The 69,730-nt window shown below is 53.2% G+C and overlaps 1 protein-coding gene and 1 non-coding gene across 4 annotated transcripts; both read left to right on the top strand.

Moving 5' to 3' along the window:
* The first annotated feature begins 15,323 nt into the window (after positions 1–15,323).
* On the top strand, positions 15,324–26,551 carry LOC122563321 (serine/arginine-rich splicing factor 3). 3 transcript variants are annotated; one of them, XM_087973756.1, is made up of 6 exons: positions 15,324–15,420; positions 16,964–17,171; positions 18,812–18,946; positions 23,611–23,652; positions 24,753–24,839; positions 25,356–26,551. In XM_087973756.1, exons 2-6 carry the CDS (start codon positions 16,966–16,968, stop codon positions 25,381–25,383), a joined length of 498 nt encoding a protein of 165 aa, XP_087829882.1. In that variant the 5' UTR covers positions 15,324–15,420; positions 16,964–16,965; the 3' UTR covers positions 25,384–26,551. The 3 variants fall into 3 exon arrangements, 2 of the variants coding, with proteins under 2 accessions (XP_087829882.1, XP_043572984.1); XR_015750971.1 differs by lacking the exons at positions 15,324–15,420; positions 25,356–26,551 and adding exons at positions 16,172–16,437; positions 21,035–21,501; XM_043717049.2 differs by lacking the exon at positions 15,324–15,420 and adding an exon at positions 16,175–16,437.
* Positions 16,583–16,716, top strand: LOC122563366 (small nucleolar RNA SNORA41). Its single transcript, XR_006315573.1, has one exon. It is a non-coding gene; the product is annotated as a small nucleolar RNA SNORA41 (small nucleolar RNA).
* Positions 26,552–69,730: the final 43,179 nt, after the last annotated feature.

Here is a 69,730-nt window from a genome sequence, read left to right on the forward strand (position 1 = left end):
TGGCAAACTGGATACACAATTGGCTTGAAGGTAGGAAGCAGAGGGTAATAGTGGAAGGATGCTTGTCGGCCTGGAGGCCTGTGAGTAGTGGAGTGCCTCAGGGGTCAGTGCTGGGCCCATTACTGTCTGTTATCTATATCAATGATTTGGATGAGAATGTACAAGGCATGATTAGTAAGTTTGCAGATGACACTAAAATAGGCGGCATCATTTATGACTGTATGAGTTCCCATCAATAACAAGTTAGATTTATGGTGCTTCACAGGAACATTATAATATAAAGCCATAGAAGGAGATATTAGGGAGGTCAGAGGCTTGATCAAAGAGTTATGTTGTAAGGAGTGTCTTAAAGAAGGAGATTGTGGTAGAGAATGCAGAGCTTGAGGCCTTGGCAAATTAACGTTAGAGCAACTGAAACAGGAGACGCACAAGACACCAGAGTTAGATAATATCTTGGAAGGGTTATGGGGATAGACATTACAGAGGTATGTAGGAGGTGCATCCATGGAGACATTTGATAAGAAGGATGAAAGTTTTAAAACCAAGATATTGTTACATTGCAATCAAATGTCCAATGTCAGTCAGAGAGCAGAGGGACGATGGGACTTGTTGCAAACTAAGGCACAGGCCACACAGTTTTGGGGGACCTCAAGTTTACAGAGAGTAGACTGGCGGAGACCAGTCAGGAATGTGTGGGAGTAGTCAAGAAGACGCGAAGTAACAAAAACGTGAATAAGGATCAATAAATACTGCTGCGTATATCAGAAACTAACTTAAAAAGTAACTTCTTTCATGTGCTGTACTGTTTCAGTGTCTCAAGGTCAGACTCCTACTGTCAGTGTGTTCAAGGTCTGGAGAATGAAGCCAGGCTGACATTGCTCAGTGTCTGTTGTTAGGTGTTGGCCGGAGAGGGGGGAGCAGAATGCAGTGATAGTTGCCTGGGAGATGTTGATTGTAAAATGTGTGACATTTGAATTCTTTCTAGTTACGATTTCAAAGACTAATGATGTCAGATGGTGAATGAGTTTGGTCAGAAACATTTGGATTAAATTGGATCCTACCTCCCTTGTCTTTCAGGCAGGATGTTATCATTAGGGATAATTAGCAGAAAGTGAGAAATTCAATTTATCATAGTCCACAACTCACTTCCTATCAACAAGCCTTGGTAACGATTCTTTATCTACTGTTCTTAAAGTGGTGATTAACATTTAAATCATCATTGCTGTCTCTACATTGTTGCTTCTTAGATGTTAAATTTTATACTTAGAGGAAGTGTTTCTAAATTCCAGAATCAAACAATTTAAAACAGTTATTCAATACACAGAGGGAAAATTGTTGCTTAGGAAATACATTGTGCTTTTTTCTTGCTCTGATTCACTGCTGTCTTTCATTTCAGCTCATTAGATTGTAAAGTCATTTAGAGCGTAATTTGCAGGGCAGTCAATATAGAGTGTGGTTTGACCATGGTACAGACACACGATGGTACATATAGAGGGCTGGAGGTGAGAACATCAAGGTGAGGTGATGGCTGAGTAGCATCATCGGTGGAACACAGAATATAGAACAGTACAGCACGGTACAGGCCCTTCAACCCTCGATGTTGTGCCGGCCTTTTATCCTACTCTAAGATCGAACTAACCTTCATACCCTTCATTGTACTGTCATCCATGTGCCTATCCAAGAATCACTTAAATGTCTCTAATATATCTGAGTCTACTACCACCGCTGGCAGTGCATTCCATACACGACAACTCTCTGTGTAGATGAGATTAGATTAGATTACTTACAGTGTGGAAACAGGCCCTTCGGCCCAACAAGTCCACACTGCCCCGCCGAAGCGCAACCCACCCATACCCCTACATTTACCCCTTACCTAACACTACGGGCAATTTAGCATGGCCAATTCACCTGACCTGCACATCTTTGGATTGTGGGAGGAAACCGGAGCACCCGGAGGAAACCCACGCAGACACGGGGAGAACGTGCAAACTCCACACAGTCAGTCGCCTGAGGCGGGAATTGAACCCGTAAAGAACCTATCTCTGACATCTCCTCTAAACCTTCCTCCAATCACCTTAAAATGCCCCCTTGTGTTAGCCACTTCTGCCATGGGAAGAAGTCCCTGGCTATCCACCCTATCCACGCCTCTCATCATCTTTCGGAGATGCCGGTGTTGGACTGGGGTGTACAAACTTAAAAATCACACAACACCAGGTTATAGTCCAACAGGTTTAATTGGAAGCACACTAGCTTTCGGAGCGACGCTCCTTCATCAGGTGATTGTGGAGGGCTCGATCGTAACAGAATTTATAGCAAAAATTTACAGTGTGATGTAACTGAAATTATACATTGAAAAATTGATTGTCTGTTAAGCCTTTCATCTGTTAGAATACAATGATAGTTTCACTTCTTTCATGTGTAAATCACAAAACCTTTTTTTAAAAAGTTGTATTCTCGGGTTAGCTGTAAACAATGGTGATAGCTAGACAATGTGTTGAAGGTGTTAGCCCCCTGTGTTCTCTGTCTATGACCTGATGTTTAGAGTGATTCCAATCTAAAAAGTGAGATAACAGAGTTTTACATAAATTCATGCAGTTTTTGAGCTCAGAGTTCGACATGAATCTATGTGGTTTTTGAGTAAAGTGCAATGTAACTTTGTACCAAAAAAATTCACCACACACAATATATATGTGTGCATGTGGGTCTTTGTCTGTCTGTGTGTGTGTCTGTCTGGGGTGGGGTTGAGAAAGTGTGTGTGTGTGGTGAGAGCAGAGTGTCTTAAGTCTGTGAGGGGGTGTATGTGTGTGAGTCTGTGTGTCTATAAGGGTGTGTGTGTGTGTGTCTGTGGGCGCGTCTGTGTGTATCTGTGTCCGTGTGTATGTGAGAGTGTGTGTGTGTAGGAATATCTGTGTGTGTGTGTGTGTAGTGCAATGGTGATCACCTGTAATGTGACATGAACCCAAGGTCCGGGTTGAGGCCCTCCCTATGGGTACCGAACATAGCTATCAGCCTCTGCTCGGCCACTTTCCTCTGCTGCCTGTCCCGAAGTCCACCTTGGAGGATGGTCACCCGAAGGTCCGAGGCTGAATGTCCTGGATCGCTGAAGTGTTGCCCCAGACAGATACACACACAGACAGACTAAGACCCACGTGCACACATATATATTGTGTGTGGTGAATTTTTTTGGTACAAAGTTACATTGCACTTTACGCAAAAACCACATAGATTCATGTCGAACTCTGAGCTCAAAAACTGCATGAATTTATGTAAAACTCTGTTATCTCACTTTTTAGATTGGAATCAATCTAAACATCAGGTCATGGACAGAGAACACAGGGGGCCAACACCTTCAACATATTGTCTAGCTATCAGCTGAAACTTTATTGCTGGAACAGCACAGCAGGTCAGGCAGCATCCAGGGAACAGGAGATTCGACGTTTCGGGCACAGGCCCTTCTTCAGGCCCTTCCTCTCCTGTTCCCTGGATGCTGCCTGACCTGCTGTGCTGTTCCAGCAATAAAGTTTCAGCTTTGATCTCCAGCATCTGCAGACCTCACTTTCTCCTTGTCTAGCTATCACCATTGTTAACAGCTAACCTGAGAATGCAACTTTAAAAAAAATGGTTTTGTGATTTACACATGAAAGAAGTGAAACTATCACTGTATTCTAACAGATGAAAGGCTTAACAGACAATCAATTCTTCAATGTATAATTTCAGTTACATCACACTGCAAATTTTTGCTATAAATTCTGTGTTACGATCGAGCCCTCCACAATCACCTGATGAAGGAGCGTCGCTCCGAAAGCTAGTGTGCTTCCAATTAAACCTGTTGGACTATAACCTGGTGTTGTGTGATTTTTAACTCTCATCATCTTGTACACCTCTATCAAGTCACCTCTCATCCTTCTTATGTACAATGAGAAAAGTCCTAGCTCCCTCAACTTTTCTTCATAAGACATACCCTCCAGTCCAGGCAGCATCCTGGTAAATCTCCACTGCACCCTCTCTAAAGCTTCCATATCCTTCCTATACTGAGGTGACCAGAATTGGACACAATATTCCAAGTGTGCTCTAACCAGGGCTTTACAGAGCTGCAGCATAACCTCGTGGCTCTTAAACTCAATACCCTGCTAATGAAAGCCAACACACCATATACCTTCTTAACAACCCTATCAACTTGGGTGGAAATTTTGAGGGATCGCATAGGTTTAGGGTGAGAGGGGAAAGATATAAAACAGACCTTGGGGCAACTTTTTCACACAGAGGGTGGTACGTGTATGGAATGAGCTGCCAGAGGATGTGGTGGATGCTGGTACAATTGCAACATTTAAGAGGCATTTGGATGGGTATATGAATAGGAAGGGTTTGGAGGGATATGGGCCGGGTGCTGGCAGGTGGGATATCTGGTCGGCATGGACGGGTTGGGTTGGGTTGGGATATCTGGTCGGCATGGACGGGTTGGACCGAAGGGTCTGTTTCCATGCTGTACATCTCTATGACTCTATGTGGGCCTCAAGGTCCCTCGGTTCCTCTATACTGTCAAGAATCCTGCCTTTAACCTTGTAATCTGCATTCAAATTCGATCTTCCAAAATGAATCACTTCACACTTTTCCAGGTTGAACTTCCATCTACCATTTCTCAGCTCAGTTCTACATCCTGTCAATGTCTCGTTGCAACCTACAACAGCCCTCCACACTATCCACAACTCCATTAATCTTCATGTCACCAACAAACCTACTAACCCATCCGTCTACATCCTCGTCCAAGTCATTTATAAAAATCAAAAGGAGCAGAGATCCCAGAATAGATCCCTGTGGAACACCACTGGTCACTGAGCTCCAGGCTGAATACTTTCCATCTACTACCATCCTGTGTCTTCTATGGGCCAGCCAATTTTGCATCCAGACAGACAGATTTTCCTGTATCCCATGCCTCCTTACTTTTTGAATGAGCCTACTACCATGGGGAACCTTATCAAACAGCTTGCGAAAATCACACCCACTGCTCTACCGTCATCAGTGTGTCTCGTCACATCCTCAAAGAATTTAATAAGGCCTGTGAGGCATTGCCTGCCCCTCACAAAGCCATGCTGACTATCTCTAATCAAAGTATAGTTTACTAAGTAATCATAAATCTTGTCTCCCCAAATCCTCTCCAATAATTTGTCCACACAGATGTAAGACTGACTGGTCTGTAATCATCCCTATTCCCTTTCTTGAACAAGGGAATAACATTTGCCACCCTCCAATCATCTGGTACTACTCCAGTGGACAGTGAGGACACAAAGATTATCACCAAAAGCGCAGCAATCTCTTCCCTCGCTGACTATTTCCCAGGGCAGAAATGGCTAACACGAGGGGTCATAGTTTTAAGCTGGTTGGAGGAAAGTATTGAGGGGATGTCAGAGGCGGGTTCTTTACACAGAGAGTTGTGAGACCATGGAATGCGTTGCCAGCAGCAGTTGTGAAAGCAAGGTCATTGGGGACACTTAAGAGACTCCTGGACGTGCATATGGTCACAGAAATTTGAGGGTGCATACATGAGGATCAATGGTCGGCACAACATCGTGGGCTGAAGGGCCTGTTCTGTGCTGTACTGTTCTATGTTCTCGTAGTAACCTTGGATGTATCCCGTCTGGCCCAAGGGACTTATCTATGCTCATGTGTTTCACAATTTCCAGCATATCCTTCTTCTTAACGTCAACCTGTTCAAGCGTATCAGACTGTTTTACGCTGTCCTCACAAATGATAACGTCCCTCTCACGAGTGAATACTGAAGCAAAGTATTCATTAAGGACCTCCCCTAACTCCTCAGACTCCAGGCACAAGTTTTTTTTTAGATTAGATTAGATTACTTACAGTGTGGAAACAGGCCCTTCGGCCCAACAAGTCCACACCGACCCGCCGAAGCGCAACCCACCCATACCCCTACATACATTTACCCCTTCACCTAACACTACAGGCAATTTAGTATGGCCAATTCACCTAACCTGCACATCTTTGGACTGTGGCAGGAAACCGGAGCACCCGGAGGAAACCCACGCAGACACGGAGAGAACGTGCAAACTCCACACAGTCAGTTGCCTGAGGCGGGAATTGAACCCGGGTCTCCGGCGCCGTGAGGCAGCAGTGCTAACCACTGTGCCACCGTGCCGCCCACAAGTTCCCTCCACTATCCTTGATTAGCCTTAACCTCACTCTGGCCATTCAGTTGTTCCTCACATAAGGGTAGAACGCCTTGGGATTTTCCTTATTCCTACCCGCCCAGGCTTTTTCATGCTCCTTTCTAGCTCTTCAAAGTCCATTCTTCAGTTCTAAGTAATCCAGAGTCCTAGGTTATGTTCTGGTTTCAATCCAGCCATGGCAGATGGTGGGAAATGAATGCAATAAAAATCTGGAATTAAGAGTCTAATGATGACCAACAAACCATTGTTGATTATTGGAAAAATTCATTAGTGAAGGAAATCTGCTGTCCTTACCTGGTGTGGCCTATATGTGACTCAAGACCCACAGCAATGCCATTTACTCTAAACTCCCCTCTAGGGTAAATGGAGATGGGCAATAAATCCTGACCTCGCCAGCAATGCCTGCATCCATTGAATAACAAACATTAATGTCAGGAGCAGCATCAAGCCCACCTAAAGAGGAGGTGCCAACATAGTGACATTGAAAAACAGCACCACATGCAGGGGTAGAAGGTTCTATAAGGAGAAAATGAGGTCTGCAGATGCTGGAGATCAGAGATGGAAATGTGTTGCTGGAAAAGCACAGCAGGTCAGGCAGCATCTAGGGAACAGGAGAATCGACGTTTCGGGCATTAGCCCTTCTTCAGGAATCCAGCAACACATTTCCATCTAGAAGGTTCTATAGCCAAATTTACAGACGACACAGAAATAGGCAAGACAATAAATTGCAATGAGGAAATAAGAAACTAACAAATGAATATACATAGGTTAGGAGAGAGGGCCAAACTGTGCCAGATGGAGTTTAACATGGATAAGTGCAAGGACATGCATTTGGAACAAGCAAATGGGAAGGCAACCTATTATCTTAATGGAGAGAGACTTTGGGGTGCTCTCGTGCAGAGGGATCTAGGTGTACTCATGAGTCACAGAAAACTAGCATTCAGGTACAGCAGATAATAGAGAAAGTGAATGGAATGTAGGCTTTTATAGCTAAAGGAATAGAATATAAATGTAAGCAAATATTGTTGCAACTAGACAAGGTATTGATGAGTCAAAAAATGTGACACAGGAAAAGCGTAGCAGTTCAGGCAGCATCCCAGGAGCAGGAGAGTTGACATTTTGGGCATAAGCCCTTAGTCAGGAATGTATTAATGTGACCACACCTGGAGTATGGTGGACAGTTTTGGTCCCCTTATTTGTGGAAAGATGTAGTGGCATTGGAGACAGGTCAGAGCAGGTTCACTGATCCCAGAGCGGAGAGATTTGTCGGACGAAGAGACATTGAACAGTTTAGGCCTATAGTGTCTGGAATTTAGAAGAATGAGGGGAGATGAAATTGAGGTATTCAGGATAATAAAAGGAGTGGATAAAATAGATGTGGAGCAGATGCTTCATCTTGTGGGGCATTCTGGGCTGAGAGGCCATTGTCTTAGGATAAGGGACAGCAAATTTAACACAGAGATGAGGAGAAACTATTTCTCCCAAAGGATTGTGAGTCTGTGGAATTCCCTCCCCCAAAGTGCAGTGGATGCTGGGACAGTGAGTAAATTTAAGGAGGAGTAAGACAGATTTTTAATTGGTAATGGGTTGAAGGGACATGGGGAGAAGGCAGGAAAATGGGTGTGAGTACCATATCGGCCTTGATCGAATGGCAGAGCAGACCCGAGGGGCCGAATGGCCTAATTCTACTCCTATATCTTATGAACCTAAACAGCAGAAGCAGCATGCTACTGAAAGAGCTTGGTGATTCCAAAATCAAACCAATCCTGCTGCATGAAGTACCCCGGATGGTTAAACAACTACTACAATGAGAGGGCTTCTCAATAACCGGGGAGCCTAGTCAGGGTAAAAGACAACGGTGAAGTACTTTCATCCACCTTCAGCCAGAAATGAGTGGATGATCAGTATTGGCTTTCTTCTGAGGTCCCGTGCATCACAGATATCCCTCTGCAATCGATTGACTGCATGTGAAATAATAAATCATTGAAGGTAGTGAATTCAGTGAGGGCTATGTGCCCTGACAACATTTCAGCAACAGTTGTGAAGTTGGGTGCTCTGGTACTGGCATGCCCCTCACCAGTACTTTCCAGGACAGCTTTAACACTGGTGTCATAATCCCTGCAAGTCCCTTGGGGAATCACTGATTAATCTCCCTGGTAAAAGGTGTCAGCTTGCCCAACCGGAACTCATCACTAGAGCCTTGTCTAAAGCAGAACTATGGATGAAAAAAAGCAAACCCATCCCCCTTTCTGGTTATTTTAAAAATCTTTTCTGGTGTTTTTGTTTGCACTTGGCTCCTGAGCTTTGGGCATCCGGTAGAGAGGGTGTGGGCAGATCGGAAGAGATTGTCACGGGTCTGCTCCTGGGCCTGGTCAGGCTGGCAATAAACAGGTCCAAGAAGGTGGAGAGGTCCATCTCTGCTGACTGTCTGCACCTCCTCCGCGTTTGTGTCCAGGTGACCTTTGAGAGGGAGCACAATGCTGTTGAAGCATTTAGAGAGAGGTAGGCCCCGTGGGGGATACGGTGTTTTATTTCTCCTTCCAACTCCATTTTGACCTAGCCCCTTCCCTCTTTCCCTGTCACCCCCTCGCTTCTGACAGTTTGCATAGCCCATAATTGACTTTGCTTGTAAATATTCAATTGGCTGCATGAGTGATTACTGGTGGTGGTTACTAGTTTTAAAAAAAATGGACATGGTGATTTTGGTGGTGGGCAAGTCACTCAGTTGTGTGTGATAACACTTCTGGGTATAAAGAATAAAGCACCCGGAACTCTTGTAGTGGTGGTGCCCCTACCTCCGAGCCCAGGTTCGGAGTCCCACCTGCTCCAGATGTATAACACTTCTGAAGGTGTTCATTAAAAATATCGACTTTGAACGTATGGTAAACTGGTACCTGCCCTGTATAAAAAGGTTATAGACAAAACAAACTGCAGATGCTGGAATCCAAACCAGACAGGCAGGAGGCTGGAAGAACACAGCAGGCCAGGCAGCATCAGGAGGTGGAGAGATCAACATTTCGAGTATAACCTTTCTTCAGGACTGGGGGTGGGGATGGGGGGGAACAGCAAATAAAAGGGGAGGTGGGGCAGGATGGTGAAGTGGGGTTGGGTGAAGACAGGTAGAGGGTACGACCTGGTTGGTCAATGGGAGGAATGAATCCGATTGGTGGCAGGGAGGGGGAGAGGCTGGGAACGGAGGCTATTTGAAATTGGAGAACTCAATGTTGAGTTCTCCGGGCAGGTGGAAGATGAGGTGTTGTTCCTCTAATTTGCGCTGTGATTTGTTTTGGCAGTGGAGGAGGCCAAGGATGGTCATGTCAGAAAGGGAGTGGTTGTGGGAATTGAAATGGGCAGTGACTGGGACGGCCGACTGGACCTCCCAGACATCCCCATCTTCCATGTGGGCAACCTACAGCCGGGAGGACTCAACATTGAGTTCTCCAATTTCAGATAACCTCCGTTCCTATCCCCCGACTCCCTTCCCAGCCCCTCCCCCCTCCCGGCAACCAACCGGATTCATTCCTACCATTGACCAACCAGGTCGTACCCTCTACCTGCCTTCACCTATCCCCGCTTCACTACCCTGCCCCCGCTACCCCCCGTTTTCTGCAGCTCCTTGTACACCCCAGTCCTGAAGAGGGGTCACACCCAAAACATTGTCCTCTCCACCTCCTGATGCTGCTTGGCCTGCTGTGTTCTCCCAGCCTCCTGCCTGTCTATTCTGTGTATAAAAAAAAGCAGACCCAGTCCACAATGGTTTGCATTGCCTGTAAGGGGCTTTGCATGTCACCTCCTTATTGGCTGCACAGGTGGCAGTTAACAGTTAAAAACGAAAAAAAAAACGTCACAGTGATTTGGTGATGGGAAAGTTCTTCAGTTGTGTGTGATAAAGAAAAAAAGCAGGTTTTCAGGGATGGATCTGCTGAACCATCTGTCCCAGGCTGGGACTAGCCTATGTACGCCACGAGGAGTGGCTCTGTTTTGGTGTTCAACAATAAATGACGTTCCTTTCCAATCAGGCTTCCTGATTTATAACAACTGGTATCGGTCAGACCAGGTGGAAAATTGCGCAGGTGTGCCCCGCCCAATAAACAAGAACAGCACCCTGTCAGTCAGCGAAATGATGGAGGTGCTGTTGACAATACTACCAAGTTGCACTTGCTTTTCAATAACCTGCTGTTTGATGTTCATTCTGGCTTCTGCCAGGGCCACGAAGCTTGTGAGCGCATTACAGCTTTGGCCCAAAGATGAACGAGAGAGCTCCAGATGTGAGGTGAGAGTGACTGCCCTTGATGTCGAGGCAGCATTTGGCCAACTGCGACATCAAGGCGTTCTCCCAAAACCGAAGCCAGTGGGAATGTGGGGAGAACTCTCTGTGGGTTGGAGTCACATCAAGCGGAAAGTTTGTTGGAGGTCAAACTTCTCAATTCCGGGATGTCAATGCAGATGCTGCACAGAACAGTGTCAGGAGCCTAGCCATTTTAAACAAGTTTACCAATGACTTTCCCTCCATTATAAGATCTGAAGTGGGGATGTTTGCTGATCATTGTACAATGTTCAATATCATTTGTAATTTTGCAAGTGCTCAGGAAACTCATGTACTCATACAGTAATAACTCGACGACATCAAGTCTTGGATTGATAAGCAACAGGTGACACTTACACACACAAACGTCAGGTGATGACCATCTATAAGACCATAAAGCATAGACCAGAGGTAGGCCAGTTGGCCTGTTAAGTTTGCACCACCATTCAAGATATCCCATCAGATCCCATAATCTTCAATTCCACTTCCCTGCTTTATCCCTTGATTCCCTTGCTGATCCAAAATCTGTGTGTCTCTTGAATGTACTTATGGAGTACTGTGTGCAGTTCTGGTCGCCCTGTAATAGGAAAGAGATTATTAAACTGTTGAGGTTCAGAAAAGATTTACCAGGATGTTGTCAAGAATTAAGTTATATGTAGAGGCTGGATAGATTTACAAGGATGTTGCCAGGGTTGGAGGATTTGAGCTATAGGGAGAGGCTGAACAGGCTGGGGCTGTTTTCCCTGGAGCGTTGGAGGCTGAGGGGTGACCTTATAGAGGTTTACAAAATTATGAGGGGCATAGATAGGATAAATAGACAAAGTCTTTCCCCTGGGGTCGGGGAGTCCATAACCAGAGGGCATAGGTTTAGGGTGAGAGGGGAAAGATATAAAAGAGACCTAAAGGGCAACCTTTTCACGCAGAGGGTGGTACGTGTATGGAATGAGCTGCCAGAGGAAGTGGTGGAGGCTGGTACAATTGCAACATTCAAGAGGCATCTGGATGTGTGTATGAATAGGAAGGGTTTGGAGGGATATGGGCCGGGTGTTGGCAGGTGGGACGAGATTGGGTTGGGATATCTGGTCGGCACGGACGGGTTTGACCGAAGGGTTTGTTTCCGTGCTGTACATCTCTATGACTCTGTGACTGGACTTGTTTCACTGGAGTATAGGAGGTTGAGGGGTGACCTTATAGAGATTTATAAAATCATAACAGGTATGGATAAGATGAATAGCAAAAGTCTTTTCCTTAAGGTGCTGCAGTAGCACATTGGAAATCAAGCCCCACTATTCCCAGAGTTGTTTGTGAAGTTGAAGATTTTAAAATTTCAGAGAATTCCCCAATTTACCCACTTTTCAGACCCAGATTTAAAAAGGCCATGAGGAGGTAACGTTTTTATACAGAGTGTGTATGGAACGAACTGCCAGAGGAACTGGCGGATACAGGTACTTACAACATTTAAAAGACATTTGGATAGGTACATGAATAGGAAAGGTTCAGAGGTATATGGAAACATGGTTGGTGTGGACTGGTAGGACTGAGGGTCTGTTTCTGTGCTGTATGACTATGACCTATGCTTGACCACTCTCAACGTTGTATGCATCTTCCCTCACTCCCTCCCACCTATCCTTGCACCCCAGATGACTCACCCCGCATGGCCTCTGCATGAGCCACTCACTCAGGATATCTAACCTTTGAGTTCACTCCAGGTGCCACTTGCTCTCACGGAAACTAACTGGAGGATGAACCACACAGAGACCTTCAGAACTCTTCTCTCAGGGGCCTCCCAATGTGGCAGTGCCTTCCAGCCCCACCTTGCCTGCTACCTTCAGTCCAGTGGGTGTCCAGGTCAAAGAGGGTGCAGTCGCCTCTTGAAAGGACACACTGATCATGTCTGGGCTCAGACTATGTCTGACCTTCTGGGGCCATCAAGGCAAAATAACAAGACCAACAGGCTCCACTATACAGTAGAGTCAAGATCAGAGTGGTGCTGGAAAAGCACAGCAGGTCAGGCAGCATCCGAGGAGCAGGAAAATCGACGTTTCGAGCAAAACCCTTCAACATACAGCAGGCTTCCTCCATCCTTGCTGCAGAGGGACTGCATGGAGAGGTAGTGGGAGGGAAAGAAATAAGACCCATTGAGGGTTTATAGATGACATGTCATTGTAAATAAGTTCTCAAATTACATAGTCACTTCTCACTATCATATTTTTCTGTATCTCTGTGTATCCACAAATGCACCCTTGATGGGACTGAAGGCATCCACCCTTTCAATAGACAATGTGCCACTGATCAGGGTGTGAAATGATCAGCTGCTGGCAATGGGTGAATTGCAGATGCCCGTGACTTTGGCAACTAGACTTCAACTTCCCAGTTGCACAGACATTGCTACTGCAAGTCAGGCATTTGTGTGGTACAGTCATCATGTTGTGTCAAGGTCATCATCCTGCAGGAACAGCCAGTAACAGACAGAGCTAAGCCATCCACAATACATCCAGATCTAAGCTCTCTGGTCCTGCCACATCCAGTCGTGAATGGTAGCGGGAAATTAAACAATTCACTGGAGGAGGACGTTCCACAAATATCCCAACCTCAATGACGGAAGAGCTAAGCACATCAATGTGAAAAATAAGGCTGAGGAATTTGCTGCAATCCTCAGCTAGATATGGTCCATCTCAGCCTCCTCTAATGGTTCCCATCATCACAGATACCAGTCTCCATTGAGGGGAGATGGTGGGCGAGGGGATGTTAAGGGGAGATGGTCAGAGTGATAAGGAGGGGAGATGGGGTGGGGGATAGTGAGGGGAGATGGGGAGGAGGGATGGGGTGATAGTGAGAGGATATGGGACCGATGGGAGAAAATGGTGAGGGTGAGGGTGATGATGAAGAGAGATGGGGTGGGGCTGTGAGGGTGATGGAGATGGTAATGGGGAGGGAATGGGGTGTGGGCAGGATGGGGTGGCGTGGTGAGGGGGATGGGGTGAGGGGAGGGTGTGAGGGGTACAAAGTCACAGGGCATGAGTTTGGGGAGATGACGGGATGGGGTGATGGTGACGGAGTGGTCAGGGTGATGAGGTGAGGAGGGTGAGTGGTGATGGGGTGGGTGAGCTGGTGTGTGGGTGAGGAGGCGGTGAGGATGATGGGGTGCACGTGGTGTGGGGTGAATATGGAGGGGTGGGGGGGAATGGTGTGTGGGTGAAGGTGTATGTGTGAGTGTGTGTGGGAGGGTGAGGGGTGATTGCGGGTGCGGTGAGTGTGTGTGTAGGAGGTTAAGGGGGTGGTAAGTATGGTGGTGATGAGTGTGAGGGGTTAAGGGGGGGTGAGTGTGAGTGCAGATGAGTGTGGGGGAAGGTGAGTGTAGGAGGATGAGTGTGGGGGGATTAGTGTGGCGGTTAAGGGGGGTGAGCATGGGGGAAGGTAGTGTGGGGGGATAAGTGTGGGGGGCAAGAGCTGGAAGGTGAGTGTGGGGGTGTGAGCATGGGGGATGGAGTGAGGAGGTTGGGGTGAGAGGTGTGAGGGTGGGGTGTGAGTGTGGGGGGGTGATTGTGGGAGTGGTGAGTGTGGAGGGTAAGTATGGAAGTAGTGAGGAGGTGAGTGTGGAGGGGGTTGATTGGTGGATGGTGAGCATTGGGGAGTGAGGGTGGGTGGTGAGCGTGGGCGAATGAGGGTGGGGGGTGAAGGATATGAGGGGGTGAGTGGGAGGATGAGGGGGTAATTGCGGTGGGGTTGAGTGTCAGTGTGTGAGGATGGGGGGTTGAGGGTGAGGGGGAGTGAGGGTGGGGGAAGGTGAGTGTGGAGGGTGGGTATAGGGTTCTGTGAGGAATGGGGGGAGTATGGGGGTGTGGGAGAGGTCTGAGTGTAGGGAGTGATGGTGGTGAGTGTGGAGGGTGAGTATGAGGGGATGTGTACGGGGGGCGAGTGTGGGCAGGTGAGTGCAGGCGGGTGATGTGGGAGTAGGTGAGGGCGATGGGGTGAGTGTTGGGGGGTGTGGGCGTGTGTGAGGTGAGGGGATAGGGTGAGGATGCTGTGATAAGGCTGGGGGTGTGAGAGTTTGGGGGTTGAGTGTGGAGGGGTGAGGAGAATGGGGTGAGCTGGATGAGGGCAGGGTGAGAGGAGCGGTGAGTGTGGGTGGGTTGCGTGTGGGGGTGTCAGTGTGGGGGGCCAAATGGTGAGCATGGAGGGGTGTGAAGGGGATAGAGTGAGTGTGGCGGGGTGAGTGTGGGGAGAATGAGGGGGATGGGGTGGGGGTGATAGGGTGAGGGTGATGGGGTGGGGGAATGGGGTGAAGGTGATAGAGTGAGGAGCTGGGGTATGAGAGTGGGGGAGGGTGAGGGGATTGGGGTGAGGGGGATGGGTTGAGGTGGTGTTGGGGTGGTTGAGGGGGATGGGATGGGTGGGGGGTCGGGGAAGTTTGATGGGGATGGATGAGGGAGGAGGGGGAGGGTGAGTGTGGGGGAGATGGTGGGAGGAGTGGTAGGGGAATGGAGTGGGAGGGTGAGGGGTTGGGGAGGGGGGTGAGGGGGTTGGGGTGAGGGGGATAGGTTGAGGTGGTGGTGGGGTGGTTGAGGGGGGTGGGGTGGTTGAGGGGGATGGGATGGGTGGGGGGTCGGGGATGTTTGATGGGGATGGATGAGCGAGGAGGAGGAGGGGGATGAGAGAGAGGGAGAATGTGGGGGGAGGGTGATGGTGAGGACGATGGGGGAGGGGGAGGGGGTGATGGGAATGGGGGAGGGGTTGGGGGAGGGGGTGGGGTGAGGGGGGCGGGGATTGGAAGCGGATTGAATGCGCGCTCTCCGCCAATCAGACGTCGGCGCCTCGCGATGGGGGGCGGGCCCGGCGGCGCTCACGTGACTGCAGCTATTTCCGTTAGTTGTGGCGCGAGGCGGCGGCCATTTTGTTTGAGCGCGAGGAGCCGGAGAGAGCGAGCAGGTACCGGGGGGCGGGAGAGACCCGGGGGGGGTGAGGGACACACACACACACACGGGGAGGGGGTGGGGGAGAGACCCCGGGAGATGGGCGAGGACCCGGGGGGTGGGGGCGGTCGGTCAGGCCGAGCCGAGAGCACGGCCCGGGTGGGCGGTGAGGGCCGACCCCCCCCTCCCCCTCCCCCCTCAGGCCTGTGTCCCCGGGCCCGCCGTGTGAGAGCTGCCCGCGCCGCGGCTCCCCCCCCCCCCCCCGCCGCTGTCTCCGGGTGTGTGTGTGTGCCCGGGGAGTGTGTGGGCGGGCTCGGGCTCCCCCCCCCCCAGGGCCCTCTCGGGCGGGGCCCGGCCGCTCCGCCGCCATTTTCTCGGCGGTGAGTGAGAACAAAGAGCGGCGGAGCGTGCGGCCCCGGGCCCCGCCCCAGAGCGCACCGGCCCCGAGAGACTCCTGATCCCGGGCTCCAGCGGCCTACACTCGGCCTCGGCGGGAATCGGGGGCCTCCGTCTCGGCGGCTTCACCTCCCCCCCCCCCCCCCCCAACTCTTCCCCCCCCCCCCCCTCCCCCCTTCATCCCCCCCTCCCCCCTTCCCCCCCCCCCTTCTCTCCCCTCCCCCCCCTTCTCTCCCCTCCCCCCCTCTCCTCCCCCCCCCCCCTCCGCCCACTGTTCATTGATGTGCCCTTGCCCCCCCCCCCCCCCCTCATCTGGGTTTCCCCTCTCTTACCCCCCCCCCTCCATCTGTGTGCGCTCCCCTGTTTAACTGGAAGTGGTTTTGTTATTTTAGCTTTGGATAAGTTGGTAGTTGATACTTTGCTCCGAATTTGAATCAGGGGCCCAGCCTCAGTGCCACCCCCGCAGCTGAGTCCCTGTCCTGGGAATAAATCCCTCCGTCTCGTCTTCAATGGACAAATCTGCTGGCTTTTGTCAGCATGAATTCAATTTTCCTGGTTCAAACCTGGAGGCAGTTATTGATCCCCCACACAGTTTGATTTTGGTGATTTCCGTGTGGCAGACGAATCAGCCTTTCAGGTGAAATATCAGCCTGTTGTATCCAATATCTGATTGGTTTTGACTGCAGCATTTTAAGTTAACTGATCCCAAATCCTTCATTTTTGAGGATATCCCTGCTGCATATTCAACGGCATATGTTTTGCTTTGGAGCGTTTTAAAGGTTTTCCACAGGTACTGGTCTGAAATTACTTGGCTTATAGTGGTTTCAGGTTTCCTTCTGTGGGATAGTAAGTGTTGTACTACTTTCATTAGACCTTTTGTGTGACTTTAAAGGGCTCAGTAGTGCAACAGACATGTGAAATACAAAGCAATTCCAAACTTGCCTGTGACTGGATACTGGATTTTCTGCATGATTTGATGTCTATTTAGAACAGATGTCCTTTAATGACCTCCATATTGCCATTATACAGCATTGATGGATTCCAAATGAATTCTTGAGTTATTTAATGTTCTCATTGTGTTGCCTATTTTGAGTTCTAATGACTAGAAACTATTGTCTGAACTAGAGGGCCCAAAGATTTTGTTAACTTGTCTTGTGTTCCAGCCATGAATCATGGTTCATGTCCTCTAGACTGCAAGGTGTACGTTGGAAACCTTGGAAATAATGGAAATAAAACTGAGCTTGAGAGATCATTTGGATATTATGGCCCGCTCCGCAGTGTGTGGGTTGCCCGCAATCCACCTGGGTTTGCATTTGTTGAGTTTGAAGATCCACGCGATGCTTCGGATGCGGTCAGAGAACTCGATGGAAGGTAATTATTTCTGTCCCTGAAATTATTAATGTCATTTCCCATATAACTGTCATTGCAGCTTTTCTTGAACTTTCCTGAAACGTGCTTCCCAAAACTGATCTGAGAAGCATTAAGATCAGTGTGCTATGTTTGTTGAATAGAGATATTTTGTGCACATTTGGAGCTGCTCCATCTAATGGCCACAATGAGATTGCAGTGCAGGAGCTGATAAGATGATGTTAATTACCAAGCGTCCATTTTGTGTGCCTGTGACTTTAATCTTGTCACTTGACGTACTGTAGCATGGTTAACACATAGATTGTGTTACCAAACATACAACAGTTAATATCAGTGTTGTAAGCACTGTAATTACTGAAATGTTTTAAATTGTACAACTTCTGACCGTTAAAGCATTTTCCAACTGCCTCTTCCGAAGCTGTAACCGTAAGATTCTGGTTTAGATATCAGTATTGAAATATTTGTAATTTTCATCCAACACTGTTTATATTAAAGTGTTCATTTGAGAAGCATACAAGTTAAGCCCATCCAGAACAGAGTTGGGTGATGCATAAAACCTTATGGACGATCTTGTATTTTTCACTTTTCAGTTACACATTGCAATGTGACATGTACACTGAGCCATGTTTCAATCCTTGCGCCTATACGAAGGATGGCAGTCTTATCTGTAAGATCATTCCTGATTGAGAGGCTGGTTACATCAGTGTATTTATGATTAACTGCTTTTGGTGTTTGTTATTAAACAAAGTCAGTATGTCACCTATATTGCTCTGCCATTTCAAACTATACTGTGTTTTTCAATTTTCTACTCAGTCGGTTCATCCTAAATCTGCCTTTGGATCTGAGCTTTTTGCATGACTGCACTCTTTTTTTTCTTGACTTGTGTTGGCTGGCCTGGGGTGAGCTATATGATCCAACAAGATTTTGTTTTGAGCGAGCAATTCTCAAAACTAGCTAATGAACCAATTTGAGGCCTTTGACAGATCTGATGCCTTGTTCTCTTGTCAATAAATGTCTGCTACTTGGGAAATGTTTGGCTTAGATGCTGGGAGCTTATTGACTGCTGTAGATGTGATCAGGTTGTTTGACATTTTTATAGATCAGGAATGTTCAGTAATTGTCTTGCCTTACTTTGCAATCTAAGGTGGTGTCCTTGCTGTATTTTAGTGGGTAGTGATCCTGTGGAATTCTGATTAAAGGCCAGATCACTGGAGATTAAAGATGTTAAGGAATATGGCGTTGAATGGCAGAAAGACTTTACTCTTGTTTTCAGTTTCACTAAATTGGGTAAAGGGGAGGCTGTACTGAACTGAAACATATTGTCTTTCCATATGTCCCATTATTCTTAATGGGTTTGATCACTCTGTCCAAGTTCACTTATTACTTGTGAATGATTATGCTTACGCAAGGTTAGTCTTAGTTTAATTTATTCTTAAAATTTAATTAAGGGATATAAACTCCTTTGATATCTTGTACAGCGGATGAGTTTCACTGTGACTGGTAACTGACATTGAGGTTGCCAATGGCTTTCATGACTCATCCATTTATGGGGAGTGCAATGGGCAATATTTCAAATCTACACCTGTAGCTTTCTCTTTGCAGGGTGGTGTTTGAGTATGAAGCATTTAATTATTGGTTTTCAGGAATCTCTGTGGCTGCCGTGTCCGTGTAGAACTGTCCAATGGTGAGAGACGCATCCGTAATCGTGGCCCACCTCCAGCGTGGGCCAGGCGTTCTCGTGAGGATTATCGCCGAAGAAGCCCCCCAGTCCGGCGCAGGTAACAGCGTGTGATATTGCTTTTTGATGTAGCTGTGCATGCAAAATTTATTTTTAAAAATTGCTGTAAATGTTTTCCATCTGTGTAATTCATATTTTTGAGCTGTTTGCTTGATGTAACAGCTACTAGTGATGGGCGACATAGTTTTGAACAACAGCCTGAAATTTCCTGATGTGTTGAGTTGCTTTTAATATGTATGTACATAGGGAAGGACTCCACATGATCTTTGAGTTCTGTGGTTTGTCAGCAGGGATGTCATGATGAAGATACTTGTTTCAAAGGCATATTATCAGTAAGTGTGACTACTTCCACGGCGTGCCTGTTGAACATCCAGTTTTCAGTATATGACCATATTAGAGTGGTCCAAGCGGCGAGTAATCTAGGCATGGACTTCTCAAGGCTGTTCAATGCTGTGCTGTTGATTTTAACACTGGTAACTGGCAAATGTGGCTTTTGATGGCTTTGGTTTCCAGTCATGCACAGTGATAATGGTGAACAGTCCATTGTTGGTTATGCACCCAACCACATTGACCTTGCTGTTTAATTACTGCTGGTTGTGAGCAGTTTCAGCTGTCTAAGTGAAAGGCCTCCTGTTGAGCTGCCTTTTGCAATTGGTTTCGGTTGTGCTCTTATATAAGGAGGACACCATGACATCCCTAGCTGCCATGCTCAGTAGATTTTGATTCGTCCTTAAAGCTGGAAGTGCACCACATGTAAACGAAGTGGCCTCCCGCTCGTATGTTGTGGTAAGGCTGTTGCCATTTCTGCTTGACGTTGCTGGTCAAAGAATTTTCACTTTTTTGCTTATTTTACAGTATCATAAATTGAGCTTTGGTACGAAAGCATTGCTGTCGGGAGATCAGAATTGATGAATTAGGGTATTAGGTTCAAGCCATGCTTGGAAAAAGCATGTGATTTCCAAACAACTTTTCAAAGATCCCAAACTAATATTTTGATGAGCTCCTGTGCTCTGATGTAAAGTGAGTGTATAGTTAAACTTTAAGTGAATTATTTTGATAATCATGTTCCACCCCCTGGTCTTGGTGACTTAGTGGTTGTCTGGACAATGAAGTGACCTGTCCTTAGCATGTCAAATGAAGGCGATACATGCCAGTTCTGGATCTCCAAGGATCAGTGTTTTCGCACTACAAGAAAACTGGACTCGTTGCACCAGCATTCCCTTTTAAGTGGCTCAGTAAAGGTGGAAAGTCTGAGAAAGCTAATCCAAGTCCTCAGTCAAGGAAAAATAGTGATTGCCTTTTGAGGGAATGCTGGGGAGGGGGTCTTTGGGTTACTAGAGGTTAAGATAAAGACTTGAGAAATAATTTAAACCATTGATTTCTTGTGATCTGCTATAAAAAGTTAAAACTTAGATTTTCTCTAGTTTGAATAACAGTCTTTATCTGAACCACTGGTTTGCTAAGCTTATTAGTGCAGCCTGAGAGCTTCGCAGGGGGCATTGAGTTGAAATTACTTTGGGGTGCAATGTTGCCTTGTGAACTCCTAATAAGGCATATTACACTCAGACCTGGGGTTCCTTCTGTGGTAGCTTTCTTGTTTGTAATTAAAAGGTAAATGTTTCGTCTTCCCTGGTGTGGGAGAGTTTGCAGACAATTAAATAAGAATGCGTACCTGTCATGGACAGCCCATGGCTGAACGTTGCCTGTTAAGGACAGTGCTACAGCACTGGCAAATACATTCACATTTATGGTGCAACTGGATTCTTGACATCAACCTTGGCAGTGTTGACACGTTTTGTCCCTGATGGGGTAGGAGTTCTGCTTGCTACAGAGAAGAGCATCTTGCAGGTTAGTGACATTTTTGTTTATGTTCAGAAGGAACCCTGATTAATGGATTTATGAATTGCCTAGCATGTTGCTGCATTCTGGCCAATTGCAATAAGATTGATGCAAAGTGTTAATATGCTTACATATTGCTGTTTTGCATTGTCACTCATCACTAATGGCTAAATTATTTAATAATCAAGATTGGTTTTTACTGATGGCTTGTGTGTTGCACTATTTATTTTTAAAGATGCATTTTTATCCATTTATTTATATATTAATAAAAATGAACCCCCCCTTGCAGAGTCACCATCATGCCTCTTCTCACCACCCTTCGAATCTACATTAGCCAGTCAACTAGCCCTTTCAGCGTCATGTGACCAGCGCGCCCCAATCAGCTTGGCTGGTGTCGGTATCACATGACCAAGGCATGTCCAGTCGTCAGGTTGCACCACCGCCCTTTGGTTCCCAAGCATGCTGTTTCTCAGCCTCTTCTCCAACCATGACCAATCGGCAGCGGCTGCCTCAACTGCCCACACATTTCTGGTCAATCAGCTGTTTACTTTACTCGTTGTCTCCACAACAGCAGCCGAACACTCAGCATTTGTCTCAGCAGCCTTCGACTAAATAAAAAGCAGGAAAAAAACCACTACACCCCCCTCTGCCAACCAAATACCACGCATCTGGCAAACCTTTTCAGCAAATTCTACCTGGCCGTCAGTCCGGCAGCCTCACCTCTCCATTTCTAGCTTGTTGAAAACCAAAAGACTAGTAAGTTTTTCCTGCTTTATACAATAGTCTACTGCTGGTATAATGGAGTAAGCTTTTTGACAAGGTAAAGAGACTACAGTGTTCTGTTAGGTGCTGGCTGTGTAAAGACTGAATTTAACTTTGTTTTTAAGAAGTGTTCGTGTTTAGTAACAGCTAGACTTTTGTACTTGGGTTCTGAAACCCTATTTAAAATTTGTGTAGTGTAACACCCTTGGTTAGGTTGTACAATTATAAGTTCATGTGGCTCTTGTCACGTGTTTTCAGACCCAAGTGCAAAATATGTCTTAAATTGGGCCAGAGTAACTCTGAAGGGATGTGACATTTGCCGACTGGCAGGTCATAGTCATAGTCTTCTCCATGGGTCTTCTGCTAAATGGTGCAAAATGCAACCTTGGTTCACTAGGAGGCCCAAATTAAGCTTTTACAGCAGCCAAAAGCAGGCATTTGCTTCCCTTGAGAGCTGGCCTGGTCCTGGTGATGGAAGTGTAAATGGGGTTGGTGAATTGAAAGTTCTAGGCTAATTGGAATGGATAGTCCTTGGTGCAGAAAAATGCAGCATGGTGGAAAAAATCAGTTGGGAATCAGGTTGTCTTAACTGGCAAATCTTATGCCTGTGAATTGATAATGGCCATGTTGTGCCAGCTGCCCTGTAGTTATCTTGGTGATATTGATATCCTAATTGCCTTTTCTCTCTTTTTAAAACTCTACCCTTGATTTTTTCCACTATGAGGGTAGTGTACAGTAGTGGCTTGGTCAGCATTGGCTCAGTGCTAATTCTGCACAGTGCTGTTAATTGTCTTAATATGGGGAGCACATCTAGCAGTGTAAAAGTACATGAAACCTTAAGAATTCCAGTATTGCAATTGATAATGATAAGGATTGGTCTTTTGCTGGGTGAGGTGTGTACAGCATTGCCTTCTCACCTAAGCAGCCCCATTGTGGCGTCAAAATGACCAAGTGGCCTATTGCCTTCAAATTAACATTCTTAGTAAGCCACTACCGTGTGCATTGTCCTCAAATAAGTGAAGATTAATGTCCCAAGTTGAAGATCCAGAAATCAGACCTACACAGTGAGACATCGCATTTGGAGTTTTAGCCAGTTAACCCAAAGAATTGAGCATTAACAGAACACTACCCACATTGTCTTACATATGTATAATGTATTGCATTATTATAGCAGTGTTTCTAGAATAAAAGCTGTGCTAAGTTAGAGCTGTTTGTGCACCTTAAGTTGCACCCAGGGATGGAAATGTTAGAGGTCAGTCATGTGTACGGGGACCTTTGTCTCTGATCTTTGGAAGCATGTCCACCAAATTGAAATGGTGAATTTAAATATTTGAGCTTTTTGATTGCTCATGGAGGCCGTCTGCTGGCAGTAAGTGCCAGCTGCAATTCTGCAGGTGCATTGGGAACGAGATCCTGAATACTTGTTCCTGCCCGGTGCACTTGTTATAGTTTCCATCCCTGTTTTTAATCCACAGGTTCCATTTAATGCTGTGTTCAGTTAACATATTCTGTGTGTAGCATAGGTTATTTTTGAACATTCTCTATTATTGAAGTTGTTTTACACCAATGCAGGGTTCTGTGTGGATTCTTCATTGTGTAGGTCTGTCCAGAGCTGGAATCAACTGATGTTTTTGTCAGTTTGTTTTGGATTTCCTTGTCCATGCTGATTTTTGTCCCTTCTATGAAGTATGAATTAATTGCAACCTCTTCATTGGGTTTCAAATTTTTCATATCGTTTTAATAAGAGGTTGCTTCCTGTTTTCAGTGACATGATACATTTGTGATTACATTTTTATTAAATTGATTTTGAAGTATTTCTAGATTTTCATTGACGTCTTGAGTGAGATGTGAACCCTGCAGTGGTGTTTGGTCATCTTCAAGTTTCATAGTTATCATCTTGTAAAGATTAGAATTAAAACTGAAGTCAGGTTTTTAATGCAAGTGGTTTGTTAAATCTGACATGTTGAGGTATTTAATTGCCATTGCTAGTGAGCTGGGTTTATTGGGACCAGCTGTGGTCGAGTAGGATGGTACTTTGTACCGGTCGCTGTTTGTGGACCATCATGTGTTCACTTCCTAACTGGTCTTCCTTCTCACTTCTAGATCACCACCTCGTCGGAGGAGCTTCAGCAGAAGTAGGAGCAGGTATGAGTCATGTGTTACGATGTTAATCTCAATCCTGCATGCTACTCCTACTTCCTTATTGAGTTGGGATTGGCTCCTATTCTAACTCATTTCTTCCTCAAGCCCCAAAAAAGAAATTGTTTGGGATTAGTTCAAATTATTTTAGCAGATGGTGGGTGGGAAGGCTTGAATGACCATGAACTGTGTAATATATCATTTTTACATATTTTCTAACATCTCTGAACAGGTTGCTATACCACATGGAGCAGGTGGAACTTGAGTCTTGGCCTCCTGGCTCAAGAGTATCGGTTCTATCCTTGCTTACAACTACCTTCTGAAATTATTTGGCCAAAATAGATTCGGTTGTATCTTAATTGCTTGTTTTGTGAATGTTGAGTCATTATCCTAATGCAGAAGCAGTGGTGAATAGAGTCAGGTGTACAGCAAGCAACCCATTCATACTGACCATATATCTTAAATTAAGGTAGTCCTATTTGCCAGTACTTGACCCAAATCCCTTAAATCTTTCCTATTCATGTACTCATCCAGATCCCTTTTAAGTCTAATTGTACCAGCTTCCACCACTTTATTTGGCAGCTCATTCCATGCACACCTTACCCTTTGAACATTTTGTCCCTTTTAATTCTTTCCCCTCACCCTAAACCTGTATCGTGTCTTTTTGCTCTATCGATGCATTAAGGCGTGGCAACTTATGCTCATCTGGTATGAATTTGGTGCAGCATGGTGGCTCAGTGTTTAGCACTGCTGCCACACAGCACAGGTTCGATTCCAGCCTCTGACGACTGTGCAAACTCCACACAGACATTCTCCCAGTGTCTATGTGGGTTTCCTCCCACAGTCCAAAGATGTGCAGGTCAGGTCAGTTGGCCATGCTAAATTGCCCAAAGGGTTAGGTGGATTAGTCAGAGGGAAATGGGTCTGGGTGGGTTACTCTTCGGAGGATCGGTGTGGACTTGTTGGGTGGAAGGGCCTGTTTCCACACTGTAGGGAATCTTTTTTTTTAAAAAAAAAAGTTGGATCCTCTGGGTAAAACCAGAACGCTTGCCACAGTAGGACTCGAAAGATCTTGTGATCTAATAGCATTCTTGACTTCACCATAGGTCCCTCTCGAGGGATCGTAGGAGAGAGAGGTCTCTGTCCAGGGAGAGGAACCACAAACAATCTCGTTCGTTCTCCAGGTCTCACAGGTAAGTTGGAATGGTGTAAAACCTGAGTTCCTTTAATTTTGTTCACTGAGGGGGCAGTGGAGATTAAGAACTGTCTGAAAAGGTGATAGTTGAATAAATCCTTATAACATTAGGAAGTTCCCTAATTTGTATTTGGGCGTGCTGCGACCTAATGTATGGTTCAAGAACTGGAAAGTGGGTATTAGGCATGAATCATGCCTCATCATGCATAAACGGTCTAAGGCTGTTTTGCTCTGTGAATTTCTATGGTCCTAATGAATCGTTAATGAATAGTCTGTTCTGGGCTAGCTGCATCAATTGATTAATGCCCAGGATGAAAAAATGTCTTGGGTGTTGAAATTTTGGTGGGGGTTTTTGTAATTTTAGTGATGTCTGTAAGAAACCAGAGTACTCATGAAGCTGGCTGACTGCACCTGTATCATGTGGGCAGTGTGCCCCAGTTTGGTGTTTGAAAGGAAGCAATACAATGTTTTCTAGTTGCCAGGTTTCTAATCTTTTCACTTTTCTCTGTTTTAGCCGCTCCAGGTCAAACGATAGGAAGTAAACCTGAAGCATAGTGGCCTTTGTGAAGATCCATGTACAGACTTCTTGGAGTTGTTAAGAATGTGATTTGCATTTGTTTAATAGACTCGACATGTAGTCCATTGCATTTTTTACCCTATTTTAGCTGTTCATTGTCTTTCTTTTCATGTATTCTATAATGTAACCAGTGATGAGATTTTCAGATGCAGAAGTTGTCAAACTTGTGAATTATGGGCAGAGTCATGGTTTTTATACAGGTAGGATTGTATTGTGGGCAGACCATTGATTGCTTACCTACTGCATTATCCATTGAGGGTTAGTTTTCTTGGATTCCATAAGCTTGCCCATCTCCAGCAGATCTGATGGGATCAATATGCCCCCTCCCTAAGCAAACCAGCAGTTTGTTTTTTATTATTATTGGCAGATAACACTCTATCTTTAGGCTTGTTAACACAACTTCGTGGTGTTGTGCTGTTTTTCTTGTGATATGTCACCTGGGGTTATGTGTTTTTTGTGTTCACTGGTTTTTCATGTTTGCAGGTATATTAGAAAACATCTTACATTTTTGCCTTGCTATTTGTAAATCCTGCACTTCATTTGTGGTAGTCAATTTTGTGCAGTGCTTTGGGATATTACTGGAACAGAAATATGTCATGAGTGCATTAGAGTATTTAAAATATTCTCATGTTATGAGAAGTGTTCAGACATTCAGTAGGAGTACAGTCTTGCAGGCTTTAAAATAATGTGGCTCGCTGACTCTTCACATGATTGCAGAATTAAATTGAGGGTTTTTGGAAACTGACAATTCTTGCATCCAGTTTATTAACTTTGCCTGCATGAATATTTCAGATGCTGGCTGTAGCTTAAAGTTACTGATTAATTTGCAACATCAGACATGCTATGTAGATCGGGTTAGCTTTGAGTTGTGTGCTCATGCCAACCAGTCTTTTGGGCTGCTGTCTCGAGTGCTGGAAATGCTTTTTGTTGAGTCCTTTTTTTCCACCAGTTACTGCATTGTAAATATTGTATGTGGCTTGCTGCCATTCCCTGACTATCTTGTCCATTGGTGATATAACGAGGAGAAGCTGGAGTGATACAATATTGTTCCTTGTGACCCTGTTCCTGCCTTCACACTGCACCATTCATGTGCTGTTTTGTGACTTTCTTGGAAATAAACTTTGGTTACACAACAGCTTTGGTTATAGTTTCTTTATTTTTGTGACATGCACTTCTGGCAGTTCACCTGCAGTTGAGAAATATGCGATGGGTAAGAATGAGAATTAATGATCAGATAGGAAACCTGACCCCCATGAGGTTGACTTGGGTGAGTAGGCGAATGGACTGAGTTGTGTGATAAGTGTGCTGAGGGGGAAGAGGAGTGGTTGTGTGTGTCGGGGGAGGGGGCTGAGTAAAGGGGGAGGTTGAGAGGCTGAAGTGTGTGTTTTGGGCAAGGTGGAAGAGTTTGGGGTGTAGAATAAGAGGAAGGCATGCGAACAGTTGAGGTTTTGAGGAAGTGTGGGAGTTTGATTGGAAAGAGAGGGCTGAGGAGTAGCTCCTTGATCTAACCAGGTGATGGGTGCAAGACGCTAACGCTAAAGGAATTCCGGCCATTGAACCGGAAAGAAGTCTTAAAAGCTATGCAATTCAAGAAGGAAAACCCGATTGATTCAATTAAAAAATTAGAGTTAAGGTAGGAGTGGTATTTCTCTGGGATTGAGCATCTCAAAAAGGTGTTGCTGAGGAAAGGATTGAGCCTATGATTTTGCTGGGTTTTTTTGTGTAAAAGCTTTGTGTGGTTATGTCAAATAAACCTTGGAAATCTTATGGATATGTGTAGTAACTAACTACAATGGAAACCCAACTGTTTAATGAATAAAATTACTTGTATGGTCTACAAAACTAATTGATCGTTCCCAAATTTGAGTTTGAGTAGTTCAGTTTGTGAAGTGTTATTATCTTGGGTTTAATTTTCTAAATTGGAATTGGTTTGGTTTTCCACTCCCAATGTGATAAACCAAGAGAATAAAATTTTTCAGTGCATGGAGTCTAACTTCGCAAATTGAACTGGAAAGCAAATCTTAGAAAATTAAAGGCCATTAACCTAGCTTTAAAGACCATATATTTCATTTTTTACAGATGGTTACCTTGATATTAGTCACTGTATATCCAAAAGATTTGAGGTGTTTTAATGTAACAGCAAAACGGTCACTGGACCTGAAACATTAATTTCACTCCACAGATGCAGCCAGACCTCCTGAGCTTTTGCAGCATGGGCAGTTCTTTTTTTTAATTTGTGGAAACCTGTTTGTATGTGGAGAACTTTTGGAAGTTTGAAGGTTAAGAAAATGTTAGACATTGAAGACATGTCCTTTTGATTTCTTCCTCTTATCTTAACTCGAATGCAGCTTAGCAAAGCAGGCAGGCAGGAGCAGAATGAATCTCTGACAAGGGCTAAAAGATCAGACAAGAGTGTGAGGGCAGACTCCTGCTCATAGTTGACAGTGACTTTGTGCAATGATTAACATCATTGTCCATTACATATTCAACACCATTCTTAGCAGTTTTATCTTCATCTTTTATGTTTTAGTATGCCTCACTGACTAACAGATTAATTGTTACATGTTGTAAGAATTTATGGTTTAGCAATTGTACAACATTTAAAAATGTCTCAACCTGAAACATTATGTACAAAAATGTCAGCCCACAGTGACGACCGTGTACTGACTGCAAACAGACTCTGGGACAACTAAGTTACCACTCCCCCAAGGCCATCCCAATCTCTAAGTATCAAACTGTGACACCTCTGGTTTATGGTCTGTGTACAATCTGAGAGAGAATATGTTAATAATTCAATAGACAGAATTCAAATATTTCACAGGCACCATATTTTCACCCTTCAGTCATTGACAGTCATTTTCTTCTGGTCTACTTACCTGTTTGAATAGTAATGAATGTATCATCTCAGCTGAAGGATCAGGGAATGCCACAATTACCAGGATGCTATGTTTCCCCTTAAGATTAACTACCTGGAATTTGGTCAATAAGAGACCAAAAGCTGTGCCTACCAGTAAGGCAGGTAGAAGTGTCCAGGCAGTAAAATTGAGCTTCCCGTTTGACATTCTTACTCCCCATACAGGTGAGAGTGGGGCTTTGGGACTGACTATAGCAGCGTGGTGCAGGGAGGTAAGAGAAATGTGGATGTATTCAGGGATAGTATAGTCAGGAGAATAGAGACTAATTTTGGCCAGGGCCACATATTCTGAAGGCTGTTCCCTGCTTGGTGCCCAGGTTAAGGATATCTCATCTGGACTGCTGAAGGTCTTGGAGTGGGAGGGGAAAGACCTAGTTGTCATGGTGCATGTAGGGTCTGAATGATCTCAGTGGAAAGAGGTTCTGCTGTGGGAGAATTTGCAGATAGGGCGCAATAACAAATCAGAACCACAAAATGATCTCTGCATTACACCCTGATCCGCCAGCAACCTTGCGCATGATCAACAGACAGGGGACGGAGGGAGCTGTTCCAAGGGCTTGTGCTCCACCTGAACTATGCTGGGACTGAAGTCCTGACAAATTACATAACTGGGTTTTAAACTAAATAGTGGGGTGGGGGTGGGGTCAATTGCATGGATAAATTCTGGAAAGGTGAAAGGAGGGGAGTGCTTAGCAGAGGTTATTAAAGTTTCCAGATTAAATAATAGAACAGTATGGAAAGGGTCACTAATTCAGGCACAGCAAATAAGGGGACAACTGAGAAGGGGAGCAATCAGTGCAGGACTGAGGGTATTGTACTTGAATGCACAGTATATGAAACAAGGTAAAGGGGCTGGAGAAATAGTAATGGGGAAAAGGGAAATGGCGGTGGAACTGAACAGATCCATTGCACCAGTTTTCATAGTGGAAGACACCAGCTGTATACCAAAACCTCAAGCAAATCTGATCAGAGGTGAGTGTGATGGCCATCGTTGAGAATTGCTGGGGACGCTGAAAGATTTGAAGGTGGATAAATGACCTGGACCAGATGAACTAAACCCCAGAGTTCTGAAGGAGATAACTGAGCAGATTGTAGACGCATTGGTGATGTTACAGGAATCACTGGGGTCGGAGAGGGTCCCAGAGTATTTGGAAGTGCATGATGAAATAGGGCTGAACCAGCATGGCTTTGTCAAGGGAAGGTTACACCTGCCAAATCTGTTGAGATTTCTTGAGAAGGTAGTTGATGTGACCTATTTAGATTTTCAGAACGCTTTGACAAAGTACTGTACAGGAGGCTGCTAGATAAGATATGAGCCATACAGTTAGGGGCAGGCTACTGGTATGGGTAGAGGATTGGCTGACTGGCAGACATTGGGGATAAAGGGGTCTCTTTCAGGATGGCAGCCCTATTGGAGTTCCAAAGGGTGAAAGTTGGAACCAAAATAATTCATGTTTGATGTTAATGGTCAGGATGAAGGAACTGACTGCATTGTTGCTGGGTTTGCAAATGCCACAAAGGTGGGTGGAGGGACAGGTGCTGACAAAGCGGGGAGGCCAGACCCCCTCAAAACATTTCAAGAAAGTAGCCTGGGCCCTAACTTTGCGAGTTTTAAGAAGGTGTAAAATGGATATCCCAGGAGTGATGCAGCTGGCCCAACCACTTCGTTTTAAACAAAACAATTTATTTGCAAGATTTCTGAATGAAACACAAACAAAAGAACGCAATATAGAACCTGTCACAACCTGTCTGAAATCCCAACTTAATGATGCTGTTACAAATTCCTGCAATACTCTCCATAAACTCCCCTCTTTGAGTCCGTAGCTAACAACTGACCAGCAGCTCTGAACAGCCAGACTACTAAAACCAAAACACACTAGCGAAAAGCTGAGAGAACTGGCCACTCCCATTTCATTAAGTTTTTAATAAAACACTTATACAACCTTCAAGTAGATAAATCCAGACATATTGGAGCCCATGACTTTACAGCCACTCTGGAAAAAGCAGCCAAGGGCAGTGCATCTTTGTTAAAGGAGCCCTAGTTCAGGATTCTCTTAATGATTAGCATTCTGGTTTAGAAGGCTAATTGTAATTTGTATCAAGAGGGCTGCAGTATAAGATTTGAGGTGTACTGCTGAATTCTGGATGTAGGTTTGCTTGCTGAGCTGGAACGTTCGTTTTCAGATGTTTTGGCACCATACCAGGTAACATCTTCAGTGAGCCTCCAGATGAAGCCCAGCTCTGACAGATGCTCACTGAAGATGTTACCTAGTATGGTGCCAAAACCTTTCAGCTCAGCTACAAATCTCCAAATGTACTGCTGAGGCTGTGTAAAGCTCTGGTCATACTGCATTTGCAATATTGTGGGCCCCTTTCTCTGGAAGCATGTGTTGCGATTGGAGGGGAGGTCAGGAGAAAGATCTCAGGGATGAAGGACTTGTAACATGAGCAAGGAGTGAGGACTCTGGGTCTGTATGCGATGAAGTTTGGAAGGAAGAAGGGGAATCTGATTGCAGTGTGTGGAATATTGAGAGACCTGGATAGAGTTGCTGTGGAGATCATCCCACAAGAAAGAGAGACTCTGACCTGAGGGCACAGCCTCAGAGTGAAGAGATAGCCCTGCAGCACAGAGATGGGAAGGCATTTCTTCAGCCAGAGAGTGGGGAATCTGTGGAACTCATTGCCAAAGAGTGTTGTGGAGGCCAAGTCATTGAGCGTATTTGAAACCGAGATTAGTAAGGGGATCAAAGAAAAGCAAATGGGGTTGAGAAACACGTTGGCTGGCTGAGCAGACTGGATGGGCTGGATGGCCTAATTGTATTCTTGTACTTTATGGTTTTATGCAGCCTGTTGAAGGTAGTACCATGAGTATGGCTGGGAACGTGGTGGAGAACAGACTGAAAGGGCTTGGCTTTGAATGGACTGATTAATGTGAGTGGACTCTCTTCATTCAGTCAGTCTATATGGACATTGTTCCATCGCTACTGGACTGTCAGTCTCATTGAAGTGATTATCTACACAGTGTATTAGCGCTGGGATATCTGTCATTGATGAGTGAATCACTGCTTTATCCGGATGAGCAAGCTCCCCGATGGAGAGTCAGCCTTTTCTCTCATTCATTATAGCTGCAATAGTGTGAAATCCAGCAATCCATTTTTGTTCTAGTGTCTTATTCCTTTGCACTCTTCCAACCCATCTTCATCTTCCTGATGAAGGGTTCCGGCCCGAAACGTCGACTCTCCTGTTCCTCGGATGCTGCCTGACCTGCTGCACTTTTCCAGCACCACACCTTTCAAGTCTGGTCTCCAGCATCTGCAGTCCTCAGTTTCTCCCCTTCCAAGCCAGCTGCGTCCCCAGCGTGACTTTATGTCACCCTGTTCACAGATGTAACACTGGTGGAGTGGGTGGGACTTGAACTCAGAACTCCTGGCCCAGAGATAGGGGCACTGACGCTTTCCAGGTTGGTTCTGTGCCATCCTACCTGCTTGAGCCATCCCAGATTTCAGCCAGTGGTAACCCACCAGTGGCTTCTCTTTGCCCAGATTGAGCTTCACTTTCCAAGCACCAGAAGACATGAGGGGACAACGTCAGGCACTCCCAGCAGGCTCCCTCTGTCACAATACCCATCCACTCCAGCTATCTGCAGGTCCTCAGCTTGCAGCCTGTCTATTGAAAGCAACATTTGCCCCCCCACCCCTTACCAATACATTGATGTATAGTGAGCAGTTTGTAAGGGGAACCGGGGGCGGGGAATAAACAATGTAAACCATTGGCTGAATAAAGTTCAGCTCCACCATGCATCGAGAACGTGGGGTACCTGAGAATTCTCCACTTCTGTGCCTTCTCCTCAATTCTCAGTTCCTTTGCTGATTAAAAATCTGTCTTATCTCAGCCTTGAATGCACTCAATGCCCCAGCTTTGTCAGCCGTCTGCTATAAGAATTCCACAGATTCACTACCGTCTAAGAAAAAGTTCTCATCTCTGTCTGAAATGTGCAGACCCTCTTTCTGAGATTATTGCCTCTGGTCCAAGACTGTCCCAGAAGGATCAGCAACCTCCCCTCTATCCTGTAAAGACCCAACGAGCCTTGTATGTTTAATAAGGTCACCAGTCATTCTTCTAAACTCCAATGAGCACAGGCTCAACCTGCTCAACCCCTCCTCATAAGCCAGTGCCTCCATCCCCCGAATCAGTGCAGTGAATCTTGTCTACACTAACTCCAATCAGTGATGTCTCCCTCACTCACAGCTCAAACAAAAGGGCTAGTGTCAATCCTACACAATCAGAGGGTGACTCATCACTTTGTGACACTTGCAATGCCAGGACTACTTCATAAAGTGTTGACAGGAATTCTGGCAATGAGCTGTTTATTAGAAATAGGAACTGATAGAAATCACATTAACCTGTTACAAAGCAAGTGAGTGACATCTACAGCAAATTTCTTCATTGCAACTGCACATCATAATTTATATAGACACCTCTACTATCCAGTGCACACAGACTGGACTGATGGCGCACACGTACAGGGTATAAGACTGTGTTGCACTGTGCAGTCTGTGTTCCTGTGTACACTGGGCCGTCCGTGTTCCCGTGTGCGCCCTGCCGTCCGTGTTCCCGTGTGCGCCCTCCAGCCTGTGTTCCTGTATACGCCCTGCAGGCCGTCCTCCCGTGTACGTCCTGCAGTCTGTGTTCCATGTGCACCCTACAGTCTGTGTTCCCGCTTGAGCCCTGCTTTCTGTGTTCCCATGTATTCCATGCAGTCTGTGTTCCCGTGTACGCCCTACAGTCCGTGTTCCCGTGTGCGTCCTACTGTCCGTGTCCCGTGTGCGCCCTGCCGTCCGTGTTCCCGTGTGCGCCCTGGAGTCCGTGTTCCCGTGTGCACCCTGGAGTCCGTGTTCCCGTGTGCGCCCTGCAGTCCGTGTTCCCGTGTGCGCCCTGCAGTCCGTGTTCCCGTGTGCGCCCTGCCGTCCGTGTTCCCGTGTACGCCCTACAATCTGTGTACCTGTGTACACCCTGCAGTCTGTGTTCCCCTCTGCACCTACAGTGTGTTCTATTGTACGTCCTGCAGTGCAAGTTCCCGTGTACACCCTGCAGCCCGTGTGCCCATGTGCACCCTGCAGTCCGTGTTCCTGTGTATGCCCTGCAGCCCGTGTGCCCATGTGCACCCTGCAGTCCGTGTTCCTGTGTATGCCCTGCAGTCTGTGTTCCCGTGTGCACCCTGCCGTCTGTGTTCCTGTGTACACCCTGCTGTCCATGTTCCCGTGTGCGTCCTACAGTCCGTGTTCCCGTGTGCGTCCTACTGTCCGTGTTCCCGTGTGCGCCCTGCCGTCCGTGTTCCCGTGTGCGCCCTGCCGTCCGTATTCCCGTGTGCGCCCTGCCGTCCGTGTTCCCGTGTGCGCCCTGCAGTCCGTGTTCCCGTGTACACCCTGCAGCCCGTGTGCACCCTGCAGTCCGTGTTCCCGCTTGAACCCTGCGTCCGTGTTCCCGTGTACGCCCTGCCGTCCGTGTTCCCATGTACGCCCTACAGTCTGTGTTCCCGCTTGAACCCTGCTGTCTGTGTACCCGTGTATGCCCTGCCGTCTGTGTTCCCGTGTACGCCCTGCCGTCTGTGTTCCTGTGTACGCCCTGCAGTCTGTGTTCCTGTGTGTTCCCTGCAGTCCGTGTTCCCGTGTACGCCTTGCAGTCCGTGTTCCCATGTACGTCCTGCAGTGCAAGTTCCCGTGTGCACCCTGCAGTCCGTGTTCCCATGTACGCCCTGCAGTCCGTGTTCACATGTGCACCCTGCAGTCCGTGTTCCCGTGTGCGCCCTGCAGTCCGTGTTCCCGTGTACGCCCTGCAGTCCGTGTTCCCGTGTACGCCCTGCAGTCCGTGTTCCCATGTACGCCCTGCAGTCTGTGTTCCTGTGTGTTCCCTGCAGTCAGTGTTCCCGTGTACGCCTTGCAGTCCGTGTTCCCATGTACGTCCTGCAGTGCAAGTTCCCGTGTACACCCTCCAGCCCGTGTGCACGCTGCAGTCCATGTTCCCATGTGCAACCTGCAGTCCGTGTTCCTGTGTATGTCCTGCAGTCCGTGTTTCCGTGTGCACCCTGCCGTCCGTGTTCCCGTGTGCACCCTGCCGTCCGTGTTCCCGTGTGCACCCTGCCGTCCGTGTTCCCGTGGACGCCCTGCCGTCCGTGTTCCCGTGGACGCCCTGCCGTCCGTGTTCCCGTGGACGCCCTGCAGTCCGTGATCCCACGGACGCCCTGCAGTACGTGTTCCCGCGGGCGCCCTGCAGTCCGTGTTCCCACGGACGCCCTGCAGTCCGTGTTCCCGCGGGCGCCCTGCAGTCCGTGTTCCCGCGGGCGCCCTGCAGTCCGTGTTCTCGCGTGCGCCCTGCAGTCCATGTTCTCGCGTGCGCCGTGCAGTCCGTGTTCTCGCGTGCGCCCTGCAGTCCGTGTTCTCGCGTGCGCCCTGCAGTCCGTGTTCCCGTGTGCACGCTGCAGTCCGTGTTCCCGTGTTGACCCTGCAGCCCGTGTTCCTGTGTGCACCCTGCAGTCCGTGTTCCTGTGTGCGCCCTGCAGTCCGTGTTCTCGTGTGCGCCCTGCAGTCCGTGTTCTCGTGTGCGCCCTGCAGTCCGTGTTCCCGTGTTGACCCTGCAGTCCGTGTTCCTTTGTGCAAGCTGCAGTCCGTGTTCCCGTGTGCATCCTGCAGTCCGTGTTCCCGCTTGAACCCTGCGTCCGTGTTCCCGTGTACGCCCTGCCGTCCGTGTTCCCATGTACGCCCTACAGTCTGTGTTCCCGCTTGAACCCTGCTGTCTGTGTACCCGTGTATGCCCTGCAGTCCGTGTTCCCGTGTACGCCCTGCCGTCTGTTCCCGTGTACGCCCTGCAGTCTGTGTTCCTGTGTGTTCCCTGCAGTCCGTGTTCCCGTGTACGCCTTGCAGTCCGTGTTCCCATGTACGTCCTGCAGTCCATGTTCCCGTGTGCACGCTGCAGTCCATGTTCCCATGTGCACCCTGCAGTCCGTGTTCCTGTGTATGCCCTGCAGTCCGTGTTCCCGTGTGCACCCTGCCGTCCGTGTTCCCGTGTGCACCCTGCCGTCCGTGTTCCCGTGGACGCCCTGCCGTCCGTGTTCCCGTGGACGCCCTGCCGTCCGTGTTCCCGTGGACGCCCTGCCGTCCGTGTTCCCGTGGACGCCCTGCCGTCCGTGTTCCCGTGGACGCCCTGCCGTCCGTGTTCCCGCGGGCGCCCTGCAGGGCGTGTTCCCGCGGGCGCCCTGCAGTCCGTGTTCCCGCGGGCGCCCTGCAGTCCGTGTTCCCGCGGGCGCCCTGCAGTCCGTGTTCCCGCGGGCGCCCTGCAGTCCGTGTTCCCGCGGGCGCCCTGCAGTCCGTGTTCCCGCGGGCGCCCTGCAGTCCGTGTTGCCGCGGGCGCCCTGTAGTCCGTGTTCCGTCGGGCGCCCTGCAGTCCGTGTTCCCGCGGGCGCCCTGCAGTCCGTGTTCCAGCGGGCGCCCTGCAGTCCGTGTTCCCGCGGGCGCCCTGCAGTCCGTGTTCCCGCGTGCGCCCTGCAGTCCGTGTTCCCGTGTACACCCTGCAGCCCGTGTGCACGCTGCAGTCCATGTTCCCATGTGCAGTCTGTGTTCCTGTGTATAACCTGCAGTCTGTGTTCCCGTGTGCACCCTGCAGTCCGTGTTCCCGTGTGCACCCTACAGTCCGTGTTCCCGCTTGAACCCTGCGTCCGTGTTCCCGTGTACGCCCTGCAGTCCGTGTTCCCATGTACGCCCTACAGTCTGTGTTCCCGCTTGAACCCTGCTGTCTGTGTACCCGTGTATGCCCTGCAGTCCGTGTTCCCGTGTACGCCCTGCCGTCTGTGTTCCTGTGTACGCCCTGCAGTCTGTGTTCCTGTGTGTTCCCTGCAGTCCGTGTTCCCGCGGGCGCCCTGCAGTCCGTGTTCCCGCGGGCGCCCTGCAGTCCATGTTCCCGCGTGCGCCCTGCAGTCCGTGTTCCCGTGTACACCCTGCAGCCCGTGTGCACGCTGCAGTCCATGTTCCCATGTGCAGTCTGTGTTCCTGTGTATGCCCTGCAGTCTGTGTTCCCGTGTGCACCCTGCAGTCCGTGTTCCCGTGTGCACCCTGCAGTCCGTGTTCCCGCTTGAACCCTGCGTCCGTGTTCCCGTGTACGCCCTGCAGTCCGTGTTCCCATGTACGCCCTACAGTCTGTGTTCCCGCTTGAACCCTGCTGTCTGTGTACCCGTGTATGCCCTGCAGTCCGTGTTCCCGTGTATGCCCTGCCGTCTGTGTTCCTGTGTGTTCCCTGCAGTCCGTGTTCCCGTGTACGCCTTGCAGTCCGTGTTCCCATGTACGTCCTGCAGTGTAAGTTCCCGTGTGCACCCTGCAGTCCGTGTTCCTGTGTATGCCCTGCAGTCCGTGTTCCCGTGTGCACCCTGCCGTCCGTGTTCCCGTGGACGCCCTGCAGTCCGTGTTCCTGTGTGCACCCTGCAGTCCGTGTTCCAGTGTGCACCCTGCAGTCCGTGTTCCTGTGTGCACCCTGCAGTCCGTGTTCCAGTGTGCACCCTGCAGTCCGTGTTCCTGTGTGCGCCCTGCAGTCCGTGTTCTCGTGTGCGCCCTGCAGTCCGTGTTCCCGTGTTGACCCTGCAGTCCGTGTTCCTTTGTGCAAGCTGCAGTCCGTGTTCTCGTGTGCACCCTGCAGTCCGTGTTCCCCCTGCAGTCCGTGTTCCCGTGTATGCCCTGCAATCCGTGTACCCGTGTATGCCCTGCAGTCCGTGTTCCCGTGTACGCCCTGCCGTCTGTGTTCCTGTGTACGCCCTGCAGTCTGTGTTCCTGTGTGTTCCCTGCAGTCCGTGTTCCCGTGTACGCCTTGCAGTCCGTGTTCCCATGTACGTCCTGCAGTGCAAGTTCCCGTGTGCACCCTGCAGTCCATGTTCCCATGTGCACCCTGCAGTCCGTGTTCCTGTGTATGCCCTGCCGTCCGTGTTCCCGTGGACGCCCTGCCGTCCGTGTTCCCGTGGACGCCCTGCCGTCCGTGTTCCCGCGGGCGCCCTGCCGTCCGTGTTCCCGCGGGCGCCCTGCCGTCCGTGTTCCCGCGGGCGCCCTGCAGTCCGTGTTCCCGCGGGCGCCCTGCAGTCCGTGTTCCCGCGGGCGCCCTGCAGTCCGTGTTCCCGCGGGCGCCCTGCAGTCCGTGTTCCCGCGCCGCCCTGCAGTCCGTGTTCCCGCGGGCGCCCTGCAGTCCGTGTTCCCGCGGGCGCCCTGCAGTCCGTGTTCCCGCGGGCGCCCTGCAGTCCGTGTTCCCGCGGGCGCCCTGCAGTCCGTGTTCCCGCGGGCGCCCTGCAGTCCGTGTTCCCGCGGGCGCCCTGCAGTCCGTGTTCCCGCGGGCGCCCTGCAGCCCGTGTTCTCGCGTGCGCCCTGCAGCCCGTGTTCTCGCGTGCGCCCTGCAGCCCGTGTTCTCGCGTGCGCCCTGCAGCCCGTGTTCTCGCGTGCACGCTGCAGCCCGTGATCCTTTGTGCACGCTGCAGCCCGTGTTCCCGTGTGCGCCCTGCAGTCCGTGTTCCCGTGTACGCCCTGCAGTCCGTGTTCCCATGTACGCCCTGCAGTCCGTGTTCACATGTGCACCCTGCAGTCCGTGTTCCCGTGTGCGCCCTGCAGTCCGTGTTCCCGTGTACGCCCTGCAGTCCGTGTACCCGTGTACGCCCTGCAGTCCGTGTTCCCATGTACGCCCTGCAGTCTGTGTTCCTGTGTGTTCCCTGCAGTCAGTGTTCCCGTGTACGCCTTGCAGTCCGTGTTCCCATGTACGTCCTGCAGTGCAAGTTCCCGTGTACACCCTCCAGCCCGTGTGCACGCTGCAGTCCATGTTCCCATGTGCAACCTGCAGTCCGTGTTTCTGTGTATGTCCTGCAGTCCGTGTTTCCGTGTGCACCCTGCCGTCCGTGTTCCCGTGTGCACCCTGCCGTCCGTGTTCCCGTGGACGCCCTGCCGTCCGTGTTCCCGTGGACGCCCTGCCGTCCGTGTTCCCGTGGACGCCCTGCAGTCCGTGATCCCACGGACGCCCTGCAGTACGTGTTCCCGCGGGCGCCCTGCAGTCCGTGTTCCCACGGACGCCCTGCAATACGTGTTCCCGCGGGCGCCCTGCAGTCCGTGTTCCCGCGGGCGCCCTGCAGTCCGTGTTCTCGCGTGCGCCCTGCAGTCCGTGTTCTCGCGTGCGCCCTGCAGTCCGTGTTCTCGCGTGCGCCCTGCAGTCCGTGTTCTCGCGTGCGCCCTGCAGTCCGTGTTCCCGTGTGCACGCTGCAGTCCGTGTTCCCGTGTTGACCCTGCAGCCCGTGTTCCTGTGTGCACCCTGCAGTCCGTGTTCCTGTGTGCGCCCTGCAGTCCGTGTTCCTGTGTGCGCCCTGCAGTCCGTGTTCTCGTGTGCGCCCTGCAGTCCGTGTTCTCGTGTGCGCCCTGCAGTCCGTGTTCCCGTGTTGACCCTGCAGTCCGTGTTCCTTTGTGCAAGCTGCAGTCCGTGTTCCCGTGTGCATCCTGCAGTCCGTGTTCCCGCTTGAACCCTGCGTCCGTGTTCCCGTGTACGCCCTGCCGTCCGTGTTCCCATGTACGCCCTACAGTCTGTGTTCCCGCTTGAACCCTGCTGTCTGTGTACCCGTGTATGCCCTGCAGTCCGTGTTCCCGTGTACGCCCTGCCGTCTGTTCCCGTGTACGCCCTGCAGTCTGTGTTCCTGTGTGTTCCCTGCAGTCCGTGTTCCCGTGTACGCCTTGCAGTCCGTGTTCCCATGTACGTCCTGCAGTCCATGTTCCCGTGTGCACGCTGCAGTCCATGTTCCCATGTGCACCCTGCAGTCCGTGTTCCTGTGTATGCCCTGCAGTCCGTGTTCCCGTGTGCACCCTGCCGTCCGTGTTCCCGTGTGCACCCTGCCGTCCGTGTTCCCGTGTGCACCCTGCCGTCCGTGTTCCCGTGGACGCCCTGCCGTCCGTGTTCCCGTGGACGCCCTGCCGTCCGTGTTCCCGTGGACGCCCTGCCGTCCGTGTTCCCGTGGACGCCCTGCCGTCCGTGTTCCCGTGGACGCCCTGCCGTCCGTGTTCCCGTGGACGCCCTGCCGTCCGTGTTCCCGCGGGCGCCCTGCAGGGCGTGTTCCCGCGGGCGCCCTGCAGTCCGTGTTCCCGCGGGCGCCCTGCAGTCCGTGTTCCCGCGGGCGCCCTGCAGTCCGTGTTCCCGCGGGCGCCCTGCAGTCCGTGTTCCCGCGGGCGCCCTGCAGTCCGTGTTCCCGCGGGCGCCCTGCAGTCCGTGTTGCCGCGGGCGCCCTGCAGTCCGTGTTCCGTCGGGCGCCCTGCAGTCCGTGTTCCCGCGGGCGCCCTGCAGTCCGTGTTCCAGCGGGCGCCCTGCAGTCCGTGTTCCCGCGGGCGCCCTGCAGTCCGTGTTCCCGCGTGCGCCCTGCAGTCCGTGTTCCCGCGTGCGCCCTGCAGTCCGTGTTCCCGTGTACACCCTGCAGCCCGTGTGCACGCTGCAGTCCATGTTCCCATGTGCAGTCTGTGTTCCTGTGTATAACCTGCAGTCTGTGTTCCCGTGTGCACCCTGCAGTCCGTGTTCCCGTGTGCACCCTGCAGTCCGTGTTCCCGCTTGAACCCTGCGTCCGTGTTCCCGTGTACGCCCTGCAGTCCGTGTTCCCATGTACGCCCTACAGTCTGTGTTCCCGCTTGAACCCTGCTGTCTGTGTACCCGTGTATGCCCTGCAGTCCGTGTTCCCGTGTACGCCCTGCCGTCTGTGTTCCTGTGTACGCCCTGCCGTCTGTGTTCCTGTGTACGCCCTGCAGTCTGTGTTCCTGTGTGTTCCCTGCAGTCCGTGTTCCCGCGGGCGCCCTGCAGTCCGTGTTCCCGCGGGCGCCCTGCAGTCCGTGTTCCCGCGTGCGCCCTGCAGTCCGTGTTCCCGTGTACACCCTGCAGCCCGTGTGCACGCTGCAGTCCATGTTCCCATGTGCAGTCTGTGTTCCTGTGTATGCCCTGCAGTCTGTGTTCCCGTGTGCACCCTGCAGTCCGTGTTCCCGTGTGCACCCTGCAGTCCGTGTTCCCGCTTGAACCCTGCGTCCGTGTTCCCGTGTACGCCCTGCAGTCCGTGTTCCCATGTACGCCCTACAGTCTGTGTTCCCGCTTGAACCCTGCTGTCTGTGTACCCGTGTATGCCCTGCAGTCCGTGTTCCCGTGTACGCCCTGCCGTCTGTGTTCCTGTGTGTTCCCTGCAGTCCGTGTTCCCGTGTACGCCTTGCAGTCCGTGTTCCCATGTACGTCCTGCAGTGTAAGTTCCCGTGTGCACCCTGCAGTCCGTGTTCCTGTGTATGCCCTGCAGTCCGTGTTCCCGTGTGCACCCTGCCGTCCGTGTTCCCGTGGACGCCCTGCAGTCCGTGTTCCTGTGTGCACCCTGCAGTCCGTGTTCCAGTGTGCACCCTGCAGTCCGTGTTCCTGTGTGCGCCCTGCAGTCCGTGTTCTCGTGTGCGCCCTGCAGTCCGTGTTCCCGTGTTGACCCTGCAGTCCGTGTTCCTTTGTGCAAGCTGCAGTCCGTGTTCTCGTGTGCACCCTGCAGTCCGTGTTCCCCCTGCAGTCCGTGTTCCCGTGTATGCCCTGCAATCCGTGTACCTGTGTATGCCCTGCGGTCTTGGTTCCCGTGTATGCCCTGCTGTCTGTGTTCCCATGTGCAGGCTGCAGTCTGTGTTCCCGCGTGCACGCTTCAGTCCGTGTTCCCGTGTACACCCTGCACTCCCTGTTCCTGTGTACGTCCTGCAGTCTGTGTTTTCGTGTCCACCCTGCAGTCTCTGCTAGCGTGTATACCCTGCAGTCCGTGTTCACATGTGCACCCTGCAGTCCGTGTTCCTGTGTACACCCCGCAGTCCGTTTTCCTGTGTACACCCCGCAGTCCGTATTCCCGTGTACGCCCTGCAGCTGTATTCCCGTGTACGCACTTCAGTCTATGTTCCCGTGTAAGCCCTGCAGTCCGTGTTCCTGTGTACACCCTGCAGTCTGTATTCCCGTGTAAGCCCTGCAGTCCGTGTTCTCGTGTGCGCCCTGCAGTCCGTATTCCCGTGTACGCCCTGCAGTCTGTGTTCCCGTGTGAACGTTGCAGTCCATGAACTCATGTGCACCCTGCAGTCCATGTTCCCGTTTTGACCCTGCAGTCCATGTTCCTGTGTACACCCTGCAGTCCGTGTTCCCGTGTAAGCCCTGCAGTCCGTGTTCCCGTGTGCACCCTGCAGTCCATGTTCCCGTGTGCACCCTGCAGTCCGTGTTCCCGTGTACACCCTGCAGTCCGTGTTTTTGTGTACACCCTGCAATCTGTATTCCCGTGTATACCCTGCCGTCTGTGTTCCTGCGTACACCCTGCAGTCTGTTCCGTGTACACCCTACAGTCTGTTTTCCCGTGTACACCCTGCAGTCTGTGATCCTGTGTACACCCTGCAGTCTGTTCTGTGTACACCCTGCAGTCCGTGTTCTCGTGTGCACCCTGCCATCTGTGTTCCTGCGTACACCCTGCAGTCTGTTCCGTGTACACCCTACAGTCTGTGTTCCCATGTGCACCCTGCAGTCTGTGTTCCTGTGTATACCCTGCAGTCTGTATTCCCGTGTAAGCCCTGCAGTCCGTGTTCTCGTGTGCGCCCTGCAGTCCGTATTCCCGTGTACGCCCTGCAGTCTGTGTTCCCGTGTGCACGTTGCAGTCCATGAACTCATGTGCACCCTGCAGTCCATGTTCCCGTGTTGACCCTGCAGTCAGTGTTCCTGTGTGCACCCTGCAGTCCGTGTTCCTGTGTGCACCCTGCAGTCCGTGTTCCTGTGTGCACCCTGCAGTCCGTGTTCCTGTGTGCACCCTGCAGTCCGTGTTCCTGTGTGCACCCTGCAGTCCGTGTTCCTGTGTGCACTCTGCAGTCCGTGTTCCCGTGTGCACCCTGCAGTCCGTGTTCCTGTGTGCACCCTGCAGTCCGTGTTCCCGTGTGCACCCTGCAGTCCGTGTTCCCGTGTGCACCCTGCAGTCCGTGTTCCCGTGTGCACCCTGCAGTCCGTGTTCCCGCGTGCGCCCTGCAGTCCGTGTTCCCGTGTACACCCTGCAGCCCGTGTGCACGCTGCAGTCCATGTTCCCATGTGCAGTCTGTGTTCCTGTGTATGCCCTGCATTCTGTGTTCCCGTGTGCACCCTGCAGTCCGTGTTCCCGTGTGCACCCTGCAGTCCGTGTTCCCGCTTGAACCCTGCGTCCGTGTTCCCGTGTACGCCCTGCAGTCCGTGTTCCCATGTACGCCCTACAGTCTGTGTTCCCGCTTGAACCCTGCTGTCTGTGTACCCGTGTATGCCCTGCAGTCCGTGTTCCCGTGTACGCCCTGCCGTCTGTGTTCCTGTGTGTTCCCTGCAGTCCGTGTTCCCGTGTACGCCTTGCAGTCCGTGTTCCCATGTACGTCCTGCAGTGTAAGTTCCCGTGTGCACCCTGCAGTCCGTGTTCCTGTGTATGCCCTGCAGTCCGTGTTCCCGTGTGCACCCTGCCGTCCGTGTTCCCGTGGACGCCCTGCAGTCCGTGTTCCTGTGTGCACCCTGCAGTCCGTGTTCCAGTGTGCACCCTGCAGTCCGTGTTCCTGTGTGCGCCCTGCAGTCCGTGTTCTCGTGTGCGCCCTGCAGTCCGTGTTCCCGTGTTGACCCTGCAGTCCGTGTTCCTTTGTGCAAGCTGCAGTCCGTGTTCTCGTGTGCACCCTGCAGTCCGTGTTCCCCCTGCAGTCCGTGTTCCCGTGTATGCCCTGCAATCCGTGTACCTGTGTATGCCCTGCGGTCTTGGTTCCCGTGTATGCCCTGCTGTCTGTGTTCCCATGTGCAGGCTGCAGTCTGTGTTCCCGCGTGCACGCTTCAGTCCGTGTTCCCGTGTACACCCTGCACTCCCTGTTCCTGTGTACGTCCTGCAGTCTGTGTTTTCGTGTCCACCCTGCAGTCTCTGCTAGCGTGTATACCCTGCAGTCCGTGTTCACATGTGCACCCTGCAGTCCGTGTTCCTGTGTACACCCCGCAGTCCGTTTTCCTGTGTACACCCCGCAGTCCGTATTCCCGTGTACGCCCTGCAGCTGTATTCCCGTGTACGCACTTCAGTCTATGTTCCCGTGTAAGCCCTGCAGTCCGTGTTCCTGTGTACACCCTGCAGTCTGTATTCCCGTGTAAGCCCTGCAGTCCGTGTTCTCGTGTGCGCCCTGCAGTCCGTATTCCCGTGTACGCCCTGCAGTCTGTGTTCCCGTGTGAACGTTGCAGTCCATGAACTCATGTGCACCCTGCAGTCCATGTTCCCGTTTTGACCCTGCAGTCCATGTTCCTGTGTACACCCTGCAGTCCGTGTTCCCGTGTAAGCCCTGCAGTCCGTGTTCCCGTGTGCACCCTGCAGTCCATGTTCCCGTGTGCACCCTGCAGTCCGTGTTCCCGTGTGCACCCTGCAGTCCGTGTTTTTGTGTACACCCTGCAATCTGTATTCCCGTGTATACCCTGCCGTCTGTGTTCCTGCGTACACCCTGCAGTCTGTTCCGTGTACACCCTACAGTCTGTTTTCCCGTGTACACCCTGCAGTCTGTGATCCTGTGTACACCCTGCAGTCTGTTCTGTGTACACCCTGCAGTCCGTGTTCTCGTGTGCACCCTGCCATCTGTGTTCCTGCGTACACCCTGCAGTCTGTTCCGTGTACACCCTACAGTCTGTGTTCCCATGTGCACCCTGCAGTCTGTGTTCCTGTGTATACCCTGCAGTCTGTATTCCCGTGTAAGCCCTGCAGTCCGTGTTCTCGTGTGCGCCCTGCAGTCCGTATTCCCGTGTACGCCCTGCAGTCTGTGTTCCCGTGTGCACGTTGCAGTCCATGAACTCATGTGCACCCTGCAGTCCATGTTCCCGTGTTGACCCTGCAGTCAGTGTTCCTGTGTGCACCCTGCAGTCCGTGTTCCTGTGTGCACCCTGCAGTCCGTGTTCCTGTGTGCACCCTGCAGTCCGTGTTCCTGTGTGCACCCTGCAGTCCGTGTTCCTGTGTGCACCCTGCAGTCCGTGTTCCTGTGTGCACCCTGCAGTCCGTGTTCCTGTGTGCACTCTGCAGTCCGTGTTCCCGTGTGCACCCTGCAGTCCGTGTTCCTGTGTGCACCCTGCAGTCCGTGTTCCCGTGTGCACCCTGCAGTCCGTGTTCCCGTGTGCACCCTGCAGTCCGTGTTCCCGTGTGCACCCTGCAGTCCGTGTTCCCGTGTGCACCCTGCAGTCCGTGTTCCCGTGTGCACCCTGCCTCTGTGTTCCCATGTACACCCTGCACTCCCTGTTCCTGTGTACGTCCTGCAGTCTGTGTTTTCGTGTCTACCCTGCAGTCTGTGCTCGCGTGTATACCCTGCAGTCCATGTTCCCATGTGCACCCTGCAGTCTGTGTTCCTGTGTACGCCCTGCAGTCTGTGTTCCCGTGTACGCCCTGCAGTCTGTGTTCCCGTGTACGCCCTGCAGTCTGTTCCCGTGTACACCCTGCAGTCTGTATTCCCGTGTACGCACTGCAGTCTATGTTCCCGTGTGCGCTCTGTAGTCCATGTTCCTGTGTACACCCTGCAGTCCGTGTTCCCGTGTAAGCCCTGCAGTCCGTGTTCCCGTGTGCACCCTGCAGTCCATGTTCCCGTGTGCACCCTGCAGTCCGTGTTCCCGTGTACACCCTGCAGTCCGTGTTTTTGTGTACACCCTGCAATCTGTATTCCCGTGTATACCCTGCCGTCTGTGTTCCTGCGTACACCCTGCAGTCTGTTCCGTGTACACCCTACAGTCTGTTTTCCCGTGTACACCCTACAGTCTGTTCAGTGTACACCCTGCAGTCCGTGTTCTCGTGTGCACCCTGCAGTCCGTGTTCCCGTGTTGACCCTGCCGTCTGTGTTCCTGCGTACACCCTGCAGTCTGTTCCGTGTACACCCTGCAGTCCGTGTTCCCGTGTGCACCCTGCAGTCCGTGTTCCCGTGTGCACCCTGCCTCTGTGTTCCCATGTACACCCTGCACTCCCTGTTCCTGTGTACGTCCTGCAGTCTGTGTTTTCGTGTCCACCCTGCAGTCTGTGCTCGCGTGTATACCCTGCAGTCCGTGTTCACATGTGCACCCTGCAGTCTGTGTTCCTGTGTACACCCTGCACTCCCTGTTCCTGTGTACGTCCTGCAGTCTGTGTTTTCGTGTCCACCCTGCAGTCTGTGCTAGCGTGTATACCCTGCAGTCCGTGTTCACATGTGCACCCTGCAGTCTGTGTTCCTGTGTACGCCCTGCCGTCCGTGTTCCCGTGGACGCCCTGCCGTCCGTGTTCCCGTGTGCACCCTGCCGTCCATGTTCCCGTGGACGCCCTGCCGTCCGTGTTCCCGTGGACGCCCTGCCGTCCGTGTTCCCGTGGACGCCCTGCAGTCCGTGTTCCCACGGACGCCCTGCAGTACGTGTTCCCGCGGGCGCCCTGCAGTCCGTGTTCCCACGGACGCCCTGCAGTACGTGTTCCCGCGGGCGCCCTGCAGTCCGTGTTCCCGCGGGCGCCCTGCAGTCCGTGTTCTCGCGTGCGCCCTGCAGTCCGTGTTCTCGCGTGCGCCCTGCAGTCCGTGTTCTCGCGTGTGCCCTGCAGTCCGTGTTCCCGTGTGCACGCTGCAGTCCGTGTTCCCGTGTTGACCCTGCAGCCCGTGTTCCTGTGTGCACCCTGCAGTCCGTGTTCCTGTGTGCGCCCTGCAGTCCGTGTTCTCGTGTGCGCCCTGCAGTCCGTGTTCCCGTGTTGACCCTGCAGTCCGTGTTCCTTTGTGCAAGCTGCAGTCCGTGTTCCCGTGTGCATCCTGCAGTCCGTGTTCCCGCTTGAACCCTGCGTCCGTGTTCCCGTGTACGCCCTGCCGTCCGTGTTCCCATGTACGCCCTACAGTCTGTGTTCCCGCTTGAACCCTGCTGTCTGTGTACCCGTGTATGCCCTGCAGTCCGTGTTCCCGTGTACGCCCTGCCGTCTGTTCCTGTGTACGCCCTGCAGTCTGTGTTCCTGTGTGTTCCCTGCAGTCCGTGTTCCCGTGTACGCCTTGTAGTCCGTGTTCCCATGTACGTCCTGCAGTGCAAGTTCCCGTGTGCACGCTGCAGTCCATGTTCCCATGTGCACCCTGCCGTCCGTGTTCCCGTGTGCACCCTGCCGTCCGTGTTCCCGTGGACGCCCTGCCGTCCGTGTTCCCGTGGACGCCCTGCCGTCCGTGTTCCCATGGACGCCCTGCCGTCCGTGTTCCCGCGGGCGCCCTGCAGGGCGTGTTCCCGCGGGCGCCCTGCAGTCCGTGTTCCCGCGGGCGCCCTGCAGTCCGTGTTCTCGCGGGCGCCCTGCAGTCCGTGTTCCCGCGGGCGCCCTGCAGTCCGTGTTCCCGCGGGCGCCCTGCAGTCCGTGTTCCCGCGGGCGCCCTGCAGTCCGTGTTCCCGCGGGCGCCCTGCAGTCCGTGTTCCCGCGGGCGCCCTGCAGTCCGTGTTCCCGCGTGCGCCCTGCAGTCCGTGTTCCCGTGTACACCCTGCAGCCCGTGTGCACGCTGCAGTCCATGTTCCCATGTGCAGTCTGTGTTCCTGTGTATGCCCTGCAGTCTGTGTTCCCGTGTGCACCCTGCAGTCCGTGTTCCCGTGTGCACCCTGCAGTCCGTGTTCCCGCTTGAACCCTGCGTCCGTGTTCCCGTGTACGCCCTGCAGTCCGTGTTCCCATGTACGCCCTACAGTCTGTGTTCCCGCTTGAACCCTGCTGTCTGTGTACCCGTGTATGCCCTGCAGTCCGTGTTCCCGTGTACGCCCTGCCGTCTGTGTTCCTGTGTGTTCCCTGCAGTCCGTGTTCCCGTGTACGCCTTGCAGTCCGTGTTCCCATGTACGTCCTGCAGTGTAAGTTCCCGTGTGCACCCTGCAGTCCGTGTTCCTGTGTATGCCCTGCAGTCCGTGTTCCCGTGTGCACCCTGCCGTCCGTGTTCCCGTGGACGCCCTGCAGTCCGTGTTCCTGTGTGCACCCTGCAGTCCGTGTTCCAGTGTGCACCCTGCAGTCCGTGTTCCTGTGTGCGCCCTGCAGTCCGTGTTCTCGTGTGCGCCCTGCAGTCCGTGTTCCCGTGTTGACCCTGCAGTCCGTGTTCCTTTGTGCAAGCTGCAGTCCGTGTTCTCGTGTGCACCCTGCAGTCCGTGTTCCCCCTGCAGTCCGTGTTCCCGTGTATGCCCTGCAATCCGTGTACCTGTGTATGCCCTGCGGTCTTGGTTCCCGTGTATGCCCTGCTGTCTGTGTTCCCATGTGCAGGCTGCAGTCTGTGTTCCCGCGTGCACGCTTCAGTCCGTGTTCCCGTGTACACCCTGCACTCCCTGTTCCTGTGTACGTCCTGCAGTCTGTGTTTTCGTGTCCACCCTGCAGTCTCTGCTAGCGTGTATACCCTGCAGTCCGTGTTCACATGTGCACCCTGCAGTCCGTGTTCCTGTGTACACCCCGCAGTCCGTTTTCCTGTGTACACCCCGCAGTCCGTATTCCCGTGTACGCCCTGCAGCTGTATTCCCGTGTACGCACTTCAGTCTATGTTCCCGTGTAAGCCCTGCAGTCCGTGTTCCTGTGTACACCCTGCAGTCTGTATTCCCGTGTAAGCCCTGCAGTCCGTGTTCTCGTGTGCGCCCTGCAGTCCGTATTCCCGTGTACGCCCTGCAGTCTGTGTTCCCGTGTGCACGTTGCAGTCCATGAACTCATGTGCACCCTGCAGTCCATGTTCCCGTTTTGACCCTGCAGTCCATGTTCCTGTGTACACCCTGCAGTCCGTGTTCCCGTGTAAGCCCTGCAGTCCGTGTTCCCGTGTGCACCCTGCAGTCCATGTTCCCGTGTGCACCCTGCAGTCCATGTTCCCGTGTGCACCCTGCAGTCCGTGTTCCCGTGTAAGCCCTGCAGTCCGTGTTCCCGTGTGCACCCTGCAGTCCGTGTTTTTGTGTACACCCTGCAATCTGTATTCCCGTGTACACCCTACAGTCTGTTTTCCCGTGTACACCCTGCAGTCTGTGATCCTGTGTACACCCTGCAGTCTGTTCTGTGTACACCCTGCAGTCCGTGTTCTCGTGTGCACCCTGCCATCTGTGTTCCTGCGTACACCCTGCAGTCTGTTCCGTGTACACCCTACAGTCTGTGTTCCCATGTGCACCCTGCAGTCTGTGTTCCTGTGTATACCCTGCAGTCTGTATTCCCGTGTAAGCCCTGCAGTCCGTGTTCTCGTGTGCGCCCTGCAGTCCGTATTCCCGTGTACGCCCTGCAGTCTGTGTTCCCGTGTGCACGTTGCAGTCCATGAACTCATGTGCACCCTGCAGTCCATGTTCCCGTGTTGACCCTGCAGTCAGTGTTCCTGTGTGCACCCTGCAGTCCGTGTTCCTGTGTGCACCCTGCAGTCCGTGTTCCTGTGTGCACCCTGCAGTCCGTGTTCCTGTGTGCACCCTGCAGTCCGTGTTCCTGTGTGCACCCTGCAGTCCGTGTTCCTGTGTGCACCCTGCAGTCCGTGTTCCTGTGTGCACCCTGCAGTCCGTGTTCCTGTGTGCACCCTGCAGTCCGTGTTCCCGTGTGCACCCTGCAGTCCGTGTTCCCGTGTGCACCCTGCAGTCCGTGTTCCCGTGTGCACCCTGCAGTCCGTGTTCCCGTGTGCACCCTGCCTCTGTGTTCCCATGTACACCCTGCACTCCCTGTTCCTGTGTACGTCCTGCAGTCTGTGTTTTCGTGTCTACCCTGCAGTCTGTGCTCGCGTGTATACCCTGCAGTCCATGTTCCCATGTGCACCCTGCAGTCTGTGTTCCTGTGTACGCCCTGCAGTCTGTGTTCCCGTGTTCGCCCTGCAGTCTGTGTTCCCGTGTACGCCCTGCAGTCTGTGTTCCCGTGTACGCCCTGCAGTCTGTTCCCGTGTACACCCTGCAGTCTGTATTCCCGTGTACGCACTGCAGTCTATGTTCCCGTGTGCGCTCTGCAGTCCATGTTCCTGTGTACACCCTGCAGTCCGTGTTCCCGTGTAAGCCCTGCAGTCCGTGTTCCCGTGTGCACCCTGCAGTCCGTGTTCCCGTGTGCACCCTGCAGTCCGTGTTCCCGTGTACACCCTGCAGTCCGTGTTTTTGTGTACACCCTGCAATCTGTATTCCCGTGTATACCCTGCCGTCTGTGTTCCTGCGTACACCCTGCAGTCTGTGATCCTGTGTACACCCTGCAGTCTGTTCTGTGTACACCCTGCAGTCCGTGTTTTCGTGTGCACCCTGCCGTCTGTGTTCCTGCGTACACCCTGCAGTCTGTGTTCCTGTGTATACCCTGCAGCCTGTGTTCCCGTGTATACCCTGCAGCCTGTGTTCCCGTGTATACCCTGCAGCCTGTGTTCCTGTGTACACCCTGCAGCCTGTGTTCCCGTGTACACCCTGCAGCCTGTGTTCCCGTGTACACCCTGCAGCCTGTGTTCCCGTGTACTCCCTGCAGCCTGTGTTCCCGTGTACTCCCTGCCGTCTGTGTTCCTGTAATCACGCCTGGAGAGGGTGCCATGCAGTTATCACACCTGAGGTCAATTTTCAGATCATTGCTGACTACATAATGCACAGGGTCTCAATATATGTGGCATAATTGTGCAGATAATACAAACTTAGGAGAGTATTAAACAACGAAGAGGGTAACAATACAAATATCAGCCAATGACTATCTCCAGTACGAACATGCCTTTTCAAGGCATCCCAATTTCTGAATCTCTGACTACCTGCTCCTAATCTGATCTTACTTCCAGTGCTCAAGGTGGGAGGGGATGGGCATGGTCATAGCCTAACTGAAGACACTCTGATGGATAAACTCGGCGAAAGTGGGTACTGCAGATCCTGGAGAGCAGAGTCATGATTAGAGTGGTGCTGGAAAAGCGCAGCAGGTCAGGCAGGATTAGAGGAGCAGGAACATTAACATTTGGGCAAAAGCCCTTTATCAGGATAAACCCCTCTCATGTATCTCCTTGTGTTCCGAAGCCTGTTGAATCCTGTGTTGGCTGTCAATGGAATTAACAACCTAGTGGTCTCTATAACAACCAGGTGGTCAAATTGCTTCAGCCTGGGTAATATATTGGAAATTGAATCCTAATCGGTGTTTACGGGAACCACCCTAACTGAGGCAAGAAAACATCGAGAAACTTTTCCGCACCCACAAACAAAACCAGCTCAGAAATGACATCCGACAAAAATAATATTTTCCAATCGCAGCCCTTGGTAGTAGATTTGGAAATTGGGGTTTGTCACTGAGTCATTTCAGTTCATTCTAAACAGAACAGTCGTCCATCACATTAAGGAACAGGTGAGGAAGGAAGGGGCCCAGGAGAAATGGAGCAGTCGAGGTACGTGGAATAGAATGGCTGCAGTGAGCCAAGGAAAGGAATGGGATGAGGGATTAATGTCAAACAGAGAGAGATTCCGAATAGGCAATGTGGTGGGATTGGTGACAAACGGGATAACACAGAGCCCATTTGCTGAGTTATAGTAACTAAATAATCAGTCCTCACTCCAATTCCCTGTCCCTATCCCAGCGCCCAGGCCTATAATGGAACTTATCCTAGACCCATATCCCATCACCCAGTTCCACATCCTAATTGCCACTCTCTTATCCCATCTCCTGTTTCCCAGCACCCTGTCCCAAATCCCAGCTCTCAGTCCCAAATTCAAGGTCCCAGTCTCCTATCCCAGCTCCCAGTCTCCCATCCCAGCTCCTAGTCCCCTATCCCGGTCGCCTATCCCAGCTCCCAGTCTCCTATCCCAGTCCCGTATCCCGGTCGCCTATCCCAGCTCCCAGTCCCCTATCCCGGTAGCCTATCCCAGCTCCCAGTCCCCTATCCCGGTCACCTATCCCAGCTCCCAGTCCTCTATCCCGGTCACCTATCCCAGCTCCCAGTCCCCTATCCCGGTCACCTATCCCAGTCTCCTATCCCAGCTCCCAGTCCCCTATCCCGGTCACCTATCCCGGTCACCTATCCCAGCTCCCAGTCCCCTATCCCAGTCACCTATCCCAGTCTCCCATCCCAGCTCCCAGTCCCCTATCCCGGTCACCTATCCCAGTCTCCTATCCCAGCTCCCAGTCCCCTATCCCGGTCACCTATCCCAGCTCCCAGTCCCCTATCCCAGTCACCTATCCCAGTCTCCTATCCCAGCTCCCGGTCACCTATCCCAGCTCCCAGTCCCCTATCCTGGTCACCTATCCCAGCTCCCAGTCACCTATCCCAGCTCCCAGTCCCCTATCCCGGTCACCTATCCCAGTCTCCCTGTCTTCTATCCCAGCTCCCAGTCCCCTATCCCAGCTCCCAGTCACCTATCCCAGCTCCCAGTCTCCTATCCCAGCACCCAGTCACCTATCCCAGCTCCCAGTCTCCTATCCCAGCACCCAGTCCCCTATCCCAGCTCCCAGTCACCTATCCCAGCTCCCAGTCTCCTATCCCAGCACCCAGTCCCCTATCCCAGCTCCCAGTCTCCTATCCCAGTCACCTCTCCCAGTCACCTATCCCAGCTCCCAGTCCCCTATCCCAGCTCCCAGTCCCCTATCCCGGTCGCCTATCCCAGTCTCCTATCCCAGCTCCCAGTCCCCTATCCCAGCTCCCAGTCCCCTATCCCGGTCACCTATCCCAGTCCCCTATCCCAGCTCCCAGTCCCCTATCCCGGTCACCTATCCCAGCTCCCAGTCCCCTATCCCAGTCACCTATCCCAGCTCCCAGTCTCCCATCCCAGCTCCCAGTCCCCTATCCCGGTCACCTATCCCAGTCTCCTATCCCAGCTCCCAGTCCCCTATCCCGGTCACCTATCCCAGCTCCCAGTCCCCTATCCCAGTCACCTATCCCAGTCTCCCAGTCTCCTATCCCAGCTCCCGGTCACCTATCCCAGCTCCCAGTCCCCTATCCTGGTCACCTATCCCAGCTCCCAGTCACCTATCCCAGCTCCCAGTCCCCTATCCCGGTCACCTATCCCAGTCTCCCTGTCTTCTATCCCAGCTCCCAGTCCCCTATACCAGCTCCCAGTCCCCTATCCCAGCTCCCAGTCACCTATCCCAGCTCCCAGTCTCCTATCCCAGCACCCAGTCCCCTATCCCAGCTCCCAGTCTCCTATCCCAGTCTCCTATCCCAGCTCCCAGTCACCTCTCCCAGTCACCTATCCCAGCTCCCAGTCCCCTATCCCAGCTCCCAGTCCCCTATCCCGGTCGCCTATCCCAGTCTCCTATCCCAGCTCCCAGTCCCCTATCCCAGCTCCCAGTCCCCTATCCCGGTCGCCTATCCCAGTCTCCCAGTCTCCTATCCCAGCTCCCAGTCCCCTATCCCAGTCTCCTATCCCAGTCTCCCAGTCTCCTATCACAGTCTCCTATCCCAGCTCCCAGTCCCCTATCCCAGTCTCCTATCCCAGCTCCCAGTCCCCTATCCCAGTTACCTATCCTAGCTCCCAGTCTCCTATCCCAGCTCCCAGTCCCCTATCCCGGTCACCTATCCCAGTCTCCCAGTCCCCTATCCCAGTCTCCTATCCCAGTCTCCCAGTCCCCTATCCCAGTCTCCTATCCCAGCTCCCAGTCCCCTATCCCAGTCTCCTATCCCAGTCTCCCAGTCACCTATCCCAGTCTCCTATCCCAGTCCCTTATCCCAGTCTCCCAGTCCCCTATCCCGGTCACCTATCCCAGTCCCCTATCCCAGCTCCCAGTCCCCTATCCCAGTCCCCTATCCCAGCTCCCAGTCACCTATCCCAGCTCCCTGTCTCCTATCCCAGCACCCAGTCCCCTATCCCAGCTCCCAGTCTCCTATCCCAGTCTCCTATTCCAGTCTCCTATCCCAGCTCCCAGTCCCCTATCCCAGTTACCTATCCTAGCTCCCAGTCTCCTATCCCAGCTCCCAGTCCCCTATCCCGGTCGCCTATCCCAGTCTCCCAGTCCCCTATCCCAGTCTCCTATCCCAGTCTCCCAGTCCCCTATCCTGGTCACCTATCCCAGCTCCCAGTCCCCTATCCCAGCTCCCAGTCACCTATCCCAGCTCCCAGTCTCCTATCCCAGCACCCAGTCACCTATCCCAGCTCCCAGTCTCCTATCCCAGCACCCAGTCCCCTATCCCAGCTCCCAGTCTCCTATCCCAGTCTCCTATCCCAGTCCCCTATCCCGGTCACCTATCCCAGTCTCCCTGTCTTCTATCCCAGCTCCCAGTCCCCTATCCCAGCTCCCAGTCCCCTATCCCAGCTCCCAGTCACCTATCCCAGCTCCCAGTCTCCTATCCCAGCACCCAGTCCCCTATCCCAGCTCCCAGTTTCCTATCCCAGTCTCCTATCCCAGTCTCCTATCCCAGCTCCCAGTCACCTCTCCCAGTCACCTATCCCAGCTCCCAGTCCCCTATCCCAGCTCCCAGTCCCCTATCCCGGTCGCCTATCCCAGTCTCCCAGTCTCCTATCCCAGCTCCCAGTCCCCTATCCCAGCTCCCAGTCCCCTATCCCGGTCGCCTATCCCAGTCTCCCAGTCTCCTATCCCAGCTCCCAGTCCCCTATCCCGGTCGCCTATCCCAGCTCCCAGTCTCCTATCCCAGTCCCCTATCCCAGCTCCCAGTCCCCTATCCCGGTCGCCTATCCCAGTCTCCCAGTCCCCTATCCCAGTCTCCTATCCCAGTCCCCTATCCCAGTCTCCTATCCCAGCTCCCAGTCCCCTATCCCAGTCTCCTATCCCAGTCTCCCAGTCTCCTATCACAGTCTCCTATCCCAGCTCCCCGTCCCCTATCCCAGTTACCTATCCTAGCTCCCAGTCTCCTATCCCAGTCCCCTATCCCAGCTCCCAGTCCCCTATCCCGGTCGCCTATCCCAGTCTCCCAGTCTCCTATCCCAGCTCCCAGTCCCCTATCCCGGTCGCCTATCCCAGCTCCCTGTCTCCTATCCCAGCTCCCAGTCCCCTATCCCAGCTCCCAGTCCCCTATCCCGGTCGCCTATCCCAGTCTCCCAGTCCCCTATCCCAGTCTCCTATCCCAGTCTCCCAGTCCCCTATCCCGGTCTCCTATCCCAGCTCCCAGTCCCCTATCCCAGTCTCCTATCCCAGTCCCCTATCCCAGTCTCCTATCCCAGCTCCCAGTCCCCTATCCCAGTCTCCTATCCCAGTCCCCTATCCCAGTCTCCTATCCCAGCTCCCAGTCCCCTATCCCAGTCTCCTATCCCAGTCTCCCAGTCTCCTATCACAGTCTCCTATCCCAGCTCCCAGTCACCTATCCCAGTCTCCTATCCCAGCTCCCAGTCCCCTATCCCAGTTACCTATCCTAGCTCCCAGTCTCCTATCCCAGCTCCCAATCCCCTATCCCGGTCGCCTATCCCAGTCTCCCAGTCCCCTATCCCAGTCTCCTATCCCAGTCTCCCAGTCCCCTATCCCAGTCTCCTATCCCAGCTCCCAGTCCCCTATCCCAGTCTCCTATCCCAGTCTCCCAGTCTCCTATCCCAGCTCCCAGTCCCCTATCCCAGTCACCTATCCCAGTCTCCTATCCCAGTCCCTTATCCCAGTCTCCTAGTCCCCTATCCCGGTCACCTATCCCAGTCCCCTATCCCAGCTCCCAGTCCCCTATCCCAGTCCCCTATCCCAGTCTCCCAGTCCCCTATCCCAGCTCCCAGTCACCTATCCCAGCTCCCTGTCTCCTATCCCAGCACCCAGTCCCCTATCCCAGCTCCCAGTCTCCTATCCCAGTCTCCTATTCCAGTCTCCTATCCCAGTCTCCCAGTCTCCTATCCCAGCTCCCAGTCACCTATCCCAGCTCCCAGTCCCCTATCCCAGCTCCCAGTCCCCTATCCCGGTCGCCTATCCCAGTCTCCTATCCCAGCTCCCAGTCCCCTATCCCGGTCGCCTATCCCAGTCTCCCAGTCCCCTATCCCAGTCTCCTATCCCAGTCTCCCAGTCCCCTATCCCAGTCTCCTATCCCAGCTCCCAGTCCCCTATCCCAGTCTCCTATCCCAGTCTCCCAGTCTCCTATCACAGTCTCCTATCCCAGCTCCCAGTCCCCTATCCCAGTCTCCTATCCCAGCTCCCAGTCCCCTATCCCAGTTACCTATCCTAGCTCCCAGTCTCCTATCCCAGCTCCCAGTCCCCTATCCCGGTCGCCTATCCCAGTCTCCCAGTCCCCTATCCCAGTCTCCTATCCCAGTCTCCCAGTCCCCTATCCTGGTCACCTATCCCAGCTCCCAGTCACCTATCCCAGCTCCCAGTCCCCTATCCCAGCTCCCAGTCACCTATCCCAGCTCCCAGTCTCCTATCCCAGCACCCAGTCACCTATCCCAGCTCCCAGTCTCCTATCCCAGCACCCAGTCCCCTATCCCAGCTCCCAGTCTCCTATCCCAGTCTCCTATCCCAGTCCCCTATCCCGGTCACCTATCCCAGTCTCCCTGTCTTCTATCCCAGCTCCCAGTCCCCTATCCCAGCTCCCAGTCCCCTATCCCAGCTCCCAGTCACCTATCCCAGCTCCCAGTCTCCTATCCCAGCACCCAGTCCCCTATCCCAGCTCCCAGTCTCCTATCCCAGTCTCCTATCCCAGTCTCCTATCCCAGCTCCCAGTCACCTCTCCCAGTCACCTATCCCAGCTCCCAGTCCCCTATCCCAGCTCCCAGTCCCCTATCCCAGTCGCCTATCCCAGTCTCCCAGTCTCCTATCCCAGCTCCCAGTCCCCTATCCCAGCTCCCAGTCCCCTATCCCGGTCGCCTATCCCAGTCTCCCAGTCTCCTATCCCAGCTCCCAGTCCCCTATCCCGGTCGCCTATCCCAGCTCCCAGTCTCCTATCCCAGTCCCCTATCCCAGCTCCCAGTCCCCTATCCCGGTCGCCTATCCCAGTCTCCCAGTCCCCTATCCCAGTCTCCTATCCCAGTCCCCTATCCCAGTCTCCTATCCCAGCTCCCAGTCCCCTATCCCAGTCTCCTATCCCAGTCTCCCAGTCTCCTATCACAGTCTCCTATCCCAGCTCCCAGTCCCCTATCCCAGTCTCCTATCCCAGCTCCCAGTCCCCTATCCCAGTTACCTATCCTAGCTCCCAGTCTCCTATCCCAGCTCCCAGTCCCCTATCCCGGTCGCCTATCCCAGTCTCCCAGTCCCCTATCCCAGTCTCCTATCCCAGTCTCCCAGTCTCCCAGTCCCAGTCTCCTATCCCAGTCTCCCAGTCCCCTATCCCAGTCTCCTATCCCAGCTCCCAGTCCCCTATCCCAGTCTCCTATCCCAGTCTCCCAGTCTCCTATCCCAGCTCCCAGTCCCCTATCCCAGTCACCTATCCCAGTCTCCTATCCCAGTCCCTTATCCCAGTCTCCTAGTCCCCTATCCCGGTCACCTATCCCAGTCCCCTATCCCAGCTCCCAGTCCCCTATCCCAGTCCCCTATCCCAGTCTCCCAGTCCCCTATCCCAGCTCCCAGTCACCTATCCCAGCTCCCTGTCTCCTATCCCAGCACCCAGTCCCCTATCCCAGCTCCCAGTCTCCTATCCCAGTCTCCTATTCCAGTCTCCTATCCCAGTCTCCCAGTCTCCTATCCCAGCTCCCAGTCACCTATCCCAGCTCCCAGTCCCCTATCCCAGCTCCCAGTCCCCTATCCCGGTCGCCTATCCCAGTCACCCAGTCTCCTATCCCAGCTCCCAGTCCCCTATCCCGGTCGCCTATCCCAGTCTCCCAGTCCCCTATCCCAGTCTCCTATCCCAGTCTCCCAGTCCCCTATCCCAGTCTCCTATCCCAGCTCCCAGTCCCCTATCCCAGTCTCCTATCCCAGTCTCCCAGTCTCCTATCCCAGCTCCCAGTCCCCTATCCCAGTCACCTATCCCAGTCTCCTATCCCAGTCCCTTATCCCAGTCTCCTAGTCCCCTATCCCGGTCACCTATCCCAGTCCCCTATCCCAGCTCCCAGTCCCCTATCTCAGTCCCCTATCCCAGTCTCCCAGTCCCCTATCCCAGCTCCCAGTCACCTATTCCAGCTCCCTGTCTCCTATCCCAGCACCCAGTCCCCTATCCCAGTCCCCTATCCCAGCTCCCAGTCTCCTATCCCAGTCTCCTATCCCAGTCTCCTATCCCAGTCTCCCAGTCTCCTATCCCAGCACCCAGTCCCCTATCCCAGTCCCCTATCCCAGCTCGCAGTCTCCTATCCCAGTCTCCTATCCCAGTCTCCTATCCCAGTCTCCCAGTCTCCTATCCCAGCTCCCAGTCACCTATCCCAGCTCCCAGTCCCCTATCCCAGCTCCCAGTCCCCTATCCCGGTCGCCTATCCCAGTCTCCCAGTCTCCTATCCCAGCTCCCAGTCCCCTATCCCGGTCGCCTATCCCAGTCTCCCAGTCCCCTATCCCAGTCTCCTATCCCAGTCTCCCAGTCCCCTATCCCAGTCTCCTATCCCAGCTCCCAGTCCCCTATCCCAGTCTCCTATCCCAGTCTCCCAGTCTCCTATCCCAGCTCCCAGTCCCCTATCCCAGTCACCTATCCCAGTCTCCTATCCCAGTCCCTTATCCCAGTCTCCTAGTCCCCTATCCCGGTCACCTATCCCAGTCCCCTATCCCAGCTCCCAGTCCCCTATCCCAGTCCCCTATCCCAGTCTCCCAGTCCCCTATCCCAGCTCCCAGTCTCCTATCCCAGTCTCCCAGTCTCCTATTCCAGTCTCCTATCCCAGTCTCCTATCCCAGCTCCCAGTCACCTCTCCCAGTCACCTATCCCAGCTCCCAGTCCCCTATCCCAGCTCCCAGTCCCCTATCCCGGTCGCCTATCCCAGTCTCCCAGTCTCCTATCCCAGCTCCCAGTCCCCTATCCCGGTCGCCTATCCCAGCTCCCAGTCTCCTATCCCAGCTCCCAGTCCCCTATCCCAGTCCCCTATCCCAGCTCCCAGTCCCCTATCCCGGTCGCCTATCCCAGTCTCCCAGTCTCCTATCCCAGCTCCCAGTCCCCTATCCCGGTTGCCTATCCCAGCTCCCAGTCTCCTATCCCAGCTCCCAGTCCCCTATCCCAGTCCCCTATCCCAGCTCCCAGTCCCCTATCCCGGTCGCCTATCCCAGTCTCCCAGTCTCCTATCCCAGCTCCCAGTCCCCTATCCCGGTCGCCTATCCCAGCTCCCTGTCTCCTATCCCAGCTCCCAGTCCCCTATCCCAGCTCCCAGTCCCCTATCCCGGTCGCCTATCCCAGTCTCCCAGTCCCCTATCCCAGTCTCCTATCCCAGTCTCCCAGTCCCCTATCCCGGTCTCCTATCCCAGCTCCCAGTCCCCTATCCCAGTCTCCTATCCCAGTCCCCTATCCCAGTCTCCTATCCCAGCTCCCAGTCCCCTATCCCAGTCTCCTATCCCAGTCCCCTATCCCAGTCTCCTATCCCAGCTCCCAGTCCCCTATCCCAGTCTCCTATCCCAGTCTCCCAGTCTCCTATCACAGTCTCCTATCCCAGCTCCCAGTCCCCTATCCCAGTCTCCTATCCCAGCTCCCAGTCCCCTATCCCAGTTACCTATCCTAGCTCCCAGTCTCCTATCCCAGCTCCCAGTCCCCTATCCCGGTCGCCTATCCCAGTCTCCCAGTCCCCTATCCCAGTCTCCTATCCCAGTCTCCCAGTCCCCTATCCCAGTCTCCTATCCCAGCTCCCAGTCCCCTATCCCAGTCTCCTATCCCAGTCTCCCAGTCTCCTATCCCAGCTCCCAGTCCCCTATCCCAGTCACCTATCCCAGTCTCCTATCCCAGTCCCTTATCCCAGTCTCCTAGTCCCCTATCCCGGTCACCTATCCCAGTCCCCTATCCCAGCTCCCAGTCCCCTATCCCAGTCCCCTATCCCAGTCTCCCAGTCCCCTATCCCAGCTCCCAGTCACCTATCCCAGCTCCCTGTCTCCTATCCCAGCACCCAGTCCCCTATCCCAGCTCCCAGTCTCCTATCCCAGTCTCCTATTCCAGTCTCCTATCCCAGTCTCCCAGTCTCCTATCCCAGCTCCCAGTCACCTATCCCAGCTCCCAGTCCCCTATCCCAGCTCCCAGTCCCCTATCCCGGTCGCCTATCCCAGTCTCCCAGTCTCCTATCCCAGCTCCCAGTCCCCTATCCCGGTCGCCTATCCCAGTCTCCCAGTCCCCTATCCCAGTCTCCTATCCCAGTCTCCCAGTCCCCTATCCCAGTCTCCTATCCCAGCTCCCAGTCCCCTATCCCAGTCTCCTATCCCAGTCTCCCAGTCTCCTATCACAGTCTCCTATCCCAGCTCCCAGTCCCCTATCCCAGTCTCCTATCCCAGCTCCCAGTCCCCTATCCCAGTTACCTATCCTAGCTCCCAGTCTCCTATCCCAGCTCCCAGTCCCCTATCCCGGTCGCCTATCCCAGTCTCCCAGTCCCCTATCCCAGTCTCCTATCCCAGTCTCCCAGTCCCCTATCCCAGTCTCCTATCCCAGTCTCCCAGTCCCCTATCCCAGTCTCCTATCCCAGCTCCCAGTCCCCTATCCCAGTCTCCTATCCCAGTCTCCCAGTCTCCTATCCCAGCTCCCAGTCCCCTATCCCAGTCACCTATCCCAGTCTCCTATCCCAGTCCCTTATCCCAGTCTCCTAGTCCCCTATCCCGGTCACCTATCCCAGTCCCCTATCCCAGCTCCCAGTCCCCTATCCCAGTCCCCTATCCCAGTCTCCCAGTCCCCTATCCCAGCTCCCAGTCCCCTATCCCAGTCTCCCAGTCCCCTATCCCAGCTCCCAGTCCCCTATCCCAACTCCCAGTCTCCTATCCCAGTCTCCTATTCCAGTCTCCTATCCCAGTCTCCTATCCCAGCTCCCAGTCACCTATCCCAGCTCCCAGTCCCCTATCCCAGCTCCCAGTCCCCTATCCCGGTCGCCTATCCCAGTCTCCCAGTCTCCTATCCCAGCTCCCAGTCCCCTATCCCGGTCGCCTATCCCAGTCTCCCAGTCCCCTATCCCAGTCTCCTATCCCAGTCTCCCAGTCCCCTATCCCAGTCTCCTATCCCAGCTCCCAGTCCCCTATACCAGTCTCCTATCCCAGTCTCCCAGTCTCCTATCCCAGCTCCCAGTCCCCTATCCCAGTCACCTATCCCAGTCTCCTATCCCAGTCCCTTATCCCAGTCTCCTAGTCCCCTATCCCGGTCACCTATCCCAGTCCCCTATCCCAGCTCCCAGTCCCCTATCTCAGTCCCCTATCCCAGTCTCCCAGTCCCCTATCCCAGCTCCCAGTCACCTATCCCAGCTCCCTGTCTCCTATCCCAGCACCCAGTCCCCTATCCCAGTCCCCTATCCCAGCTCCCAGTCTCCTATCCCAGTCTCCTATTCCAGTCTCCTATCCCAGTCTCCCAGTCTCCTATCCCAGCTCCCAGTCACCTATCCCAGCTCCCAGTCCCCTATCCCAGCTCCCAGTCCCCTATCCCGGTCGCCTATCCCAGTCTCCCAGTCTCCTATCCCAGCTCCCAGTCCCCTATCCCGGTCGCCTATCCCAGTCTCCCAGTCCCCTATCCCAGTCTCCTATCCCAGTCTCCCAGTCCCCTATCCCAGTCTCCTATCCCAGCTCCCAGTCCCCTATCCCAGTCTCCTATCCCAGTCTCCCAGTCTCCTATCCCAGCTCCCAGTCCCCTATCCCGGTCGCCTATCCCAGCTCCCCGTCTCCTATCCCAGCTCCCAGTCCCCTATCCCAGCTCCCAGTCCCCTATCCCAGTCCCCTATCCCAGCTCCCAGTCCCCTATCCCGGTCGCCTATCCCAGTCTCCCAGTCTCCTATCCCAGCTCCCAGTCCCCTATCCCGGTCGCCTATCCCAGCTCCCCGTCTCCTATCCCAGCTCCCAGTCCCCTATCCCAGCTCCCAGTCCCCTATCCCGGTCTCCTATCCCAGCTCCCAGTCCCCTATCCCAGTCTCCTATCCCAGTCCCCTATCCCAGTCTCCTATCCCAGCTCCCAGTCCCCTATCCCAGTCTCCTATCCCAGTCCCCTATCCCAGTCTCCTATCCCAGCTCCCAGTCCCCTATCCCAGTCTCCTATCCCAGTCTCCCAGTCTCCTATCACAGTCCCCTATCCCAGCTCCCAGTCTCCTATCCCAGTCTCCTATCCCAGCTCCCAGTCCCCTATCCCAGTTACCTATCCTAGCTCCCAGTCTCCTATCCCAGCTCCCAGTCCCCTATCCCGGTCGCCTATCCCAGTCTCCCAGTCCCCTATCCCAGTCTCCTATCCCAGTCTCCCAGTCCCCTATCCCAGTCTCCTATCCAAGTCTCCCAGTCCCCTATCCCAGTCTCCTATCCCAGCTCCCAGTCCCCTATCCCAGTCTCCTATCCCAGTCTCCCAGTCTCCTATCCCAGCTCCCAGTCCCCTATCCCAGTCACCTATCCCAGTCTCCTATCCCAGTCCCTTATCCCAGTCTCCTAGTCCCCTATCCCGGTCACCTATCCCAGTCCCCTATCCCAGCTCCCAGTCCCCTATCCCAGTCCCCTATCCCAGTCTCCCAGTCCCCTATCCCAGCTCCCAGTCACCTATCCCAGCTCCCTGTCTCCTATCCCAGCACCCAGTCCCCTATCCCAGCTCCCAGTCTCCTATCCCAGTCTCCTATTCCAGTCTCCTATCCCAGTCTCCCAGTCTCCTATCCCAGCTCCCAGTCTCCTATCCCAGTCCCCTATCCCAGTCTCCTATCCCAGCTCCCAGTCCCCTATCCCAGTCTCCTATCCCAGTCCCCTATCCCAGTCTCCTATCCCAGCTCCCAGTCCCCTATCCCAGTCTCCTATCCCAGTCTCCCAGTCTCCTATCACAGTCCCCTATCCCAGCTCCCAGTCTCCTATCCCAGTCTCCTATCCCAGCTCCCAGTCCCCTATCCCAGTTACCTATCCTAGCTCCCAGTCTCCTATCCCAGCTCCCAGTCCCCTATCCCGGTCGCCTATCCCAGTCTCCCAGTCCCCTATCCCAGTCTCCTATCCCAGTCTCCCAGTCCCCTATCCCAGTCTCCTATCCAAGTCTCCCAGTCCCCTATCCCAGTCTCCTATCCCAGCTCCCAGTCCCCTATCCCAGTCTCCTATCCCAGTCTCCCAGTCTCCTATCCCAGCTCCCAGTCCCCTATCCCAGTCACCTATCCCAGTCTCCTATCCCAGTCCCTTATCCCAGTCTCCTAGTCCCCTATCCCGGTCACCTATCCCAGTCCCCTATCCCAGCTCCCAGTCCCCTATCCCAGTCCCCTATCCCAGTCTCCCAGTCCCCTATCCCAGCTCCCAGTCACCTATCCCAGCTCCCTGTCTCCTATCCCAGCACCCAGTCCCCTATCCCAGCTCCCAGTCTCCTATCCCAGTCTCCTATTCCAGTCTCCTATCCCAGTCTCCCAGTCTCCTATCCCAGCTCCCAGTCACCTATCCCAGCTCCCAGTCCCCTATCCCAGCTCCCAGTCCCCTATCCCGGTCGCCTATCCCAGTCTCCCAGTCTCCTATCCCAGCTCCCAGTCCCCTATCCCGGTCGCCTATCCCAGTCTCCCAGTCCCCTATCCCAGTCTCCTATCCCAGTCTCCCAGTCCCCTATCCCAGTCTCCTATCCCAGCTCCCAGTCCCCTATCCCAGTCTCCTATCCCAGTCTCCCAGTCTCCTATCACAGTCTCCTATCCCAGCTCCCAGTCCCCTATCCCAGTCTCCTATCCCAGCTCCCAGTCCCCTATCCCAGTTAACTATCCTAGCTCCCAGTCTCCTATCCCAGCTCCCAGTCCCCTATCCCGGTCGCCTATCCCAGTCTCCCAGTCCCCTATCCCAGTCTCCTATCCCAGTCTCCCAGTCCCCTATCCCAGTCTCCTATCCCAGCTCCCAGTCCCCTATCCCAGTCTCCTATCCCAGTCTCCCAGTCTCCTATCCCAGCTCCCAGTCCCCTATCCCAGTCACCTATCCCAGTCTCCTATCCCAGTCCCTTATCCCAGTCTCCTAGTCCCCTATCCCGGTCACCTATCCCAGTCCCCTATCCCAGCTCCCAGTCCCCTATCCCAGTCCCCTATCCCAGTCTCCCAGTCCCCTATCCCAGCTCCCAGTCACCTATCCCAGCTCCCTGTCTCCTATCCCAGCACCCAGTCCCCTATCCCAGCTCCCAGTCTCCTATCCCAGTCTCCTATTCCAGTCTCCTATCCCAGTCTCCCAGTCTCCTATCCCAGCTCCCAGTCACCTATCCCAGCTCCCAGTCCCCTATCCCAGCTCCCAGTCCCCTATCCCGGTCGCCTATCCCAGTCTCCCAGTCTCCTATCCCAGCTCCCAGTCCCCTATCCCGGTCGCCTATCCCAGTCTCCCAGTCCCCTATCCCAGTCTCCTATCCCAGTCTCCCAGTCCCCTATCCCAGTCTCCTATCCCAGCTCCCAGTCCCCTATCCCAGTCTCCTATCCCAGTCTCCCAGTCTCCTATCCCAGCTCCCAGTCCCCTATCCCAGTCTCCTATCCCAGTCCCTTATCCCAGTCTCCTAGTCCCCTATCCCGGTCACCTATCCCAGTCCCCTATCCCAGCTCCCAGTCCCCTATCTCAGTCCCCTATCCCAGTCTCCCAGTCCCCTATCCCAGCTCCCAGTCACCTATCCCAGCTCCCTGTCTCCTATCCCAGCACCCAGTCCCCTATCCCAGTCCCCTATCCCAGCTCCCAGTCTCCTATCCCAGTCTCCTATTCCAGTCTCCTATCCCAGTCTCCCAGTCTCCTATCCCAGCTCCCAGTCACCTATCCCAGCTCCCAGTCCCCTATCCCAGCTCCCAGTCCCCTATCCCGGTCGCCTATCCCAGTCTCCCAGTCTCCTATCCCAGCTCCCAGTCCCCTATCCCGGTCGCCTATCCCAGTCTCCCAGTCCCCTATCCCAGTCTCCTATCCCAGTCTCCCAGTCCCCTATCCCAGTCTCCTATCCCAGCTCCCAGTCCGCTATCCCAGTCTCCTATCCCAGTCTCCCAGTCTCCTATCCCAGCTCCCAGTCCCCTATCCCAGTCACCTATCCCAGTCTCCTATCCCAGTCCCTTATCCCAGTCTCCTAGTCCCCTATCCCGGTCACCTATCCCAGTCCCCTATCCCAGCTCCCAGTCCCCTATCCCAGTTCCCTATCCCAGTCCCCTATCCCAGCTCCCAGTCCCCTATCCCAGTCACCTATCCCAGTCTCCTATCCCAGTCCCTTATCCCAGTCTCCTAGTCCCCTATCCCGGTCACCTATCCCAGTCCCCTATCCCAGCTCCCAGTCCCCTATCCCAGTCCCCTATCCCAGTCTCCCAGTCCCCTATCCCAGCTCCCAGTCACCTATCCCAGCTCCCTGTCTCCTATCCCAGCACCCAGTCCCCTATCCCAGCTCCCAGTCTCCTATCCCAGTCTCCTATTCCAGTCTCCTATCCCAGTCTCCCAGTCTCCTATCCCAGCTCCCAGTCACCTATCCCAGCTCCCAGTCCCCTATCCCAGCTCCCAGTCCCCTATCCCGGTCGCCTATCCCAGTCTCCCAGTCTCCTATCCCAGCTCCCAGTCCCCTATCCCGGTCGCCTATCCCAGTCTCCCAGTCCCCTATCCCAGTCTCCTATCCCAGTCTCCCAGTCCCCTATCCCAGTCTCCTATCCCAGCTCCCAGTCCCCTATCCCAGTCTCCTATCCCAGTCTCCCAGTCTACTATCCCAGCTCCCAGTCCCCTATCCCGGTCACCTATCCCAGTCCCCTATCCCAGCTCCCAGTCCCCTATCTCAGTCCCCTATCCCAGTCTCCCAGTCCCCTATCCCAGCTCCCAGTCACCTATCCCAGCTGCCTGTCTCCTATCCCAGCACACAGTCCCCTATCCCAGTCCCCTATCCCAGCTCCCAGTCTCCTATCCCAGTCTCCTATTCCAGTCTCCTATCCCAGTCTCCCAGTCTCCTATCCCAGCTCCCAGTCACCTATCCCAGCTCCCAGTCCCCTATCCCAGCTCCCAGTCCCCTATCCCGGTCGCCTATCCCAGTCTCCCAGTCTCCTATCCCAGCTCCCAGTCCCCTATCCCGGTCGCCTATCCCAGTCTCCCAGTCCCCTATCCCAGTCTCCTATCCCAGTCTCCCAGTCTCCTATCCCAGCTCCCAGTCCCCTATCCCAGTCTCCTATCCCAGCTCCCAGTCCCCTATCCCAGTCTCCTATCCCAGTCTCCCAGTCTCCTATCCCAGCTCCCAGTCCCCTATCCCAGTCACCTATCCCAGTCTCCTATCCCAGTCCCTTATCCCAGTCTCCTAGTCCCCTATCCCGGTCACCTATCCCAGTCCCCTATCCCAGCTCCCAGTCCCCTATCCCAGTCCCCTATCCCAGTCTCCCAGTCCCCTATCCCAGCTCCCAGTCTCCTATCCCAGTCTCCCAGTCTCCTATTCCAGTCTCCTATCCCAGTCTCCCAGTCTCCTATCCCAGCTCCCAGTCACCTCTCCCAGTCACCTATCCCAGCTCCCAGTCCCCTATCCCAGCTCCCAGTCCCCTATCCCGGTCGCCTATCCCAGTCTCCCAGTCTCCTATCCCAGCTCCCAGTCCCCTATCCCGGTCGCCTATCCCAGCTCCCAGTCTCCTATCCCAGCTCCCAGTCCCCTATCCCAGTCCCCTATCCCAGCTCCCAGTCCCCTATCCCGGTCGCCTATCCCAGTCTCCCAGTCTCCTATCCCAGTTCCCAGTCCCCTATCCCGGTTGCCTATCCCAGCTCCCAGTCTCCTATCCCAGCTCCCAGTCCCCTATCCCGGTCGCCTATCCCAGTCTCCCAGTCTCCTATCCCAGCTCCCAGTCCCCTATCCCGGTCGCCTATCCCAGCTCCCCGTCTCCTATCCCAGCTCCCAGTCCCCTATCCCAGCTCCCAGTCCCCTATCCCGGTCGCCTATCCCAGTCTCCCAGTCCCCTATCCCAGTCTCCTATCCCAGTCTCCCAGTCCCCTATCCCAGTCTCCTATCCCAGCTCCCAGTCTCCTATCACAGTCTCCCAGTCTCCTATCCCAGCTCCCAGTCCCCTATCCCAGTCTCCTATCCCAGCTCCCAGTCCCCTATCCCAGTTACCTATCCCAGTCTCCTATCCCAGTCCCCTATCCCAGTCTCCCAGTCTCCTATCCCAGTCCCCTATCCCGGTCGCCTATCCCAGTCTCCCAGTCCCCTATCCCAGTCTCCTATCCCAGTCTCCCAGTCCCCTATCCCAGCTCCCAGTCCCCTATCCCGGTCGCCTATCCCAGTCTCCCAGTCCCCTATCCCAGTCTCCTATCCCAGTCTCCCAGTCCCCTATCCCAGTCTCCTATCCCAGCTCCCAGTCTCCTATCCCAGTCTCCTATCACAGTCTCCCAGTCTCCTATCCCAGCTCCCAGTCCCCTATCCCAGTCTCCTATCCCAGCTCCCAGTCCCCTATCCCAGTTACCTATCCCAGTCTCCTATCCCAGTCCCCTATCCCAGTCTCCCAGTCTCCTATCCCAGTCCCCTATCCCAGTCTCCCAGTCTCCTATCCCAGTCCCCTATCCCGGTCGCCTATCCCAGTCTCCCAGTCCCCTATCCCAGTCTCCTATCCCAGTCTCCCAGTCCCCTATCCCAGCTCCCAGTCCCGTATCCCAGTCCCTATCCCAGCTCCCTGATCATACAGCTTATTGTCAGTCCTCTGCCTTCATATCTCTGCATGACACTCACTGTGCCCTTTGTCTTGGGTCTTGTCTCCACCTTCTTATCCTGCCACCATCTTCTCATGGCAGGGCCTGTCAAAACTATTGGGGCCTGACGTGTAGAGTCAGCAAGCTGACCTCTGAGCAATCCCTCCAGCAGGGCTGGGGGGCTGGGAGTTAGTATGGAGATGTCTGACTGTGCCGACTGGTTAACAGCAATGTCAGAAGTGGAGCAAATCTGGGCAGCAGCGTTGCTGTCATTGTAGGTCACATGGTGACACAACAACACGTGCAAATACATCATCGCTCAACTATAACTGAGAATGATTAAAATGGGTTGTGACAGTTAGTACTAATCTAATTGAGGTTAGGCACTGCCTGACATGCCTGGTCTCCAGATATTATCATTTTTCTTTATTAATTAAAGCAATATGGCATCGCTGGCCCAGCTAGTATCTATTACTTCTGCCTACTTGCCAGGGCTGTCCCTCTCCCCTCCCCTCTGGAACTGAGCCCTTTTGTCCATGTTTGACCCAAGGCTGTAATGAGGTCAGGAGCTGAGTGACCCTGGGGGGGAACCCAAACTGGGCGTCACTGAGCAGGTTATTGCTGAGCAGGTGCTGCTTGCTAGCCCTGTCACTGACCCCTTCCATCACGTTACTGATGATGGAGAGTAGCTGGGGCAGTGTTTGGCCCAGGTTGGATTTTCCTGTTTTTTGTGTGGGCAGTTTTTCACACTGTTGGATAGATGCCAGTCTGTATCTGTACTGAAACAGTGTGCAGGCTTAGCCATTGCTGACCCACGTGATTAGAAAGATAGCCAACAGTGAGTGGGATGACTGGGTGACGGTACTGACAGACTGGGGGCTGACCAGTGACCCCATAGCCCTGGCCAGAGTGTGCACCTTGACCTGTCATTATAAACACAGACTGAACCGAGGCACTGATCCCCTGGGTCGCTGTTTATTACCAAGGAAGTCCAGAGTTCTCGCAGCCTTCATTAACACAGCTGTCCTGGGGCCAGAGGTCACACAGGCACCATCTGTCAGTGACTCGTCTTCCTCTGTAACCAAATAACCCTTTACTGCTGGCCTATCATTTATTCCTGATATGTCAAACAGGCTGAGAATAGGACTTTATTACAACAAGGAAATCTTCCAGGAAACTCCCTGTTTTCTGGGTTAGGATTTCCCTTGATTTACAAACCAGATTGGCCTGAAATCAGACAAGCTGGGTTCTGATGTAATGACTGACACTCTATTTTTAACTCTCTGATCTTTCTCCACCCTACTGCCTATGTTTGATGTTACTAACATGATGTTGGGAGCGTGGCATTTCTGTTCCAGTTTTTGTCAAAGGAAGAAATGTTGAGCAGGGAAAACAGGAGCTAGTCTAAAGTGGAGAATGGTGGCTATGAGACACCAGGAGGTGGGAGACGTTGTAGTCTCAGTTAGACCAGGGATGGGAGGAAGGGGCTGGGCAGACAGGGAGCTGGGAGCTGGTTAGTCACAGGCAACTGGAGTATGAGGCAGAGAGTCAGATGACCACTATGTGTGTGACTGCCAATTATAACTTCAGGTAGTCCATCACTTAGAAATATACCATGATGAAAGATGCACAGTGTACAATCTCTTTGGATTTCAAAGTAGAGGCAGTTGTAGGTCAGTTCTGCCAAGTTTTTCTTTTGAGGTCAGAAAGTCAATTTGGAACAGTGAGTCAAAAAAATCTGTTGCAAGAAAGCATGTGACTGCGGGGGATTACCTTGGGAGACGTGCTGTAATTTGTGCTTATCCAAGCAGAGTGAACACGTTAAGGTAATTTGGCTTTTGCTTGAAAGCAGAAGTGTCGCGTTTTATTTAGAAGGTGCCAAAGTCCAGCAGGTACATAGCGACCAACAGCAGAGTTGGTCATTTGAGCCTGCTCCCCTATTCAATACGATCAGCCAACTCAGTCACCTGTCCATGCTCTCTCCCCACACCCTCTGATCTCTTTCACCTAAATAACTATGTCAACGTCCCTCTTGAAAATGTTATATGCTTTGGCCTCAGCCGCTACCTATGGTAGAGAATTCCACAGACTCACCACTCATTGGGTGAAGATAGTTCTGCTTATCTCAGTCCTAAATAAGACACCCTGTATTGTCAGACTGTGACCCCCGATTCTGGACTCCCCAGTTAACAGGACACCCTTCCTGTAATTCCCTGGTCAAATCCTGTAGGCTTCCATGAGATTCCCCCTCATTCTTCGAAACTCCAGTGAATATAACCTTAACTGATTCAGTCTTTCCTCATACATAGAAACCCGATAGTGTGGAAGCAGGCCATTCCGTCCATCAAGTCCATACTGACTCTCTGAAGGGCATCCCACCCTATCCCTGTAATCCTGCATATCCCTGGCCTATGGGCAATTTAGCATGGCCAGACCTGCACATCTTTGGACTGTGCGAGGAACGCCCGAGGCTGGACTCGAACCCAAGTGTCTGGTGCTGTGAGGCAGCAGTGCTAACCACTTAGCGACATGCTGTCCCATGGAAGCCACAAACTACTGGGCGGCACGGTGGCACAGTGGTTAGCACTGCTGCCTCACAGCGCCAGAGACCTGGGTTCAATTCCCGCCTCAGGCGACTGACTGTGTGGAGTTTGCACATTCTCCCCGTGTCTGTGTGGGTTTCCTCCGGGTGCTCCGGTTTCCTCCCACAGTCCAAAGATGTGCAGGTCAGGTGAATTGGCCATGCTAAATTGCCCGTAGTGTTAGGTAAGGGGTAAATGTAGGGGTATGGGTGGGTTGCGCTTCGGCGGGTCGGTGTGGACTTGTTGGGCCGAAGTGCCTGTTTCCACACTGTAAGTCATCTAATCTAATCTAGTCTGTACAAACTGACAGAAAGACTGCTCCAGGAAGTGGCTGCATTAAACATTATCAAGGTCACTGACAGGAAGTAAGGAAGCTGCCAGGGAG

Source organism: Chiloscyllium plagiosum, unplaced genomic scaffold (assembly GCF_037043375.1).
Source record: "Chiloscyllium plagiosum isolate Xiang-an unplaced genomic scaffold, Cpla_swu_hap1 HiC_scaffold_26, whole genome shotgun sequence".
In the NCBI taxonomy this organism is placed as follows: domain Eukaryota; kingdom Metazoa; phylum Chordata; class Chondrichthyes; order Orectolobiformes; family Hemiscylliidae; genus Chiloscyllium; species Chiloscyllium plagiosum.

Bases quoted from the DNA above. Each gene is read 5' to 3' on its own strand.
- LOC122563321 (XM_087973756.1), top strand. From the start codon at position 16,966: ATGAATCATGGTTCATGTCCTCTAGACTGCAAGGTGTACGTTGGAAAC. The intron at 23,653-24,752 runs GTATGAGTCATG...ACTTCACCATAG, and splicing joins TTCAGCAGAAGTAGGAGCAG to GTCCCTCTCGAGGGATCGTA. The intron at 24,840-25,355 runs GTAAGTTGGAAT...TCTCTGTTTTAG, and splicing joins TCGTTCTCCAGGTCTCACAG to CCGCTCCAGGTCAAACGATA.